The following is a 69,983-nucleotide window of genomic DNA, read 5'->3' as shown; positions in this document are numbered from 1 at the left end:
GGAGGGACAGAGGGAGAGAAAGTCCCAAACAGACTCCATGCTGAGCACAGAGCCCAGCATGGGGCTTGATCCCATAACTCAGAGATCATGATCTGAGCAGAAACCAAGAGTCCAACCAAGAATACGTTTAACTGACTGTGTCACCCAGGTACCCCTTTTAAAAATTTTAAATTTGTTAAGGATTTTGTGCATTTGGTGGCACCTGGGTGGCTCAGTGGGTTAGAGCCTCTGCCTTTGGCTCAGGTCATGATCTCAGGGTCCTGGGATTGAGACCCGCATCAGGCTCTCTGCTTGGCTGGGAGCCTGCTTTCTCCCTCTTTCTCTGCTTCTCTGCCTACTTGTGATCTCTGTCAAATAAATAAATAAAAATCTTTTTTTAAAAATAGGATTTTGTGCATATAAATATATATATTATTTAATGATTTTATTTATTTGACAGAGACAGCGAGAGAGGAAACACAAGCAGGGGGAGTGGGAGATGGAGAAGCAGACTCTCTGCTGAGCAGGGACCCCTATGTGCGGCTCAAACCCAGGACCCTGGAACCATGATCTGAGCCAAAGTCAGAGGCAGATACTTAATGACTGAGCCACGCAGGTGGCTCCCCTGCTTTTTTTTTTGAAAGAGAGAAAACACACACGAGTGGGGGTTGGTGAGGAGGAAGGGCAGAGGAAGAGAGAGAGACTCTCAAATAGGCTCCATGCCCAGAATGAAACCTGACACAGGGCTCAGTCTCACAACCCTGAAATAATGACCTGAGCCAAATCAAGAGTTGTTGCTTAACCAAGGAGTGCCTGGGTGGGTCATTTAGTTAAACGGTTGATTCTTGTTTTCGGCTCAGGTCATGATCTCAGAGTCCTAGGATCAAACCTCATGTTAGGTTCCCCACTCAGCAGGGAGTCTGCTTGAGGATTCTCTCTCTCCCTCTCTCTCTGCCCCTCCCCCAGTTGATTGTGTGCTCTCTCCCTAAAATAAATTAATAAATCTTAAAAAAAAAAAAAAGTCAAATACTTAAGCGATTGAGCCACCCAGTCACCCCAGGATTTTATATTTTAAGGTAATTTCTACACCCACCGTAGGGCTTGAATTTATAACCCCAAGACCAAAAGTTGCATGTTCTACGACTGAGCCAGGCAGGTGCCCCTCCTGTTTCTTTAGATGTTCCCATTTTGAGGTATTGTTTGCTGTACTTCTGCAGGCATTCACTGCATTGTGGTGTCTCTCTCAATCAGACGGGGGCCCCCAAAATACGGGGTGAACTGATTGGGTCGAAGCTGGTTTCACAGGTGGTGAAAGGATTCACCTGAGGTAGAACAAAGGCAATAGAAGTTTATTTTTTTTTTTATTTTTTTATTTTTTTAAAGATTTTATTTATTCACTTGACACAGAGAGAGAGATCACAAGTAGGCAGAGAGGCAGGCAGAGAGAGAGCGGGAAGCAGGCTCCCTGCTGAGCAGAGAGCCCGATGCGGGGCTCGATCCCAAGACCCTGAGATCATGACCTGAGCCGAAGGCAGAGGCTTAACCGACTGTGCCACCCAGGTGCCCGGCAATAGAAGTTTATTGAATACACACCAAGAAAGTGGCGGGCAAGAGAGCAAAGGAGAGATGGTCTGCAAGAAGGCAGTGGGTGGAGGCTACTTGTTAAAGGGGAAGGTGAGGAGGTATGGGGATGGATTGGCAACTGCGCCTGGTTGTAAGTAGCCCGTTGTTTACTCCGGGCCTATGGATATATTGAGGTGAGTCTCATGATGTCTGTTTTTAGCCAGGGAGTTGTTGTGGGCCCTTTCACCTTGATCAGGTCTCTATTGCTCAAGCCTGTTGTCTAAAAGCAACCTCTACATTCACCACCTACTCTGAGATCAGTCAGTCTATCTTTGGGTCTCTGGTGCTAACAAAAGTACAGCTCCATTCTCAGTAATCATGCTGGTATTTCATGCAACTTAATCACATTGTACTGGGCCTGCTTGCCAGTATCACTTGGGTAAATACCGAGGCTCTGAGAAAGGGTGTACTGCTCTATGTTCAACTGGCTCCACCCCGTCTCACCTTTGTGTCTCAACTGTGCTGCCAGTTTTGGTTTTTATGAGCTTAGAGTGGGTGTAGGGGAGCTCCAGAGTCATCTGTCTGTTTCTGCTAGCTGGAAGGTGTCCATCCTTTGGAATGCAGAAACTACAGAACCATGGTGGAGATCCCTCCAGAAATGGGGATGATTTCTGGAATGAGGAGCATTTTTAAAACTTTGAAACTCTCTACTGTTCCTACTCAAACCTAGAGGCGCAGGATTGCTAAAAATAGTTGTAACAGTTTTTCCCTTGGGTGCCTGGGTGGCTCAGTTGGTTAAGTGACTGCCAGCGGCTCAGATCATGATCCCAGGATCCTGGGATCAAGCCCTGAATCGGGCTCCCTGCTCAGCGGGGAGCCTGCTTCTCCCTCTCCCTTTGCTGCTCTGCCTGCTTGTGCTCTCTCATTCTTCTGTCAAATAAATACATAAAATCTTAAAAAACAAAACCAAAAACCAGTTTTCCCCTTAGTCTCCTAAATGGGTAAATCTATTGTTAGAGGATTCAACACTGTGGGTAATTGAGATAGGAGAGAGTAGAAAGGGGTGGGAAACTTTTTCTGTTTTTTTATTTTGTTAAGTGATGTGAAAATTTATTAAGTGAAGGTGAGAACAGAAAGCAAAGAAAGAAAGCTCTCTAGAGTGAGAGGGGTCCTGAATGGGTTGTCCAGGAGTGGGGAACTTTTAAATGTTTTCCTTGTTATGATCCTTATCCTCCAGAACATATAAATTTTATGTAGTTATAATTTTGGCCTAATTAGTTTTATATTCTGCTTTTTTATTTAAATTTTTTTTTTTTTTAATATTTATTTATTTGAGAGAGAGAAAGTGAGACAGAGCATGAGCAAGGAGAAGGTCAAAGAGAGAAGCAGGCTCCCCGTGGAGCTGAGAGCCCGATGTGGGACTCGATCCCGGGACTCCAAGATCATGACCTGAGCCGAAGGCAGTCGTCCAACCAACTGAGCCACCCAGGCGTCCCAATTTATTTAAATTTTTTTTAAAAACAGTTTTATTTGTTTTGGGGCACCTCGGTGGCTCAGTTGGTTAAGAGTCTGCCTTCGGCTCAGGTCATGATCCCAGGGTCCTGCTGCTTCCTCTCCCTCTGCCTGCCTGCTGCTCTCCCTGCTTGTGCACTCTTTCTCTCTCTCTCCCAAATAGATGAAATCTTTAAAAAAAAAAAAAAAAAAGAATTTATTTATTTATTCGAGAGAGAGAGAGCAAGCACAAGTCAGGGGCAGAGGCAGAGACAGAGGGAGAAGCAAACTCCCCGCTGAACAGTGAGCCTGACATAGGGCTAGATCCCAGGATCCCATGACCTGAGCTTAACCGACTGAGCCACCCAGGTGCCCCTATATTCTGCCTTTTTTTTTTTTTTTTTGAGATTTTATTTATTTATTAGAATGAGCAGTGGGGAGGGACAGTCGGAGAGAGAGAGAAGCAGACTCCCTGCTGAGCAGGAAGCCTGTTGCAGGGCTCTGTCCTAGGACCTAGAGATCATGATTGAGGTGAAGGCAGATGCTAAACCATCTGAGCCACCCAGGCACCCCTATACTCTGCGTTTTAAAGATTTTGTTTATTTGAGAGAGAGTGTGTGAGGGCAGCGAGGGTGCAGGCAGGGAGCAGAGGGGGAGGGAGAGTGAGGGGAAAGAATGTCCAGCAGATTGCACACTGAGCATTTGGAGCCCAGGGAGGGACTTGATCCCAGAACCCTGAGCTCATGACCTGTGCCGAAACCAAGAATTAGACATTTATCTGACTGATCCATCCAGGCACCCCACATTCTGCTTTCTTTCTTTTTTTTTTTTTTTTAAGATTTTATTTATTTATTTGGCAGAGACACAGCAAGAGAGTGAACACAAGCAGGGGAGCAGCAGAGGGAGAGGGAGAAGCAGACTTTCTGCCAAGCAAGGAGCCCGAGGCGGGACTCGATTCCAGGACCCTGGGATCATGACCTGAGCCAAAGGCAGACGCTAGTGATTGAGCCACCCAGGCGCCCCCCCATATTCTGCTTTTAAAGTAGTACTCTATTATAAGCTTGGGGGAATTGGGTTGCATGGTTTTTGTTTGTTATTTTTTTAAATAGTCTTCATGCTGGATGTGGAAGCCAGTATGGGGCTTAAACTCATGACCCCAAGATTGAGATACACCACATTTTATTTTTCTTATTACTTTAAAAAAATTTTTTTTAAAGATTTTATTTATTTATTTGAGATGGGGAGAGAGAACAAGGCGGGAGAAGGAGCAGGGGTTGGGGAGAAGCCAACTCCCCGCTGAGCAGGGAGCGCCACATGGGGCTCGATCTCAGGACCCTGAGAATATGACTTGAGTTGAAGTCAGATGCTTAAGTGACTGAGCCACCCAGGCATCCCTCAAACTTCATAATTTTTAATATAACTACCTTCTTTTTCATGGAGTTGTGTTATCATATTTTACTTTTTATTTCTCTGTTGTTAGATGTGTTTAATTTTTCCTTTTTTAAAAAATTTAAATTCAGTTAGCAATAATATTTCCATTTTTTTTTAAAGATTATATTATTTAATCTCTGTAGCTTGACCTGTCTTTTGAAATATTTCCCTAAGGTAAATCCCTAAATGAAGAATCATAGCTAAAGAGTATGCATACAGCTTTTTTTTTTTTTTTTTTTAAGATTTTATTTATTTGAGGTGCACCTGGGTGACTCAGTGGGTTAAAGCCTCTGCCTTCGGCTCAGGTCATGGTCCCAGGGTCCTGGGATTGAGCCCCACATCGGGCTCTCTGCTCAACAGGGAGCCTGCTTCCTTCTCCTTCTCTGCCTGCTTCTCCGCCTACTGTGATCTCTGTCTGTCAAATAAATAAATCATTTTAAAAAAAGATTTTAAAAAAATCTTTTAAAATCTTTTAAAATGTTTTAAAATCTTTTTAAAAAAAAACCCCATATAACAAACCCCTCATATCTGAGTTTATGGTAATGAAGTGACTCACGGTGGACTCCTGGTTGCAAGGGACTGGCTGCCCTCTCCAGAAGAATAAAACATGTGTTCAGAGGGCTGGAACTTTCGACTCTACTTCCCTCAGAGTAGGAGAGGGGAACTGAAGATTGAGCTCAGGCCTGTGGCCAGTGATTTAATCAGTCATGTCTTGGTAATGAAACCCCCATAAAAACTCCAGACTGTAAGGCTCAGAGGATCTTCCAGGTTGGTGTTCACCATGGATGTGCTGGGCAGGTGGCATGCCTAGATTCACAAAGACAGGGCATGGAAACTTTGTGCCCATCCCCTCCTCAGCCTCACCCTATGCATCTCTTCCATTTGGCTGTTCCTAAATTGTATCCTTTATAATAAAACCGTAATAGTGTAGTGCTTTCAGCCACTTCAGAGAGTTATTCGGGTGAATTATTGGGGGGCTGTGGAAGTCCTGAATTTGTAGCCAGCTGGGTGAAAGTATTGCAAGCTGGATTGTGACACCTGGACCTTGTGACTAACATCTGAAGTGGAGTTAGTCTCATGGGACTGAGCCCCTTAAGCTGTGGGATTTGTACTAACTCATGGTAGTTAGTGTCAGAATTCAGTTGAATTGTAGGACATGCACTTGGTGTCACAGAATTGATGTTGGAGCATACAGCTCTTTCCCACATTTTCTTTCAAGTGGGATTGAAGTCCTTGCTGTTTATCTGAGTATACCTTCCTTCCTTCCACCACCACCAATTTCTAGGGGGTGGCCAGGTTCTATAGGTCACGGAAAAAGCACTTGATCACCACTCAGACAGAGCACAAATGTGTTTTGGATTCCTGCCGTTCACTGGAAGCTGAGGGCTTTCAGGTCACATACCTCCCGGTGAAGAAGAGTGGGATCATCGACCTGAAGGTAGGAGTGACTACTGGCAGGAGGGGCAAAATACGAGCAGCTTGGCTTCAGCCTGTAACTGTCTTCAGCTTCAGCTGGATCTTCAAGGACTAGATCTAATGGTGAGGGGAAGCTTAGAGAAATAGGCCCGGGAGAGAAACTGAGCATATGAACATATGTTCCCCTTGAGTGTGTACCATCTTCTTTTTCTCTGGAGGAGTTGTTTCTCAGCTTTGTCAATGCTTCCTGGTGTGTCTGAGGGCCACTGGGTGTGTGTGCGGGATGCCAGGGAATCAACACTCACCATGGAAAAGCTCTGGCCTCTTCCTCCCCTGTGCTGATGTTTCTTATCCCTCTAAAGTGGAGGTATAGTTTTTGTGAAGAATATTTCCCTATATGGCCCATATCTTTATATGTACATTTTGCGTAGTGAGTTCACACGTCTTGTTCACCACATTTTTTTTTTAAAGATTTATTTATTTGACAGACAAAGATCACAAATAGACAGAAGAGGCAGGCAGAGAGAGAGGAGGAAGCAGACCCCCTGCTGAGTAGAGAGCCTGATGGAGGGCTCAATCCCAAGACCCTGGGATTATGACCTGAGCTGGAGGCAGAGGCTTTAATCCACTGAACCACCCAGGCACCCGTTGTTCACCACATTTTGAGTATCAGCATCCCTAGTCAAATCCTGAGATGCAGTTTGTGGATAGAACCCTTTCTTTTGCAAGTAGAGATTGTTTTACTTTGCTTCCAACCTGGATGCCTTTTTTTTGTTTTTCCCCTTGCCCAGTTGCTTGGCAAGAACTTCTAGTACAAAGCAGAATAGAAGTGGTGAGAGCAGACACTCTTGTTTTGTTCCTGATCTTGGGCGAAAGCTTTCCTCATTAAGTATGATCTTAACTGTCGATTTTTCAGAGCCATTCTTGCATGAATGTCCTTTATTAGATCGAAGAGGTTCTCCAAGGCTGTTGATTTTTTTTTTTTTTTTTTTTTGGTTATCATGAATGCATTTTGGTTTCATCAGTTTTTTCGTGTTTATTGAGGGGGTTTTGCTTTCTATTAATATTACAATATTACATTGTTTGATAGGTTGCTGGATTTGGTTTGCTACTGTTTTTGTTTTGTTTGTCTTTTAAAGATTTTATTTACTTGAGAGAGAGTAAGAGCAGGTGGGAGAGGGAGAAGCAGGGTCCCCACTGAACAGGGAACCTGATGTAGGGCTCAATCCCAGGACTCTGGGATCATGACCCGAGTTGTGGGCAGACACTGAAATGACTGAGCCATCCAGGTGCCCCAGTTTGCTAGTGTTTCTTTTTTTTCTTTTAAGATTTTATTTATTTATTTGACAGAGAGAGACAGTGAGAGAGGGAACAGAAGGAGGGAGAGTGGAAAAGGGGGAAGCAGGCTTCCGGCTGAGCAGGGAGACTGATACGGGGATCGATTCCAGGACCTTAGGAATATGACCTCAGCAAAAGGCAGATGTGTAACTACTGAGCCATCTGGTTTGCTAGTGTTTTGTTAAGGATTTTTGTTTCTATAGTCATCAGGGATCCTGATCTGTAGTTTTCTTGTGGTATCTTTGTCTGGTTTGGATATGAGGGTAATAATGGTCTCAGAATAGGCATGGTGGTTGTCACCTAATGTTTCAGTATTGTTGACCACTGTGCCCCTTCTTAAAACTCTCCACTTCAGCCACACTGCCTTCATATCTCCCTGATCGGCCCTGGCCAGTCCTGCTGTGGGCCTGTTCTCACATAGCCCCTTACCTTTGAGCTCTTCTTCTTTTCTTTGCACTTTCCTTAATTCTCTCCTTCTTCTAACCACTTAGCTCAAGTTCTGCTCTTTTGCTGAAATCTTTTTGGCTGCTCTAACCCCTACTAATATTTTATATTTATATAAATAAATATATTTAATAATTTAAAGAACTAAATTTCTTAAATTCCTTAATGGCTTTGGTTTTCTTTCACCTTATAATATTTATTATGTCATAGTGCTTGGCACTAGGGATAGTGGGATGAACAAGACAAGCTTAGTTCCTGTCTTCAGGGAGCTTACATTCTAGTGAAGGGGACAGTTAACATATAAACAAACATATAAATGAAGTAGTTAGAAATTGGGATAAATGCTATGAAGGAAGCAAACAAGAAGCTGAAAGAAACATGACATTGAGCCCCTCTAATAGACCAGTGTCTGGGAAAGCAAGATGTTGGGAGGCTGATTAATAATTCCACTAAGAGGAACATTTTAGTCTGATGAGGTCCCTTCCTCAGTGTTGTCACCAATAACTTTGTTTTTTGTTACTTACTTTGTTGTTTGCAGCTTACTCTGACAACCTTACATAGGAAAGGTTCTCTCCCTCTCTCTTTTTAATTAAACTTTGAATTTTTAAATAATTGTAGATTCACATGTGGTTGTGAGAAATAGTACAGAGAGATCTCATGTACCCTTTACCCAGTTTCCCCCATGATAATATCTTACAGAAGTATAGTACAATACCACAACCAGGGTATTGACATTGACACAGTCTGCCAGTCTTCTTGTCCTTTCCCCAGTTTAACTTAGACTCACTCATCACGTGTAGGTGTGTGTAACTACTGCCACCACCAAATTAGTGTCATCATCACAGTGATGTGTCATGCTGTTCTTTTAAAACCACTAATGTGATCTCCATTTCTTTAATTTTTTCATTTCAATAATGTTATATAAATGAAATCCTAAAGTATGTAACCTTTTGGGACTAGCCTTTTTTACTTACCACATGTCTTTGGCAAGTCATTTAGGTTGTTATATGACTCAGTAGTTTGTTCTTTCTGTTGCTGAGTCGGGGGCGCCTGGGTGGCTCAGTGGGTTGAGCCTCTGCCTTCGGCTCAGGTCATGATCCCAGGGTCCAGAGCCCTGCATCTTGATCCTTGCTCGGCAGGGAGCCTGCTTCTCCCCCCACCCCCCACATTGCTGAGTCATAGTCCATGTGGTGGAAGTACCACAGTTTAACCATACACCTGTTGAGTGACTTCTGGATTGTTTCTAGGTTTGGGCTTTTTTGACAAATGCAGCTATGAACATTTATGTGTAGGTTTTTTGTGTGAATCTGTTTTCATTTCCCTGAGATAAATGCCCAGCAGTGCAATTACTGGGCCATATGGTAATTTCATGTTTAGTAGGAGACAAAAACTGCAAAACTGTTTTCCAGCATGGCCATGCCATCTTGCGTTCTTACTAATAGTAATAACCAAGTGTGTGAATGATGCGGTTTCTCTGAATCCTTGCCAGCATTTTGGGTTGTTACCATTTTTATTTTAACCATTCTGGTAAGTGGGTGGCAAAAGGCCCCTTTCCAAGACTAAGCTTGCCTACATTCTGAGTTAGGGAGGATTTTGTTGGATCTATATAGTCTCCTTGCTCCTGATAATCTTAGGAACTAGAGTCTGCCATCCAGCCAGATACCAGCCTGGTCTCAGTTATGACTGTGAACAATGAGATTGGAGTGAAGCAGCCCATTGCGGAAATAGGTGAGTACTGTGGGTGGACCTTGATGCTTGCCCACCACTGGGATCCATATGATCTGGGAGGGAGATTAAGGGAAAAGGAGGTTCAGAGATATCCTGTGTATGGCATAGCAGTGGAGAGAGATTAAGGGAAAGGAAGTTTCAGATCCTTGTTCAAAGACCTCCCGTATATGGCATAGCAGCATTTGAATCTGGGTCTAGTATTCTTCCTGTTCTTTTCATTTAACTGCAGTTGCTGCCCAAAACACAACACCACCCTTTCTTCTCTTCCTCTTTCACCTTTGTCACTTCAGTACATCTCTTTATTATGCTCACTTACAGCTGGAGACTCACTCTGTAACCCCTAAGGCACATTAGCCAATAGATCTGCTAATCTTTGCTTCCTTTAAATTAAGAAAGATCTAAAAGCTAATCTGGTATATCAAAAGGCTGTGTTAACAAGGTAAGAAGAGTCTTAGGCATCAGAATATCAGGGATGTTTTGATTTGGTGATGTGTATTATTTTTTCTAGTAAAGGAAGCTAGCTGAGAATGACAGAGAGAGTGGGAGGGAGAGAGGGAAAGAAAGGAAGAGACAGAACGAGAGAAGTTCTTTACTTTATGGCTAGAGGCTAGTGCCAGATGCAATTTTGCCTTAGAACTCAAGGTACATTGCCAGGTCACTGCCAGGTGACTTCCCATCATTGTGCTATGATTCTTCCCTTCTATTGTTTCCTTAGGGCGGATTTGCAGTTCCAGAAAGGTATATTTCCATACCGATGCAGCCCAGGCTGTTGGAAAAATCCCACTTGACGTCAATGACATGAAAATTGATCTCATGAGCATCAGTGGTCATAAAATCTATGGTCCCAAAGGTACCAGCCTCTCCTAGAGTTCCTTCTCTCAGACCTCCCAGTAAACTCCTTGACAGAAGTTCCTTGAACTCATTTGGGACTACGGTTGCTCTCAGAGGAAGTTTACATTCATAGTGTCTTGCAGAATGCAAGTGTCCTTTAGCAATAACCAGGAACACTTGTTTGTAGGCTCTTGAAGTTAACTGTATATATTTGATGAGGAAATGAAATATTTTCTTTTCTTTTAATTGTATTTATTTATTTTTTTTTAAGATTTTATTTATTTGACAGAGAGAGAGAGAGATCACAAATAGGCAGAGAGGCAGGCGGGTGGTGGTGGGGGAAGCAGGCTCCCTGCTAAGCCGAGAGCCTGATGCAGGGCTTGATCCCACTGAGCCACACAGGCGCCCCAAAAATATTTCTTAATTAAGTGTAGTTTGTTACATAAATTATTTCAAAACTGGGGTCCTTTGTCATAAATTTGGGAGTACTGCCTTAGTTTTGGTAGTAACTACCATCTTTGCCTAAGAAGTTGTTCTGTGTAGAAGAAGATGAAGTGGCCACTCTGTTTAAAACCTGTGACTATTTTGTGAATATCTTTGCACATTCATGCTCATATTTTGGCATGAAATTCCTGTAAGTTAGTTTGCAAGTCTTAAGTTATATGTATATGTGTGTATAAATATATACACACATATATATATATATTTTAAAGATTTTATTTATATTTATTTGAAAGACAGTGAGAGAGAGTGCACAACCAGGGGGAGGAACAGAGGAAGGGAGAGATAATCTCCAGCAGACTCCTTGCTGAGTGTAGAGCCTGGGTCTCAATCCCACAACCCCAAGTCCATAACCCAAGCTTAAACCAAGAGTCAAGACACTCATCCGACTGAGCCACCTAACTGCCCCTTACATTTTTAAGCTTTGATACACTTTGGGAGATTGTGGTAATTTTTAAATCCACTCTGATCTTTCTCTGTTTTTTTCCCCAAACCTGTTTTCTGGTTTCTGGTTTTTGTTTTTGTTTTTAAAGATTTTATTTATTTCTTTGACAGAGAGATCACAAGTAAGCAGAGAGTCAGGCAGGGGGTGGGGGGAAGCAGACTCCCTGCTGAGCAGAGAGCCCATTGTGGGGCTCAATCCCAGGATCCTGAGACCATAACCTAAGCTAAAGGCAGAGGCTTAACCCACTGAGCCACCCAGGTGGACCTGTTTTCTTTTCTTCTCTTTTTTCTTTTTTTTTTTTTTTTTTTTTTGGATTTTATTTTTATGTAGTCTCTACACCCAATACGTGGCTTGAACTTAAAAGCCCAAGATTGAGAGTCATATGTTCCACTGACTGAACCAGCCAGGGACCTGCCCCCCACTGTTTTTTTTTTTTTTTTTTTTTTTTTTTTTTAATGCTTGCTTGCTTGCTTGCTTTAAGATTTTATTTATTTGTTTGACAGATAGAAATCACAAGTAGGCAGAGAGGCAGGCAGGGGGGCGGGGAAGCAGGCTCGCCACTGAGCAGAGAGCCCGATGTGGGGCTCAATCCAAGGACCCTGGGATCATGACCTGAGCTGAAGGCAGAGGCTTTAACCCACTGAGCCACTCAGGTGCCTGTCTTTCTTTCTTTTTCAAGATTTGTTTTTTATTTATTTGACAGAGAGAGAGAGAGAGAGAGGGAACATAAGCAGAGGGAGAAGCAGGCTTCCTGCTGAGCAGGAAGCTCTGGGATAGAGCCCCAAATTGGGCTCTATCCCAGAATCCTGGAATCATGACCTAAGCCAAAGGCAGACGCTTAACATTTGAGCCTCCCAGGTGCCCCTACCTGCCCCTTTTTAAACAATTTTATTCTGGGGGCTCCTGGGTGGCTTAGTCAGTTAAGCACCTGCCTTCGGCTCAGGTCATGATCCGAGGGTCCTAGGGTCAAGCCCCATGTCAGGCTCCCTGCTCACCAGGGAGTCCACTTCTCCCTCTCATTATTCCCTCTGCTCTTTCTCTTTCTCAAATGAATAAATCAATCTTAAAATTTTTTTTATTCTCTTTAGACAAGGTAATATATTTGCATGGTTCCAAATTGAAAAGCTATAAAAAAGTACAATGCCAGAAAGTCTGTCACCTCTTTTTGCCATTAATGTAGTTCTCCTCTGGGGAGGCTGTTTTTTGAATATTTTTCTAGAATTATTCTATGCTTTTGCAAATATATATATATATATTAACCCCTCCTCCTTCTCTGTTTTTACTCAAAAAATAGCATAGTATACTCATTGTTCTGCATCTTCCTTTTTTCACCTAATAATGTATTTTTTTTTAATGTAAAGTACAGACTTTATTTAGATTTCACCTGTTTGTTTTCTAACAATGCACCTTGGCGATTTTAGAGTAGCAGTACACAAGGTGCTTCCTTTTTCTTGTATACACCAGCTTTGTATTTCTCTGTGTTGACTGTATCATAATTTATTTGCCCATTCCCTTGATGATGAATATCTGAGTTGTTTCTGGTTATTTCGCTCTTAAGAATAATGATGAGTTGTATGATCTCATTTCAGATGTGCATAGGGAGCTACTTTAAACCATGTGGTCATTACTCTTAGTATTTACCTTCGTGATGGTAAATAATTTTTATAAATAATATGCTTTTACTGTTGTTTCTCCCTTTCCTCCACTTTTTTTTTTACTTTGAAAAGTTTCAAGCTTACAGAAAAGTTGAAAGAATATTTTGACTCCTTTTAAAAGTGATAGTTTGTTTCACTCGCGTTTTTCTTTTATTCTCTTTTGTAACAAACTTTGTTTCCCAGGGGTTGGTGCCATCTACATTCGCCGCCGGCCCCGTGTGCGTGTGGAGGCCCTGCAGAGTGGAGGGGGGCAGGAGCGGGGTATGCGGTCTGGGACAGTGCCCACACCCTTGGTGGTGGGGCTGGGGGCCGCATGTGAGGTGGCACAGCAAGAGATGGAGGTATGGGGAGAGCAGTTCCCTTCCTGAACTTCTTGCCCTGTGCTGGGTCTCCCATTAGAGGCTTCTCAGCACAACTGAGTCAGATCTCTGCCGGAAGAGGAGATTTAGAAAATCTGTCCTTGTCCCAGGGCTGCTGGCATCTTGTTCTGAGGGAGGTGTTATGGGCTTCAAAATATGGGTCCTTTTAGTAGTTATCAGCTCATTTATTTCTAGCTTATTGGAACCATGAGTCCAGTTATGGGACAGCTTTGCATGCCAGGTACTGTGCTCTGTGCTGAGGATACAGTGGTCTCCATGGGTAATATGGGATGATAGGTGGGTCTGATGCCCAATCACTTCTGAGCACAGGGAAAGGACTCCTCATCTTGTGTGTTTCTGAGCTGTTATTGGTCACTATGCTTAGTCTTCCATTACCTGCTCCTCAGTACGACCATAAGCGGATCTCCAAGTTAGCAGAGCGGCTCACACAGAAGATAATGAAGAGCCTTCCAGATGTGGTGATGAATGGGGACCCTGAGCACCATTACCCAGGTATGAACATGCCCTTTCCATCCCCGTTCTGGAAGAGTCTGAGTCTTTGAACCTCCTTTCATAGTAATTCTCTCTCCAGGCTGTATCAACCTCTCCTTTGCATATGTGGAGGGGGAGAGTCTGCTGATGGCACTCAAGGATGTCGCCTTATCCTCAGGGAGGTGAGTTGGACTGGATAGACCAGAACTATGACAGGGCTCATTAGCCTGGCCTCTAAGTGGTATAACAGATTATTAAGCTTCCTAGTGTGGAGATGACACGCACAAGAGCTCTTGGTTAAGTAGAGGTATTTTATAAGTGCTGATTTTTTAGCTGGCTTGCCACTTGCTGAAGTTTGCCACCATAAGAGGGCTTCCTGGGGTAGAATTTTGTGCCTTTTGTGGCCCCAGGAGATGCATGCATCTGTTCTGTGTTACACTGGCAGTTCTGTTACAGACCTCCAGAACTGAATGATGCTCGAAAGACCACCGAGGGTTTAGCTGCCTTCTAGGCTGGTACTGATGGTGTGTTCAATCCTAGGGGAGTGAGCACTTGGTTCTCCGCTGTTTCTGCTGGTCAGACCCAGCTCACGTGGTGTCGTGTTCTGTTGTGCTTTGGTAATGTCCTTGCTCAAGGAGGATATCCTCCACAAGGGCCAGAGGAGGTAGGTCACATTCCAGAAAATGGAGGCAGCATCAGGCCCTTTGGCTCTACCAGATGAGAATGTCTCTATTATCTCCATGTACTGACTTCAGGAACCTGGGGGTGGGATCAAGAGGTTTGTGGCTAAAAGCAGACATTGATGATGAACTGAGCAAGCCTCCTTGTTTTTCTCCTCAGTGCCTGCACCTCTGCATCCCTGGAGCCCTCTTATGTCCTCCGAGCGATTGGCACTGATGAGGATTTAGCTCACTCTTCTATCAGGTCAGTCAGTTGAGAGGCAACATTTATGAAAAGCATCCTCTTTCATGTTATGCATCTCCTATTATAGTCTCCTCAGACTTGTTTTCCTTATCCCTTCCTGATTCTTCTTGAAAGTTGCTAGAGCAGCAGCTCTCAGACTTCATTGAGTATCACTTGGGAAATTTGTGAAGTTTTCTGAGTCCCACACTCAGAGATTCTGATTCACTAGGACTGGTGGGCGCCTGGGTGGCTCAGTTGGTTAAGCGACTGCCTTCAGCTCAGGTCATGACCATTGAGTCCAGGGATTGAGTCCTACTTCGGGCTCACTGCTCAGCGGGGAGTCTGCTTCTCTCTTTGACATCCCCCACCCTTCATGTTCTCTCTCTCATGCTATCTCTCTCAAATAATTAAAAAAAAGAAAGAAAGAAAACTGTGGTGATACTAATGTGGGTGATCCACAGACCCACGCTCTGAGATGCTCTGGCTTTGTTCTTTCATGTCTTTTGTGGAATAGATCCTCATTGAGTATCTGCTGAATGAATTTGCCCTGGTGCCAGAGTTCAGATGTGGAGCTCTTCTCTTATGCCTTTTTTCAGGTTTGGCATTGGCCGTTTCACCACAGAGGAGGAAGTGGACTACACAGTGGAGAAGTGCATTCACCATGTGAAGCGTCTTCGAGAAATGAGGTATGCACTATGTAGCAGAGAGCCTTTGAAAGAGATTGTAATGCTGGCTCCTCTCTTGTCCTCAGGCTGTGTGTTCACCCTGCCACAAACCAGCCTTTGAGAATACTTGGATTTTAGGACTTAGAAGTTCCACAGAGTTGGGGACCCTGGCTGGCTTAGTTGGTAGACCATGTGATTCGTGATATTGAGGCAGTGAGTTCAAGCCCCACATTCGGTATGGAGCTTACTAAATAAATAAATAAATAAATAAAAGTTCCACAAAACCTGGTAGTGGATGATCTTGGCTACTTGTTTTCAGAATAGGACAAAGAGTTTTTAAAAACTAAAGAACTACATAAATTCAGGGACGCCTGGGTGGCTCAGTTGGTTAAGCAGCTGCCTTCGGCTCAGGTCATGATCCCAGCGTCCTGGGATCGAGTCCCACATTGGGCTCCTTGCTCAGCAGGGAGCCTGCTTCTCCCTCTGCCTCTGCCTGCCATTCTGTCTGCCTGTGCTCGCTCTCTCCCCCTCTCTCTCTCTGATAAATAAATAAAATCTTTAAAAAAAAAAAAAAAAAGAACTACATAAATTCAGATGTTTTTCATTATTATAGTATTATTATCAATACAAAATTAGTGATTTGTAGACTAAGTAGAGATAAATTCCCTTCAAGATAGGAATTTTTGGGGCGCCTGGTGGCTCAGTGGGTTAAGCCTCTGCCTTCGGCTCAGGTCATGAACTCGGGGTCCTGGGATCGAGTCCCGCATTGGGCTCTGTGCTCAGCAGGGATCCTGTTTCCCCCTCTCTCTCTGCCTGACTCTCTGCCTACTTGTGATCTCTCTCGCTGTCAAATAAATAAATAAAATCTTAAAAAAAATTCAGAATCCCTATTTAAAAAGAAAATTAGGGATTCTGATTTTTTTTTAAGATTTTATTTATTTATTTGACAGCTCTTAAAAAAATAGGGATTCTTAATTTTTTTTTTTAAGATTTTATTTATTTAGGGTGCCTGGGTAGCTCAGTGGGTTAAGCCGCTGCCTTCGGTTCGGGTCATGGTCTCAGGGTCCTGGGATTGAGGCCCGCATCGGGCTCTCTGCTCAGCAGGGAGCCTGCTTCCTCCTCTCTCTCTGTCTGCCTCTCTGCCTGCTTGTGATCTCTCTCTCTCAAATAAATAAATAAATAATCTAAAAAAAAAAATTTTATTTATTTATTTGACAGAGAGAGACACAGCGAGAAAGGGAACAGAAGCAGGGGGAGTGGGAGAGGGAGAAGCTGGCCTCCTGCCGAGCCCTGGGATCATGACCTGAGCCAAAGGCAGACACTTAACTGAACCACCCAGGCACCCTGGGATCTTTTGTTTGTTTGTTTGTTTGTTTTTTAAAGATTTTATTTATTTATTTGACAGAGATCACAAGTAGGCAGAGAGACAGACAGAGAGAGAGGAGGAAGCAGGTTACCCATGGAGCAGAGAGCCCAATGCAGGGCTCAATCACAGGACCCTGGGATCATGACCTGAGCTAAAGGCAGAGGCTTTAACCACTGAGCCACCCAGGGGCCCCATCGCCCGAGGATTCTTAATTTGGATTCTGTGGCTCAACTTTAGGAGGCACATGATAGCCCTGAAATTTTATTCTAAATATTGTGTTGTTTTGCGCTTTTTTTTAAAAGCAAGTTCATAGTTTTCATCAAATTCTCAACAAAAGGTTGGGAACTACTAAGAGTGCTCTTTGTAAAGATGCTTTATAAACAAGGTCAAGAGATGCTTTGTCAGCTGTTGCCACCAGGGCTTCCCATAGTAGCTGTAGAGCTCCACTTCCTCCAACATTGAGGGGACATTGAGGCCTCTGGAGTTTTTCAGAGTCTGACTCTATTCTGCTTAAATTCAACTTTCAGGATTCTCTTGGTCTAGTTATTGAGTGAGGAAGTTCGGATATACTCCCTTCTTCCCTTTATGAACTTTACTAGGCCTTTCTGGGCTCTGGATTTTCCTTCCCAATGTCTAGTTGTATTGCTTAAATATCTACAGGTTGCTTAGTTTTCTTAGGCTTAAGATTCCTCCTTGGTTGGGGCACCTAGGTGGCTCAGTGGGTTAAAGCCTCTGGCTTCAGCTCAGGTTCTGATCCCAGGGTCCTGGGATGGAGCCTGGCATCAGGCTCTCTGCTTAGTGGGGAGCCTGCTTCCTCCTCTCTCTCTGCCTACTTGTGATTTCTGTCAAATAAATAAATAAAATCTTAAAAAAAAAAAAAAAAGATTCCTCCTTGGCTTGGCTTTTGGTACTCTCTGGCACACTGAAGGGGCATTTCCACAGACCATACTGCAAAGCCTTTTTCTTCGTATCTGTGGCTTCAGTGTCTCCACCCTATTTCTTCTGACCATTACAAACTAAATTCAGCCTGGTCTTATTAGCCCTCAGCTGAAGCTTTATAATGTACGTCTATGACAGTAAGTGATCTCTTAAGAGAAAGGACAGAAAGGAGATGGCTAACTTTAGAAGCCATGGAAAATGTCATAAATAGAAAGGCATGCTGGTGGGTGTCTGGGTGGCTCAGTCGCTTAAGTGGCTGCCTTCGGCTTAGGCCATGATCCCAGGGTCCTGGGTTCTAGTTCCACATTCGGGCTCCTCTCTCAGGGGAGAGCCTGCTTCTCCCTCTCCCTCTGCCTGCTGTTCTACCTACTTGTGCTCTCTGTCTGTCAAATAAATAAATAAATACATAAAATCTTAAAGAAAAAAAGGCATGCTGGGAATGCATGACATAAAGGAGAGAGATGAGGCAAGAACAGAATGAAATTGGGTAGAAGAAGATTAACTGGGAAAATCCAAACCAGAATCTCATAGTCATAACACATTAAGGTAATATCTGTTCTGGGAATATCATCTAAGACATTGAAGCTGAAGGGAATCGGAGCTTAGTAGATTTATCAGCAGTAGTTCTTGTGTGAGATGGGATGTTCAGGTCTAATATCCAAGAGGTACTTTTGAATTGGAACCAGGGATGTTGGAAGCACAGTCCAACTCTGGGGAGATGAGCCTGATAGGAATTGGTTACGATTGCTATATACCTAGGTAATTTAGGACTAAGGTCTAGAACTAACTGAGAAGTAGAGCAAAAACCAGAGAGAAGTGTTGAAAGTGGTTCTTGTGTGATGGGGATGAGTAGAGGCTGAAACTTGCTGCTTACACAGTTCCAGTGGTCTTGGTTCCACCAGGGAAAATGTGTCCATAGTCTCTCACGAATGGGATGAGAGCTTCTTGAATATAACCACAACCTTATGCCACTGGCTTGGCCCCACTGGAGCTGAGCCTGGGGTACTCAGTTATTGTTTGTTGGCAGCTATGGATCTGCTAGAGCTGACAAGGGTTCAAAGAGAGCTGGGAGGGCACCTGGGTGGCTCAGTTGGTTAAGCATTTGACTTTAGCTCAGGTCACTATCTTAGGGTCCTGGGATTGAGTCTCACATCAGGCTTCCTGCTCAGCAGGAAGTCTGCTTCTCCCTCTCCCTCTCACCCTCCCCCCTGCTCGTGCTCTCTTTCTCTCTCTCAAATAAATAAATAAAATCTTTAAAGAGAGAGAGTTGGGAAAGACTTGCTAACCACCATGTTGGGTCTTTCAGGGCAAGAAAATGGAGTGAGAAGAATAGATGGAGATAATTCAGGACTGAAGGGTCAGAGAGCAATGTTATTTTTTTCCTATCTAAGCCCTTACTCACCCAATGTCTCTTTTCCTTGGCAGCCCTCTCTGGGAGATGGTGCAGGATGGCATTGATCTCAAGAGCATCAAGTGGACCCAACACTAGAAGAATGGGCTGGGCCTCTGACTTTGTGCCAACCTTGCTTCCTCCTGCCTCACCAAGCCATGAACATCTGGGTACCTTGTTATACCCAGTGGGTGTTTCATGTTCAAACCAGAATTGTTGTAGCCCAGTTGACTTCAGCATCAGGCCACCATCAACCCAAAATAGAAACACAAAATATCTTTCCTGAGCCTCAGCTCCTTTGGTGGGGAACACTCACCATTTCTCTCCAGGAGTCCTCTTGTCTTACAGTGAATGGATGTTCTTGGTGTGGAGAGCCAGAGCAACTGGAAGAAGGTTCTTTGTTCAGAGACCTCAGTGCTTTGTGTGGACATTTTGAATTATTACTACTGCTCAGCAAGACTGATTCCTTCAGGAACAAGCATAATCTACTATTTAATTTCTTTTTTGTCTCCACAGTCCACCTCTTCATGTTGATTATAGACGGAAGCAAGTTTCTTAGAAGGCTTATCTCCTGTTCTTGTCCCTCTTCATTTTTTTTGACCGAATGGAGCTAGAAATATCTATGACTCCACCCACTATTCTAATAATTTATGTTTCTTTTTAAAAATTGTTAATTTGCAGATTAGAGAAATAAAATCACCTTCCTCTATTTAATTTGTGACTTTATGAAAATCTCAGAGAAAATTTCAACCTGTTCTTGGGAACCGGGAGCAAACTACCACACCACTTTATTCCTGTAGATGACTTTTTAAATTTTTATTTACTTTTATTTTTTAAAAAGATTTTATTTATTCATTTGAGAGTGAGAGAGAACATGAGAGCTGAGAAGGTCGGAGGGAGAAGCGGACTCCCCATGGAGCTGGGAGCCCGATGCGGGACTTGATCCCAGGACTCCGAGATCATGACCTGAGCTGAAGGTAGTCGCTTAACCAACTGAGCCACCCAGGCACCTTGTAGGTAACTTTTGAAGGAGATATTACATAAGCAAAAACGTGATTTTCAGGGGCACCTGGGTGGCTCATTCGTTTAAGCGTCTGCCTTCGGCTTGGGTCATGGTCCCGGGGTCCTGGGATCAAGCCCCTCATCAGGCTCCTTGCTCCACTGGGAGTCTGCTGCTTCTTCTGCCTGCCACTCCCCCTGCTTATACTAACACACATTCTCTCTTTCCCTCTCTCTCTCTGTGTCAAATAAATAAATAAAAATTTTAAAAAATGTGATTTCCAGCCATGGAAAGAGCTAGAGATGAATGAGAAATGAAAAGGAGCAGGAAGAATAAAGGGCCTGAGTTTTAAAAAAAAAAGCATGATACGTTTGAGAAACCAATAGGCTAATATAGCTAGAGTAGTTTTTCCATTTGTGGGTATGACACTGTAGGTGAATAGTTACCAGAACAACAAAAAAAAGCAAGAGAAAGAATACATTAGAGTATATCACACATATTTTAAGTATTTTATTTTGGTATTTTTAAAAAGATTTTATTTATTTATTTATTTATTTATTTATGAGTAGGCTGTACACCCATTGTGGAGCTCAATGTGGGGCCTGAATCCCTGACCTTGAGATCAAGACCTGCTGAGATCAAGAGTCAGATGCTTAACCCACTGAGCCACCCAGGCACCCCTTATTTAATTATTTTTAAGTTATCTCTACATCCATGTGGGGTTCCAACCTACAACTCTGAGATTAAGAGTCGTGTTTTCCATCCACTGAACCAGCCAGGCACCCCTTAACCATTTTATTTTGATTACATATTTAAATGTGTATACCTGGTTGCAAATGTATTATGTGAGTGATGGTAAAAAATTTTGAAATCTACTAGCTAGCAGTATGTAAATGCAGATGGATAGGAGGAGGAGGTTTTTATTTTAAGATTTTATTTATTTGAGAGAGTCAGCGAGAGAGGGAACACAAGTAGGGGGGAGTGTGAGAGGGAGAAGCAGGCTTCCTGCTGAGCAGGGAGCTGGCCACTGGCTGCATCCCAGGACCCCTGGACTATGACCTGAGCCTGAGCTGAAGGCAGATGCTTGATGACTGAGACACCCAGGTGCCCAGGAAGAAGGTTTTTTAAAAAGAATTTTTATTTTGAATAATTTTAGATTTAGAGAAGTTTGCAAAAATAGTTCAGAGTTAGATGTCCATCACCCAATTTCCTCTAATTTTAACATCTAATATAAAACTTCTATGGTATATTTGTCAAAATTAAGAGAGTAACATCTGTACATTAGTATTAACTAAACTTCAGGTTTTATTCAGATTTCACCAGTTTTCTCACTAATGCCCCTTTTCTATTCCAGGAGGCAATCCCAATACAACATTGCATGTAGGTTTTGTTTTCAATGCACTCTACTATACCTGCAAAGAGTATATATAACAAAGTATAGGTTCTGTTTAAAAAGGTGGCCTAGGGGACGTCTGGGTGGCTCAGTTGGTTATGGCTGCCTTCAGCTCAGGTTGTGGTCCCAAGGCTCTGGGATTGAGTCTTGCATTAGGCTCCTTGCTTGGCGGGGAGCCTGTTTCTATCTCTCTCTCTGCCTGCCCCTCTGCCGGCTTAAGCACTCTCTCTGTCAAACAAATATGTAAAATCTTAATAAATAAGTAAATAAATCTTAAAAAAATAATAAAATAAAAAAATTAAAAGGTGGCCTAGTTTTCTAGTTTGCTGTTTTTGGTATACTGGGCTAGTACCAGGCAAGTCTGCCACACAAATCTTCCCCAAAAGTTGTTAGAATCGTGGGACCTTAGTCCCAGATTTTTCTTGCTCAGTAGACTCCTCACTTTCTGATTTGGAAGATTAGTTCAGTATTGGTGATAGTCATGCTGTTGAAAACTGGGCTCAGTGCTCCAGAGCTGAAATGTAACACAAAGATAGTGCTTTGGGGTAAAGAGGAAAGACAGTTTTATTACTTCCAGGCAAAAGAGGCTGCAGCAGGCTAATGCCTTCAAAACCGCAGACCCGCTCTGGGTAAAAGGCTGAGTGGTTTTAAGGAAAACACAGGGTCTGGGCGGTTTGGATAGGAATCTGTTAGTACTGCCAGTCCTATTGGTTATGTCTTCAAAGTGGTTTGATGATTAGCCCTGGCAATGGCCATCTGCGTCTCATTCCTAAGTATACTTTGAGGTAAGCAAGATGTCAACATCGACGCAGAGTTCCCGGAACAAAGGATTGGACAGAAAAACAAGTGAAGGGAAAAGAAAAGCTTTAAGAATCAGTAAGAGAGGGGGAAAATTGTTCAGTTTAAAGTCAGTCTTGGGAGTGCCTGGGTGGCTTGGTGGTTTGAGCCTCTGCCTTTGGCTGGGATTGTGATCTCAGGGGCCTGGGATCCAGCCCCGCATCAGGCTCTCTGCTCAGCGGGGGGCCGGCGTCCCCCCCCCCCCACCCCTGCCTCTCTGCCTACTTGTGATCTCTTTCTCTCTGTCAAACAGATAAATAAAATCTTAAAAAAAAAAAAAAAAGTCTTGCTGAAGCATTAGTGTGTCTATCTTAATTTCTTTTTTTTTTTTAAGATTTTATTTATTTATTTATTTGACAGAGATCACAAGTAGGCAGAGAGGCAGGCAGAGAGAGAGGAAGGGAAGCAGGCTCCCCGCCGAGCAGAGAGCCCGATGCGGGACTCGATTCCAGGACCCTGAGATCATGACCCGAGCCGAAGGCAGCAGCTTAACCCACTGAACCACCCAGGCGCCCCTCCATCTTAATTTCTACCCATCTTTATGTTTCTATAGCGGCTTCAATCACGGTAACAGTTTAGGCAGGGGCAGTGGAATTTGGGAGGCTAGGACCAACGCAGGATGAGAATGATTTTTTCTATAATAAAATAATACTAAAGGGCAACCGTGGATGGAGTTAACGAGGACTGGCCGGTAAGGCTCCCTGGACTGATATTTTTAAATGGGAAAAAAACAATGGGTTCTTCTGCCAGGGCATCATCAATAGTACCAGGTAATACTTTGTGGTCCATTTCATCCTTAAAGCAATCACGTGAGGAAAGCACTATTCTCCTTCTCAGAGGATCAGAGAAGACAAGTAATTTGCACAAAGTCCCGCAGGGAGGGGCAGAGCCAAGCACTCTTAACCCAACCCACCACAGCGTCACTCCCCTTAGGCGGGGTTAGTGCGCAAATCTTCGCACTCACAGACTCAAAGTTCCTCTCGCCACAAACACCCGCAACTTCCGGGAGATTGCCCAGAACCGTAGCGCGCTTGCGCCGCCCCGCCCCCTGACGTCTCCATTCCGTCCCTCCCCTTTTGGAACGCGGAGCTGCTGAGCGGGCTGGCGGCCATTTTGTGAAGCGGCGAAAGAGGTGGTGGCTGCAGTGGGCTCCGGGAAGCCGTTCGGGCTGGGGCTGTCGGCCGCGGGGCGGAGGCACTCGCGCGGGGGGTAACTCGGGTCTGGGTTCGGGTGCCGCGCAGCTCTCCCTGGTAAGACTCCTGCAGCCCGGAACGGGCGGGGCTGTGCGGGGCTCGAGCCGCCCCTTGGTGGCCCGGGGCGGGGCCTTCGGAGGCCTCCGAGCCCGCAGCAGCGAGCGCCCCACACAAAAGGGTCGCGGCTTGGCTGCCGGGGTGGGGAAGGGCCTGGGGACCCGCTTGCGCCTTTGAAGCCTGAGAGGATGCAGGAAGGACGCAGGAGAGGATGAGCCTGCATACCAAAGTGGGGACGAGGCCATAGGGAGGACGCCCCCGTGGTCTGAGAGGGAGGAGGCCACAGTTGGGTGTCCCAGCGGCCTGCGAATTAACGGGGATTGCAGTAAAAGCACACCTACATCCCGAATGAGCGAGATTTTCTTTGCTTCCCAGAAGGGACAGGGATTCAAACTGCATCTCTGTGCCCAGTAGTGAGGAGATTAAACGTAGTGAGGACACTCCCTCGATCTGAGGTGGAAGGAAGGCTCCCGTGGCCTAACAGGAAAAGGGAACTCGAGTCTAGACACACCTGTGGGGAAGAAGCTGCAGTCGGTACACTCCTCTGAGTCTAGCAAGGAAATCTTAGAGCTGGTCGCCGTCGTGGCCTGGACGGGGTTGCAGGGAAATGCTCCCAGGGCTCAGCGTTGGGCGGGGCTTGCCCTTGAGGGTGTCGGCGATTTAAGAAGCCGGCCTCTGTAGCGAGAAAGTGGGGGTGAGTACGCCTCCCAGACCTCTAAGAATTGTAGTAAGATGCCAGGCCCTTGAACCCCAAGCAGGGAAGGGCCTGCAAAGAGCACCACCTTTAACATATCCCTTGGGAGAGAGCCTCCAGCACTGGAAGAGGAGCAGGCCCAATAGGAGGTGGAGGAGGGTGCTTTCGATGAGTGAATTGAGTTTCTTTAGTGGAGGCTGGAGGTTTTAGCTGGCAGCCACGTGAAATAGGTGGGTGGGGCTTTGAGAATCTACAGGTTAGTGTCGGGGATGGACACCAGTGCAGGACGCTTAGCTGCCAGGTTGTAAATGCATGGATTTCATGTTTGCCAGTAATGTGTACTCTATAGTGAAACATCTCAACGGCTTCGGTGAAGGTAACTTTGCGTTATTCAGAACAAAACATGCTGGGAGTTTTGTACCCTGACTTGCAGGCTTCGTAGGAGAGGTTTCTGGACTCTGAAACTGTCCTTGACTCCTCAATTTCCAGAGATGATTTAATGTAAATTGTGACAGTTGTCAGGAACTGTTCTGTACTATCCAGCCAGTATAATCTGAGAAGAAAATGTAATTGCAACTGAGAGATTGTTGAAAGAGGAATTTACAGCTGGAGTATTCTTCGAGCTTCTTGCTTGAATGGTTTAAAATCGAGTAGTTTTTGTTAAATGCAGTATTAGTAAAATGAATTGCATTGGACTTTGTTACATAGTTTATATTGTTAATGTATTTCAGAGCATTTGCAGTTCAGAAATGTCCTACAAGCGAGGACATACGGGCTGATTTTGTTTGTTTTGTTTTATAGAAATGTAAAGTAAGACTGGTTGTAATCATTTTTGAGCTTTGGTGGTTTTGGCCAGATAGTGGGAAGTAATTGTGTTCAGGCATTTTCCAAGAATATTAAAAAGTTGGGAAGAACTGTTACAGGTGGTTAAAATAATTTTATGGTAATTTTTTAAGGAAATGAAATGTTTGGCGTGTTTATATAAGGGTTGAGGATGTGCTCAGTATTATTCCTGGAAGATTTTTTGACGAAACAGGGAATGCATTTTATATCATCTTTATATGCTCAATTAAATATTTTGTTTATGGGTTGTAATGCATAATTTGTGTTTTTCTTAAGTTCATATCTGTTAGGTGAAAATGTGAAGCTTTAGAAACCATTTTGGTTGTTCCTTGGAACCTATTATGTGCTAATATCAGCTTATTTCTGGCTTCTTTCACTTTCTTGTGACATGCCAAATGTTTTTATGATTGCATGTTGAGAGTTTGGGGGTTGTTGGTACAATTTTTAGATGTGAAACTTGATTTTGTGGACCAGTGTGTTACAGGTGCTGGAATCCAGTGACCATGTTCATAACGTGTTTATTCCATTTTGTAGAGAGCTACTCCATCTTTTGGTTTAGATGAATATTTTCTTATGCAGATATTGTAGAAAGAATTTCTAAGTGTCAGTAATTGCACAAAAGATGCTCTTAGATACCTCTCCCTAAAATCTAGGGACTGTTTTCCATTCTTACATCTCCTGTCCCTGCCACAAATGCTTAATAAATGTTCGTGGTATAAATGAATGTTGTTAAATGTTTAGAATTAAGCGGAAAAATAACCTCATCTGATTTATAGTTTATCAGATTTTACTACCACCACTCATAAACCTTCTGGTTTGCAACGAGTTTATTTCATTAAGTTTCTGGCCACCTTTTAAGTTTTAAGACCCAACAGTGAGGGTAAATGTGCTTGGCTAGGTTAGAAGTGATACTGTTGCTTTTAAGTCAAGACAGTGAACATATTTGTTGGCATTTGTGGGGAGGGTTTGAAAAATAACTTAATATTATAGTCTTTTTGGCAGGAGGAATATATGTATCTTATTTAGCAATGTCTTTCGGCTTGCCACTTTTGAGAACTTTCTGGAGCTTAATGGGGAAGTGGAATAACAAGCTGTCTAAAGGATTCATGTCCCTCTGTGTCAGAAGCATTGTTTCATTAAGAATGATCCCAGAATCTGAAATGTGATTCATTTGGGGATGGGGACAAAACCATGTGGATGAAGTTGTGGTTTTTTTCCATAATGTGATTATGCGGCTTATAGCTTTGTGCTCATTATAATTGGTTCTCTGTTGCTCATCTCTGAGGGTGAACATTTGAGGGGTGCTGGTTTTCTATTTTGAATCTAAAGAACTTAGCTCTGCTGTACCCTGGTTACTTTTGATTAAAGACTGACGACTGAACAGAGTTAAAATTCACTTTTTGATGTTTATCACCAGATGAAGAGTGAAACAGTTAAGTTGAACTGGTTTGTGCTTTGGCTTTCTGATAAAAGAGGATTGTTGTCGGACATTTTACTCTGAAATTCCAAGTGATTGAAATGACTAGTAAATAAGAATATATGTCATGTCATGATAATATGCAAAATGTTCATAGCAGATATTTATAATTTGTTCATGTATGTGGTATTTCTAAAGCTGAAGCAAAGCCATTATGTTAGGACTAATTCCTAACGAAGTGGAAAAGTATACTAGAGCAATCTTCTTTTAGATCTTCTGATACGGGGTGGGGAGGGAGACAAGATGGCGGAGAACTAGGAGGAGGCGCCTTTTCAACCTGTACCCTAAAGTGAGCTAGATCTTCTGATATATATCAGCGAATTCAGTGGCAAATCAGGCCCATTTTCTCCTTTGTACCTTTATACTTTATAAATAGGTAAAACGTGTGTTAGATGTTTTGTTGCATACAATTGGTTGTCTTATCCTTCTAACTAAAATTCACCAAGTCTTAGGTGGTTGGAGTGGAATTTTCATTTTGGGATCCTGCATTCTGTTGCTAGCTGACACTTAGAACACAGGAATGAGTAGTTCCTGGAGAACAGTGGTGCCTCTATTAAATATTGTGCTCTTTACAAAGGGGGGGGGGTGAGAACAAAAGTACTTCTTCAGTCTCGGTTTCTATTTACGTTGTCCATATCAAGGAAGAAGCGTAACACCAAGAGTTGTGAAGTTTTAGCTTCAAGCCTGAAGTTTCTGGGTACTTTTCTTTGGTATGGGTTGATGTGGGCCTTCCCCTTTGCTTAAATAGATAAGATTCATGAATTTACTTCTAGATTGATTTTTTTAAAAGATTTTATTTATTTATTTGACAGAGATCACAAGTAGGCAGAGAGGCAGGCAGAGAGAGAGAGAGGAGGAAGCAGGCTCCCTGCTGAGTAGAGAGCCCGATGCGGGACTCGATCCCAGAACCCTGAGATCATGACCCGAGCCAAAGGCAGCAGCTTAACCCACTGAGCCACCCAGGCGCCCTAGATTGATTTTTTTTTTAAAGATATTATTTATTTGACAGAGAAAGATAGATCACAAGCAGGCGTGGAAGCGGGGGTAGCAGGCTCACCGTCAAGCAGAGAACCAGATGAGGGGCTCGATCCCAGGATCCTGGGATGACAACCTGAGCCAAAGGCAGAGGCTTAACCCACCCAGGCGCGCATGGATTGATTGTTTTACTTTAAATTGAACAACGTAAAATTTGAATGAGCCATTTGCCGAATTAAGCTGGAACTTAAAACTTTTTCTTGTGACATGAGACTTCCTTCTTGTTACAGTAACTTCTGGGAACCCTTTAGAAATTTTTGATAGTAGGTCTAATATTGTTCCCTTTGGGCATAACTAGCTGACTCTAAACTTGTTGCTATCCAGATGGACATTTGGAGTCTTCTTGGGTGTGGAAGGGAAGAGGCTGAGGAACCTGTTTGTTTCCCTTCAGGGCACTTATCCTGGCCCCATACCAGGCCCTTTGAATTGGAATCTCCAGTGGCTGATCATATGTTAATCTTAAATGCTTAACTCGGAAACTACTGTGGTTCTGTTGGCTATAGAGTCAAACTTGAATGTTTAGAGAATAATATTGCAGAATTCATGCTCTTCCTCACTGAGCATAGCCTTTACCTAAAAGCATGCTTTTTTTGGTATTTCAAGTTTCCCTTTGTGACCTGTTAGATGAACTTCTAGGTGTGTCTTTTAAGGAGTTTTAAAACTCTTTAGACCTAATTAGAACTGATTTGTACAACATAAAAAAAATTAATACAGTGCTTTGGGCTTTTGAAAGGCTTGTTTATGACATACGTACGTAGCTTTTGTGGCAAAACAATCTTCAGTAATTTGAGTAGCTGTCTAGAAGATGTTTAGCTTGTCCTTTAGAAAAAATTTGGAGTAACACTAGAATTTTTTAATACGTTTTACTTTTTGATGATGAATATGAAGCTCACAGGTGATATCTCGAACTTGAAAGATAGTTAAAAAATGAGCATCATTCTAAGTAGTGTTCTGTTGGTATCTTTATACTTAACAGTGACGATTTCTTCTTTCTTTGAATTCAAAAATGATCTTTTGCATATAGTTGTCTAATTATTTGGTCTTATATATTGCTTGTGAATTGTTCACAATTTCACTGATTTGGGAGAAATTCCAGTAAGAGATAAGTGACTCATTTTTACTTTGGGAAGTCTTCTTAAAATGCCATTTTTAGAGATTTTTTTTTTTTACAAGTTTCTTGGAACAGTTTTGGTGTTAGAAGAAAAAGCACTTTTCCTTAAGATTTTGAACCCCAGTGGTTTTAAGTAGGAATTAATCATTATAGCCTGAACTGTCACTTCATTTATGTTTCTTGATGCTTGATGCTATTTTGGTACAAAGGAAAATATTTTGAAAGAGCAACTGCAAGAATTTCCATAAGTACCCTTGAATTGATGATTTTGTCATTTGTCTTGGAACTGTTTATGTGTGAACTTGTGCTTTTTCATCAAGTGTTTGGTGGGACCTGAGGAAATAGGTTGTAGTTGGACTTGTATTAAGGAATTTTCTGGACTGGTTTAATCATCAAATGATAAAAGTAATTACCAGCTGTGAAGCTGAGGTTTATGACTGTTTTAGTTTTTAATTGATTCATTCTTGGACTTATTTATGGCACATTCTTGATATATGTAAATATATATGTTTTGAGAGATACCAAATTTGAAAGCAATACCAAGTAACGCATGTGTGGGATTTTGGTACACGTGTTTCTTTCTTTTCTCTGTCGTTTTTTAAAATATGCATTCTAACGAAGTACTCTGGTGGTTTCAGACTCGCCTTCATAATGTACAGTTCAGTGTGGCCTGTGCGTGTTGTTTTGTGTTTCCTGCATTGATTTTTGCCTCCATTTATTCTCTATTGCAGTCTAAAAGTTGGTTTTAATTGGTTGCCCACAGGATTGACTTGGCCTCTACTTCTTGTTAAGAAAATACATCTCTTGTTTTATCAGGTAAGAGATTTTGAATAGAAGGTTTGTTTTTATTCAAAATAAAATGAGACAGCTTATTTAGTAACATGAAAATATGTGTAGTAACTGAATTGTGGGGGATTTTCTTTCTTTTTTTACAGTCTTTTCTAAGGGATGGGGATGGGGTGGACTGGGTGCCTTGAACAGTTGTTGCTTTCTTCGGGGTTCAGTTTTTTATGGATGCATTTCTTTTGCTGAATTGCTGATTATTAGGCAGTAGGCTGTTTTTTTTTTTTCCCCTCAGTGTAGCATTCCAGGCTAATTGCAAATGTAGGTGCTTGTTATTGGTATGGCTTTTTAATATTCCTTAGAGGTAATGGGTTCTATGTTCTAGAGTACCTATTTTGACTTTAGATGGAATTAAGTGATTGGACTCTAACCCTCTTGTTAAGTAACAAAGGTAGGCTCCAGATAGTTGAAATGACTTACCAGTCAAATAGGCACTTAGAAGAATAGCAGATCTTACTTCATATTTTTTCAGAACCTAAAAACTGATTTTCTCTTTAGATGACTTTATGAATAATTCATGTGTTCTTTGGTTTAATTCTCAGCCCTTTTCTAACTGGTAATCTGGGCAGATTTTTCAATATCATATTTTCAAATGTACCTTGTGCAGACTTCAACTAAAGCCCTTCTCTTAGTAGCAGATGGTTTTTGAAGAATTCTTGTGTATGTCACTTTAGCCCTGTGTTTAATTTTTGTGTTCTTGGGACTGTATCAAATTCCCATTTTAGTGTCCCAGTGCAAACTAACATCTATCTCTCAAGTTGTTTGGGGTGCCTAGATTACTTCCCCAAGATGTGATAAAGTTATTAAACATTTTTTGAAGTTGAACAGGAATGCTGTCTTAATTTTGCATAGTCAATATGCTACAGACAGTAGGGAATGAGAATTTGATTTAATATCTTGAAATTATTTTGATGAGCTTCTCTATAGACTGCTAAATAGTAGTAAATACAAAGAAGAGTTTGTTGGTGTGATTTATGTTTTTAGTATTTATTTTTTTTGTTGACTCTTGCAAACCAAAAATGAAAAGCTTCCCTTCTCCCCCAAATTTCTAGTGTTTTATAATGGTCCCTCAAAGAGCATTTTCTGTTTGCCAGTCCATCTTTCTGGATTAAATTTGAAAGTGGCTTTTATTTTTGTGTATGCGTGTGAGAAAACTGTCGAAGCCAAACAACATATTTCTGTTTTGTGTACAGCAGTCATAATAGTTGAGATAGAATTACAGGTATTGTTGTATCAAATTAATAGCCCACAGTATTTGACATGGAAAAACTGCTTTCATGGAGTTAGAGGATTCTTAGAGCTTTCAGCAGGAAACTTTGCTCTTTTCTTATTCCTGTTTGAGAAGCGATAAAACCAAAGCTCAAATCATATAAATTTTCTGAAGTCACAGAACTAGTTTAATAGATTTATATTTAAATATTGATTTATAAGATGGCTTGGAAAACACCCTATGTTGTTGATCACATAAATTTCAAATTAATATTTTCCAGTCCCAAGAATTCATTTTATACCGCTTTACAAAGGGCTTCCCTTGAATTTGCTCTTGGAAGCCATAAGAACTGAAATACTGAAATTTTACTTAAATCTGGGAGAAACGTCTCTAAAAGGAAAAGTTCAGAATGGGACATTATTTAAGGACAGCAGTGAGCTCCCAGAAATTCCACAGGAGTTGAGTAGAGACTGTAACAGCCACTGAATAAAAGTTCGTACCCTAGTTCTTTTTAAAACAAAAGCAAAACGTGATAATACCCTTTTTTCGTTATCGTCCTTCTTTGGGGAAAACAAGACTTTTGGGGGGGTAGTGTGTGTGTGTGTGTGTGTGTGTGTGTGTATTATTATTTTTATGGTGAGTTTGGAAATGAGTCATTGGATCTGAGTTTAAATTAAAACAGCTGTGGTGAATGGCACTGCAACCAGGTTCTACTTTTTGGAGTGATGCATATAGATAACTAAGATTTTGGCTATTTTATTCAGTATTTACTTTGGATTCTTCGTGTGTGTTAACTTTGTAATAAAGAATTCCATATATAATTTTCCTTAATAAATGGAGCTGTAATGCAGTTTGAAGAGTTTTAGGTTGAAATATGGGGTTTTTTTTTTTTGAGACTTGAGCCTAGTTTATTGTTAAGTATTATTTGTAATTCATTAGTATTGCAGTTTTCTGTTTCTGTTTGCCTTCTGAGACTGAGTGTTATAAAATGACCCTGATAATTCTACAGTTGTCATTTTTATAAGGAAAATGCTAAGCCACTTTTAAATATTAACTTTGATACATCCTTTGCATGTTTTTCCCCTGCAGATTGTTCAACTTTGTGTCCTGATTTGACTTACACATTTCTTTTAAATCTTACTGAATAATTAGTGGTCTGAATGTTATTGGTGATTCTACTTCTTATGGTGGTTTTTTTCCCTGAAACTTTGAGTCATGGCACTGAACTTGTAATTGTTCACAGAATTAATGCCTTTGGAAGTTGAAATTGTCTAGGTTTTACATTGTAAATGGCCTATAATGTTCAGTTTTTAGAATACTCAAATAAAAAAAAATCTACATTGCTTGTGATAGTTTGAGGGTATATTTGAGGGCCTAGTATGGTAGCTGGTCATTCTTTTAGTTAAAAACTTGGTGTGATAAACAGGAGTCTGACCTGGCCGTTGCCTTTTCTCATCTGCAGGTGTGTGTGGTTTCAGCGCAGCATGGCTGTGGTCATCCGTTTGCAAGGTCTCCCAATTGTGGCGGGGACCATGGACATTCGCCACTTCTTCTCTGGATTGACCATCCCTGATGGGGGCGTGCATATTGTAGGGGGTGAACTGGGTGAGGCTTTCATCGTTTTTGCCACTGATGAAGATGCAAGGCTTGGTATGATGCGCACAGGTGGTACAATTAAAGGGTCAAAAGTAACACTTTTGTTGAGTAGTAAAACGGAAATGCAGAATATGATTGAACTGAGTCGTAGGCGTTTTGAAACTGCCAACTTAGATATACCACCAGCAAATGCTAGTAGATCAGGACCGCCGCCTAGCTCAGGAATGAGTGGCAGGGTAAACTTGCCTACAACAGTACCTAACTTTAATAATCCTTCACCCAGTGTAGTTACTGCCGCCACGTCTGTTCATGAAAGCAACAAAAATATACAGACATTTTCCACAGCCAGCATAGGATCGGCTCCTCCAAATATGGGGGCTTCTTTTGGGAGCCCAACGTTTAGCTCAACCATTCCGAGCACAGCGTCTCCAATGAACACAGTCCCACCGCCACCAATTCCTCCAATCCCAGCGATGCCATCTTTGCCACCAATGCCGTCCATTCCCCCAATACCAGTTCCTCCTCCAGTACCTACATTGCCTCCAGTGCCTCCTGTGCCCCCAATTCCCCCAGTCCCTTCTGTGCCACCCATGACCCCACTGCCACCCATGTCTGGCATGCCACCCTTGAACCCGCCACCTGTGGCACCTCTGCCTGCTGGAATGAATGGCTCTGGAGCACCTATGAATCTGAACAATAACCTGAACCCTGTGTTTCTGGGTCCACTGAATCCTGTTAACCCTATCCAGATGAACTCTCAAAGCAGTGTGAAACCACTTCCCATCAACCCCGATGATCTATATGTCAGTGTGCATGGAATGCCCTTTTCTGCAATGGAAAATGATGTCAGAGATTTTTTCCATGGGCTCCGTGTTGATGCAGTGCATTTGTTGAAAGATCATGTAGGTCGAAATAATGGGAATGGATTGGTTAAGTTTCTCTCCCCTCAAGATACATTTGAAGCTTTGAAACGAAACAGAATGCTGATGATTCAACGCTATGTGGAAGTTAGTCCTGCCACAGAGAGACAGTGGGTAGCTGCTGGAGGCCATATCACTTTTAAGCAAAGTATAGGACCTTCTGGACAAACCCATCCCCCTCCTCAGACACTTCCCAGGTCAAAATCGCCCAGTGGGCAGAAAAGGTCAAGGTCAAGATCACCACATGAGGCTGGTTTTTGTGTTTACTTGAAAGGGCTGCCATTTGAAGCGGAAAACAAACATGTCATTGATTTTTTTAAAAAGTTGGATATTGTGGAAGATAGTATTTATATTGCTTATGGACCCAATGGGAAAGCAACTGGTGAAGGCTTCGTAGAATTCAGGAATGAGGCTGACTATAAGGCTGCTCTGTGTCGTCATAAACAATACATGGGCAATCGCTTTATTCAAGTTCATCCAATTACTAAGAAAGGTATGCTAGAAAAGATAGATATGATTCGTAAAAGACTGCAGAACTTCAGCTATGACCAGAGGGAAATGATGTTAAATCCGGAGGGGGATGTCAGCTCTGCCAAAGTCTGTGCTCACATAACAAATATTCCATTCAGCATTACCAAGATGGATGTTCTTCAGTTCCTAGAAGGAATCCCAGTGGATGAAAATGCTGTACATGTTCTTGTTGATAACAATGGGCAAGGTCTAGGACAGGCATTGGTTCAGTTTAAAAATGAAGATGATGCACGTAAGTCTGAACGCTTACACCGTAAAAAACTTAATGGGAGAGAAGCTTTTGTTCATGTAGTTACTCTAGAAGATATGAGAGAGATTGAAAAAAATCCCCCTGCCCAAGGAAAAAAAGGGTTAAAGATGCCTGTGCCAGGTAATCCTACAGTTCCAGGAATGCCCAGTGTGGGAATGCCCAGTACGGGAGTGCCCAGTGCGGGAATGCCCAGTGCAGGAATGCCCGGTGCGGGCATCCCCGGTGCGGGAATGCCTGGTGCGGGAATGCCCGGTGCGGGAATGCCCGGCGCAGGCGTGCCCAGCGCAGGCGTGCCCGGCGCCGGTGTGCCCAGTGCAGGAGTGCCCGGTGCAGGAGTGCCCGGTGCAGGAGTGCCCGGTGCAGGAGTGCCTGGTGCAGGAATGCCTGGTGCAGGAGGTGAAGAGCATGCCTTCCTGACTGTAGGATCTAAGGAGGCCAACAATGGGCCTCCATTTAACTTTCCTGGTAATTTTGGTGGGTCCAATGCCTTTGGGCCACCACTCCCTCCTCCAGGATTAGGAGGAGCCTTTGGTGATGCTAGGCCTGCTATGCCTTCAGTTGGAAATAGTGGTTTGCCTGGTCTAGGACTGGATGTTCCAGGGTTTGGAGGTGGACCAAATAATTTAAGTGGGCCAGGATTTGGAGGAGGCCCTCAGAATTTTGGAAATGGCCCTGGTAGTTTAGGTGGCCCCCCGGGCTTTGGAAGTGGCCCTCCTGGTCTTGGAAGTGCCCCTGGGCATTTGAGTGGGCCACCAGCCTTTGGGCCTGGGCCTGGCCCTGGCCCTGGCCCAATTCACATTGGTGGTCCCCCTGGCTTTGGATCTAGTTCTGGAAAACCAGGACCAACAGTAATTAAAGTTCAGAATATGCCCTTCACTGTGTCTATTGATGAGATTTTAGATTTCTTTTATGGCTATCAAGTGATCCCAGGCTCAGTGTGTTTAAAATACAATGAAAAAGGTATGCCCACAGGCGAAGCCATGGTGGCCTTCGAATCTCGGGATGAAGCCACAGCTGCTGTCATTGACTTAAATGACAGACCTATAGGTTCAAGGAAAGTAAAACTTGTCTTAGGGTAGCTGTTCACATAAATTCTTTATAGGGTAGATCTTCATAGTGCTGTGATTAATGCATCCAGATTGTTTTCCTAGTATTTCCAGGTTAGAACCTGTGGATTGTTTCAATTGCATATAGATTGGTTTCTGTAACATAGAGCATTGGTTGACTGTTTACAGAAGACTCACTACCAGGATAAATATTGCTGTATGTTACAGTAAAGCTGTCTGGAGAGAACACAAAATGATTTTGGCGTACCATTAGAGAAACCATTTGTAAAATACAAATGACCACATAAAGCTTATCAAGGAGTTTAGATTGGTTTTGTTTTATACCATATGGGATGAAGAAAATAGAAATGTCAATAGAGCTCATTAAGGGTGCTCTTGCCAGCTGCTGAAAAATAGAAGTTGGCTACTCTTGGAATTTGGTTTAAAGCTGGACAGATTTGCTTTGTTATAGGGTCAAAGCTTTGTCTAAAGTCCTCATTTTCTTTTAAAATTGAATAAAATCTCTGTATACAGATTCACTGTATGTACCTTTATTGCTTCTTGAGGGTTCTTGCTGTATAGACAGTCCTGCTTCTGAAGTTGCTGCTTTTTTGTTTGCCTAATTGACTCATTTGTAAATGAGCAGAATTGTTTTGTTGTTGTTGTTTTAATATAAAACTCCACACTTGGTTTGTGCTATAACTTTGAACTTTGATTTCTAATGTCACACTTAAAACTGTGTGAAATAAGAACTTCTGCCACAAAAATAAAATACAGAGTCCTCTACCTACCAGAGCCTTTTTGGTTTGACCGCCATGTTTTAGTTTAGTAAGTTTAAAAATTGTTCATGTTTGGATGGCTTTGAAAACCAGAAACCACTTCTAATGATCATTGTTTAAAATGCCAGATTTGAAGTCCTGTCCATGGTGGACTAAATGTTCTGGCAGTTTCCTTCTGTCCCAAATTTATGTGAAATTTTGGCCTGTAACTAAACGAAGAGAGTCCATTTATAAGAAAGAGCATTATATCTATGTTTTTTTAAAAACTGAAGTTGAAATTGTTAGCTTTGTTAGCAGTAGTGTTATAGAATAAAAGATTCATAAGCTGTTCCATAGATGTGCATTTTAATCCTGTTATTTTGAGGCTTTTTGGTCTAGTTGTTTGATCAGGAGCCTGTTCATAAAAATTCTTCATACCGACTACAAGTGCAGCTGCCAGAGGGGAGAGAATTGAGACTCTTTGCCCTTTAATACTCTTCTTTGGCATTCAGGACACTAAGGCAGGAGGACCAAGTGGGTTCTGGTTGGTAAGTGTCCTTGTCATAAAAACATTTGCCTTACAAGATCCTGCCCACTGCTACAAAAGGCTCTATTTATGGTTACTTTCCTTCTTGTAGAGAGTTAAAATGCTCTAAAGAAAGATGTGTCACATTATATTATAAACATACATGAAATAGGAGATTGGTGAGATATCATGAAAAACAAATTTTGTCTTTAACATGGGCCTCTGTCTTGGTTTGAAACATCCCCAACATTTCCTGCAAATCAATGTACTTACAAAGGGGTCAGCCTTTTAAAAGAGTTATTTCCTATTAAAAAAAAAAATAGTGCCTTTTTGGTGTTGCAAGTCAGTGGAACACTGAAATACAGCGTCTCGTGTAACTTAGAGTTAAGAGTGGCAGCAGTTTCATTTGCGTGATAAGATTTGGAAAGCCTTTTTTCATCACTACAATCTTAGAGGTTTGACAGTACAGGATTTTTTTGTCTAGGGAAAGGATTGTTTAGACTTTCAAAGAAGACATGGCTGTGTTGTGGGTCTTTTGACAATTTATGAATACAAATTTGCTTTGACAGATCGCTAGATATTGCCTCCTCAACTAAAAAAAGCAATATGATGTTTATATATGCTGTTCAATTTAGGTTTTCTGTTAAGTAATCATTTCTCATTCCAAAGACCGAGTGCAGAAAACTTCAGCGCTGCTTGGGAGTCTTATTTCAACTGCAGATTATTTTCCCCATTGGAGAGCTGACTGTTTTCATTTTAGAAAAATGGGTTGTTTGAAGATGAAAGCCTTTTATCTTTTTTCACAGTTTATTTTGGTTATATGTTCGTACAATCTTATTAAATATTTCATATACTTTATTGCAACTACTTTGTTATTTCTACATCTTAGATAAATGCTGAAAAGGAAAACTTGATTTCATTGTTCATCAAATTAAATAAATTAAGAAAATAGTGGTTTGTGTAGAATTTGGAGAGAACTATGTTCTATATTTGGTTGAGTCACAACAGTGCTTCTCTTGTTGTGAAATGTAATTAAATGCTTTGCCCTCTGGAACTTGATATTTGTGTATCTGAGACTTATTAATATAGTGCTAACTGCTAAGCGTACTGTTCATCTTGTTCTGGGCACTGGAGTTTGAGTTTTAAAAAAATTCTTGAAAATATGTTCTGTGCAATCACTCATACCTCTCTTCCTGCAAATTTTCTCAGAAGAACTAGGTTTGGGGTGAAAATGAATTTATTTTCTCATTTGCTTTGTATGGTATGAAGGATTTGTAAAGCTTTGCTCAAAGTTGTGTGCATTTGTAAACACTATCATGATATTTTCAATTTTATGTGTAAATCTTGTCTTTGGTGACTGACATGAATGGAAGAGAATCTTTTCCATTAGGTTTAATTCCTCCCACCCCCTTGCCTGGGCGTTTTTGTTTTGGGTTTTTTTTTTTAGTTTAAAGGATTAGAGATACTACAAAATGTATTTTATAAATAAGCAAATTTGTAAACTTTTTCTGAACTTTAGTGAAACATTTAGTCCACAAGCAAAATTTGGAGGTGTATTTTGTGTTTAATACTGTAGTTTGGATGTACAATTAATTATTAGTGGCTTTAAAAAAAATGCAACACTGTTGAGTGAAAGAAACATAGTTCCTAGCTTTGTGCTCCAACTTGTCAAAGCATCAACCATGAAAATTTCATTAGGGAAATTTTTATTCAGAATTTCAGAGAATAATGTCCAGTGTACTTAGTTAGTCTTAACCCACTGGATGAAAATCTAGGGGTGTGTATGGACATAAACAAGCATACCTTGGATGAAATAAGGATCCATGAAAGCCTTAATCAAACTCAAAGTCCTTTTTATTGGATTCTGTCATTGTGTACAGGTGTGGGTCAAATGTTTAAAAATAAATCCACTCTTCAATTTCAAGAATACTTTAAAAATGAGTAAAGAAGCCGTAAAGTTACTGCTAGTTAAATTTGTAAAGAATTTCTAGCAGTGATCACTTTTAAAACTTCCCACTCTTGCAAAATTAACCACATTTAGTTTTACTGGCAGTTCTGTAGTAGTCTAAGCAGTCCAAACACAATAAAATGATTCATTGCCAATATGGCCACAACATTGCCAGCAAATACTGCCTTGGCATCATTCAGCAGAGGTTTTTGTTTATAAAGATGAAGTCTTGAATACTGTTCAATAAACTTGTCACAAAATAAAAGAGGCTGATGCTTTTAATGCTTTACACAAAAGTACTCCACTGAGCTATACCATCAGGTTTTTGTTGTTGTCTTTGTTATTTTTTTTTAAATCCTACAAATATTTTGTGCCTTTGGAAAGGTGGATTTGGTGATCTCAGAGGTAACCATTGTTGTTTATCCTTGTCTGCTAATGCTGAAGTGTGGAAAGAAGATAACCTGGAACGGCAGGGAGGAAACTTGATTCTAGGTCAAATCTGTGGTATCCACCTTTTCAGACTTTTATCTTGTATGGTTTGATAGCAAGCCACTTCGTTTTGTGGACTCAGAAAGAAACAGAAACCAGGTGCTCCTTTTTACAGAGGTGTCTTAAAGGGGGCTGTGATGGTCTTCTTAAAAAAACTGATTAAGAAATGGGAAAAGAAATCTTCAGAATACATTGTCAATTGCACATATTTCTAATTAGAGGTTTCTCTTTTTTTGTTTACTTACTCTTGAATTAGTATGTGAGGTATTTTGAGGTGGGGAAGGGGGAGAGGAATCAAAAATATTGGTGCTTTCTGACATTGATGCTCTGGTTTTGTCCCTTCCACATTTGTTCAGCTGCTAAAAGACAAACATTAGCAAATGAGAAGTTTCCATAAACTCTGGAGTCCTTTAAAAAAAATTCTGGATTGGAGTTGCAGAGAAATTAGTGTGCTATTCCTTTTAACCAATGCTCTTGAAAAATATATATAACTTTTTCCTTTACCACAAAAGAGTTTTTAGCCTGTTTTTGAGTTTCAATACCCAGGTTGTTTTAGAGGGGTTTAGACTTAAACATACTTAATTCTAGGTGGTTGCTGAATTGTTCTAAAATTATGAAGGTTTGACTAAGTATTTGAAAAATCACAGAGTGAAATCAGCTGCCTACAGATACCCAGAATGGTCTTTACCATCTTAAAAAGGATGGACTGATGCTAATAATATGTTTTGTTTTCTTGCTCAGGAGAAAACTCACTTTAATTCATTGTTGTCTGCTTTCCAGTGTTTTACAGCAGGAAATGGTTTATCAGTTACGTGCATGGCCACCATTCTCCTTACCCCCTCCCCACATTAGAGCTTTTATGGGATATGGTAGAGTCCAAACTTACGACTATCTTTTTAATTAAAAAAATTGCTTGATTTCAGTTTTGTCTTTTTAGTATAAAATCTGATAGATCACTTAGATTTACTCTGAAATTTCTGGAAAGAGTGTATTCTGGTGGTGGCATAGTTCTCTGATGCTGTAGTGACTTTTCTGGAAAAACACTTCTTAACAGAGCAAGTTCATCTCTTAATGGTGCCTGTTCCTGTAAATGTTAATTCTTTATTGTGCTGTTCCTGGATTTATTCTTGTTGCCTTTAACTACTTTGTGCCAGAGGATCTCTCAAGCATCTTAGAATTTGGCTCCTTTTCTGGATCATAATAATTAACAATGAACAACTAAGGTGGCAGTGCTTTTCTACATATTGCTCTACTACTGAAGAGTCCAGAAGGGGCAAAAAAGCCACTTGATGAAAGAAAACATTCTAGCCCCAGGGGCAGAAGGGCAGCACTCTAAAAATCTGGGGGCAGCAAATAGTGCTGGGGAAAACCTCATTAACCATCATCTTTTAATTCTCAGAGGCCCAGGGACCTTCCCCTGGTGAAAAGGTTGATAGTTAAGTCCTAGAACCTAAGGAAACCCAAGTTGTGGGTTAAATGACACAGCAGACATTGGAATTGGCATCCCAGCTGTACCAGACATCTGGATTCTGATTTTAGTAGCTTAATATTTCAAATCATTTTTCCTAGTCAGCAGGTGGCTTGCTATTTCATGTTGAGAGGAGGAGGAAGTGACTACTGGAGAAAAACAGCCATGACCAGCAAGAGAACACAATTCAATATGGACAGTCAGATGTTGAAGAAGCATAAGACACTCCCAGGAATGTGCTATATTCAAACAGTCTGCCCCTTAGTGTTTCATCCCCTCTCCATTCTGATGCTGCCAGTTTTTCCCTTTTACCTGCTCTCATTAGTAAGTTGGCTGGTAACCAGGGCTATGAGTTTCTCACTGCTGTCTATCTCTGTAGCCTAGCTGCCTAACTTTGGGGGGTAGGGGGGAATGTGAGCTCATTCATAGTTCTCGATTAGTGAATAAGATTTGTCACTTAAGCATTTGTGTTACATGCCAGATGTAACCAACCACGTTGTGATACTACTGTAAGTCACCTGTTAGTCCTTGCAGAGTGAAGAATGTTTAAGGGTAGAGATACTCAGCTGCTTAAGGGATCTTAAATCATACTAATTGGTGCTGTTGCTGATGTCATTTTTTTTTTCCACTTCTGAGTGAATGCCATCCTCCACTGTACTCTCCCACATACTGTGTTGCTATACAGAGATGGTTATATCCTTTATACATAATTCTCTTTTGTGGTGTGGTCCTGTGGGACCAGTAGGGTCCCTCTGCTATAAATCTGGCTATAGTGGAAAGACTAATGCAGCTTTTAACTTTCTGAAGTAGATCCTGCCAATTATCTTTGCTTCTATGACCATTGAATTGACGGGTTAGAATTGGAAATGTCTGTTGCCTCCAAGCTTTTAAGACAGTTTCACATGGATAATACCTTAGCCATAGCAGTAACCCATGTTAACTATATTTTTTGAGCAGTGCTGTGCACCCAACACTTCCACACTGATAGAAAAGGAAGCAAAATAAGATGCTTGTTCTTAAAAACCTAAGGTTTTAAATAATACAAGTAAGTGCTCAGTTGTACTTGTGCATGTATGAGGACCATTCATGTCCTACAGGAACTGGATGGAGAGGGGTTTCCTGGCGAGTTGCTGAACAAGTGTAATGGAAGTATAATGGAAGCCTTGGGTGTAAGCTGAGTATGTTAATTTAGTAAAATGAAATGTTTAGTAGTGTGAGAGAATACTGGCACTCCCTAAAATGGTGTTTGTCCTGGAAGCTCTTAAAGTTGTGTTTAACAGTGTATCCTGAGTGACGTGACTGAGCTGAATGGTGACTAAGGCAGGCAGGTGAGGGCTGTACTAGGGGTGTCCTGACCTACCAGAGGGATAGAACATTTTATCTTTTTAATAACCCTTTGACCAGCTGCCATGTACCAGTTCTTATAAACAAACGGCCTAATAAGACATTCATAAATGCTGGAGTTAAGTAAATTTTCCCATCAGTTTCACTACTTACACAGTTGACTATATGAAATTGATTCTTTTCCAGTTTTGCATTTGATTTGATAGTTTTAGTTTTTTTGTATAAAATGTTTACCTCTTTGTTCTTTTTCTTCTAGAGCAGTGCTGTTCTAAGAATTTTGTCCAACAGAAATGTTCTCATTAGCATTCATGTTACTTAGCCACTGTAGCTACTTTTTATTTTTTTTAAGGATTTTATTTGTTCTGTGAGAGAGAGTGCATGTGAGCAGGCAGAGGGGGGATGCAGAGGGCCAGAGAAAGAATCTCAAGTAGACTCCATGCTGAGTATGGAGCCCAAAGCAGGGCTTAGTCTCACAACCTTGAGATCGTGACCTGAGCCAAAACCAGGAGTTGGATGCTTAATTGATTGAGCCATCCAGGGGCCCTGCTACTGTAGCTACTATTAAATTTAAAAAGCAAGCTAGTGGCAACTATTGAACAGCACAATCCTAGATTCACAGAACAGAAAATTTCCTCTTCATATCTGATCTTTGGAGATCACCATGTTAGGTAACACTGACCAATAGAAATAAGAGTCATTTATGTTATCTAAATTTTTCTAGTAGCCATGAAAAAGGTAAAAAGAAACTAGTGAAATTAATAATAAATTTTAGACCAGTATATCTGAAATGTTACTATTTCAGTGTATACTCTATAAAATTATTAAGATTTTGGGGGGATACTGTTTTCAATTTATACTTTACAGCACATTGTCTTTTGAACTATGCATATTTCAAGTGCTCAGTATCTGGTTGTGGGTAGGAGGCCATCCTGGACAGTACAGATTTAGTTTATGAGAAAGGTTATCCTCTGTCATTTCTCTCTAAGCTGTGTTGCCTTTTTCAGCTGTTTCTTTACTTTTCAGTATTTGAGTTTTGTTGCGTTCCTCTTAACCTTTCCCATTCCGGTTATGTTGGCAGTTTTTTTGAAGGGGTTAACATGCCTCAGTTACCCGTTTTCATGGGCTACAATGAACTTTTTCACTGGCTAACTGGGTCTTCTATTGTGAAATTAATCCACCAGAGTTCAGCAACAGAACTAGAATCTTCCCTATCCCCTGCTGACCCCCACCCCCTGCACCCTACCTACAGTGGGAAGTGAGCAAGTCATTGTGTGTGTGTAATGCAGTTTCCTTATTGTTCAGACCCTCTCTTTTCTCAACTTGCCTAACACAAAATTTGAAGAACAACCCATTTTAAGATCTCCTATGTATCCCAAGTGGATTTATTTTTTTCCAGTAAGAGGAACTTGCACTATGAACATTAGGTTGGTTTCTTTTTCCAGGGCTCTGGTCTGCTGCTTTTTACTTGGCTTCTTTATGCCATAGATCACATTGCACACTGGAAATGCACAAGCTCTTGTTGATGTCCTTGCCCTGGAGATGCTTAGGAAGGTGGTCCAGTACTATTGTCTTCTACACTCTGCAGACGATAGGCAGTGGTCTTGTTAAAAGAAGGTAGATCAACTGAGTGTAGGTTCCAGCAGAGCTGACTAGGGGCAGAATTGGGTGCCTAATAGGTAGTCTCTGAAAATTCTGATAAAAATCACATTTTCCTGAACTGAGTTCTACTTTATTTGCAGAATGGGCGCTTGTTATTTAAGGTTTATTCCTTTGAATAAACTTAAATTCTAGTCCTATACATGCAGAATCTAGCAGTTCCTCTTTTCCTGCTTGACGGACAAATAGAGGAAACGTGGTGGATGCACAGTTCTTTTCCATCTTAGTATAAGTCTAGTTGGTATAGGTCATGGGAAGAGGCCGCGTGAGCCTCAGTCCTCATGTGGAGTGTCCAGATGGATTTCAGATTGGACTGGATTACAAGGTGTGACCTGTTGCTAAAATGGATGGAATAGAAATCATATTCTCAGAGTTGTGGTTCATTTGTTACTATATGTCCCAGGATCAGTCATTTCCTTTCTCTGGCCTAAGTGTTTTAAGCAATATGATTAAATGAGAGAATCTCATTATGCCCAGTTTCAAGCTTCTGTGATTTTACGAACCCAGCCATTCTGTTTCTTTATGGAAGTTTGTAGGTAATTTGAACCTTAAACTACAGAAAAGCCCGTGGAACTCAGTATTTTGGTCTGGTACTGCTTTGATGCATTTCTGAGTTTGACAGCAGTCACACTGCAGCTTCACAATTTCATTAGAAGAGAAAAGTAGGGAGGTTCTTCATTCCCACCAGCTAGGTCATCTGGGGCAGGTGGACTCAGAGGCATTTTTCTTGGTTGTCCATGAACCAGCTAGTTAGATAATAGTACAAAGGATCCATTTATGAGCACTGAGAAGAGGAGCAGTTAACGATTATTCGGCACTTACTCTGTGTCAGGCAGGAGATACTTTGCATGGTTGTCCTCATTTTATCCTCACAAAAACCCTGTAAGGTTGGTATTCTTATTTTCCCTACCTTACAAGTGGGGAAATCAGGGGAAGAGAAGCAAAATAACTTGCTCGAAGTCTAATTAATAGTAAGGGTAAGCAGAGATGATTCAGTCATAGGCTGTCTGCATGACTCCAGAAGCAGAGCCCTCCTTCAACCATTGCCTGTCCCTAACTTTTGGGAGAAGACATGGGAGGCCGCTGGCAGCACTATTCTGTCAGGGGTCTTGAGCCTGCTGGGAAAGGATTCTGGACCAATGTTTATTTTGAAGTAGGCAGGTAGAGGCTTCATGTAAACACATTCAGAGTTCTAGGGCAGAGAAAAACTCTGGTTCCAGTACTGTTTTATCTTGCTTGAAGGCCATATGTTCTTCCTCAGTTTACCTCTTTACTCATACCCAATTTGCTGCTCAAGCTAGGTTCTCTTTGAAGAGTTGAACACAGGTTGTAGTTCAACTTGGGATAAGTCTTCTTGGGATGTTGTAGTTCGACTTCCAAACTTTTTTGACCTTCACAGAATATAGCAGGATGGGACACCCTGTTACCATTTACTGTACCATATTTTCTGCGCTTCACTTTTTGTGTGACGTTCACATTTTTAAGCTTTATAGTATTGCCAAATACAGTGGCAGCCAGACTACTTAGTATTATAAGGATCTAAACCAAATTATTTTTTAAACTTTTAGTTTTAAATACAATTTTTGTAGCCTGTAGTCATATGTGTGAATAAAGAACATACAGTTTTATGGTAGGGATTTACATAATTGGTTCCGTTTGTGACTGTCTTCAGGGGCTGTTAAATTTGGGGCAGGGGTAAAGAAAAACTTGTCAACCTTATTCATGTCCCTTGAGGAGGCAGAGAAAGAAAGGAACAATGGTGATGGGCGTAGTTCATCCTTTTAATCTGAAGGGAAAAGAATATATTCCATGGGTGGTGCTCTGCCGTTTGGGAGCCTGTGGAGAATTTCCTGATTGGCTTTCAAGACTTGATTGAGCATCTGAGCTGCTCCAGCATGCCAAGGTAGGCAACAGGAGTGTGAGCATGGCTTTGGTTTGTTGGAGTGATCCTGCCACCCAGACATTTTGGTGCTCTTTTCTTCCTTTTCAAAGCCTGGAAATGGAAATGGAATTGGAAGCTGGTTCCTTTCTTTGTTAGGCTTTTGGGAAGGGAAGATGGTAGCGTAATACCTGAGCATGAAAGGCCAATGAATTTCAGCTTGACTGGCATGAACTGGATCTAAGAGGAGTGATGTGTTCATGGATTTATGAAGAGCAGAGTTAGAATCTCCAAGACCGCGGAGGGGATGCCCTAGAAAATGGACACATCACTCCCTTTTTGCCAGAGCGGGTTTCCCTATCAACGATGGTAAACCAGCTAGCTGTGGGAAGGGAAGCTCTGGTTTTTAGCATTTCTCCAATTTCTGTGGCTTAAAATATGGATAGACATGCTGTGAAACCATACAAGCCTGCTCCAGCGCATTGCTGTAACCTTTCCTTGAGGTGCTTTGAATTGCTATCATATGGTTAGGTCTGTGCTGTGTGAAATAGGAGATGCATAGCAATGTTCTAAAGATGTTATTTTACAGACAGTTGAGCTAGAAACATTGACACTACAGTTGTGGTGTGGATGAGTATAGTAGCCAGAGTAATAAATTTTTGAGTGATGGGAGATACTGTGAAAAAGAGCATCTGAGAGCTGAGCTTGAAGGAGGATGATAATAGCTAACACTTACTGGTAATAATAGTTCAGACTGTGCTAAGCACTTTGCATACATTATATGAATCTTCCAAAAAAGATCATATCCCCCGCTTTACTCTTCAGGAACCTTAAGGCTTAGTATTTTGCCTAAGTTTCATAGGTAGAACAATTGTTCTGGTGGGTGTGTAGTGATATCTCATTGTGGCTAGGGAGAGAAGTAAGGCCAGTATTTGGGGCCTGATCACTTCATCAACAGAACCCACGCTCTTGCCCACTATATCAACACTGCTGTTGGATATAAGAAGGAAAGTTCTTCAGGAGAGGATGGTATGACTGTACTCCAAAGTTCTAGACACGAGGTAGGAGAATATTTGAGTTTTGGTCCTCATTTTGTTTAGCCGTGTATGTGGCTTTAGCTAAATCACATTTTACCTCTCTGTCTTGAATTGAAGGACTTGATTTAAATGATCACTCAATTCCTTCTTATTTCTGACAATGGAGAAAAGCAGAGGAAAACAGCCTACAAGGCAGAAAAGATCAGTCCTATATACTTGGTTGTTTCTGTTTGCAGTTCCTGACTAGCACCAAATAGAAAGGTTGGGAGTGTTGGGAGCACATAGAAATAATAAGCTAGTCTCTTGTGTTAAGTGTTCCTAAAAAGCTCATTTCTCCCTTGATGGTTTTGGCAGCAGGCTAGGTCTATATTTGGGTCATTTCAAGGATCCTTGGATTATCACTCCTTTCCTAGCAGTAATTCAACAAATATTTACAAAGTGCCTGCTATGTGTGAGTCACTAGAATGGGAGCAAGACAGATCTGGTCCCTTCTTTTGTTGCATTTATAGTCTATTAGATGTAACAGATAAACAAGTTGCACATTTTGATAGGTCTATGAGAAGCTGGGCTTTGTTGGGTTGGAGTCAGGGAGGGTCTTCGACTTGGTTGAACTGAGAATGGAAATGAAGAGACTAGTTAGAAGACTGTTAGAGACATCCAGGCAAGATATGTCGGTTCAGAAGAGACTGGACACAAAGACCTGGCAAATATTAGCTAGACCTGTCTTAAAAAATAAATAAAATTTCTGAGATTTTTATTGACTCACTTAAATGTCATATTTAATATGGTTTTATAAAATTTGAGTCCTATAAAGGAGGCTGAAAGTCCCATGAGATTCATTGTAATGGCACTAGATGAAAAGTAAGTCTGGCTTAAGGATGTAGCTGTTCAAAGGATATAGGACGGAAAAGTGACATGAACTAGGAATTTTAATTCTTTAAGATTTCTAAACAGAGGTAGGCTTGGAAATAGATCTTAAAGGAGATTAGGATTTGGGAGAGATTAATAATCCCAAGCATTAGATAATTTAAGGGGAATATGACAAAGGATAGAAGAGTGTACATTGTAAAGATTTGCTTATAAAGGATTGCTAATTCCAATGAGAAGCAAAGCGGGGAGATTGAGGAGAAAACAACTGGTAGCACAGCAAGCTCTGGTCTCTTAGAAATTGATTCCAGTCCCATATGCACATGTGGGCCCACATCATTCTGTTTGGGATTTTAGTTTGATCCCAGAAGAAACTGAAAAAGTATAGAACAGAACCAATTGTAGGGAAAGGGTAAACATGCGAATAGACTACTAAAGAATGCTCTTGTCTACCACAAATTGAGGCCTCACCAGAAGCAGCACCTGACCCACTGCTAATGGGTGTTCCCCAGATGAAAAGCCTCTTTCTGGGATCTTTGAGAAGTCAAGAGTGGTGGAAAAGGCAGCAGTTCCCGTTGTTGCCTGTAACCTCACCACTACAGATAATTCCTGGCAATACTTCTGTACTTAACAACAAAGTGTCAGGAATAAACACCGAGTTCTCCACTTGGAGTCCTCCACTTAAATTTTTCCCCAGCATTTTATTGTGAAAACTTAAAACGTACAGAAAAGTTGTAAAAAAATTATATAGGAAATAACCATATATCTGCCATTTAGATCCTACAATTTAAATGCTCCTATATGTGTTTTACCACGTATCCATTCAACATACCATTTTACTTTTTTGGTGCGTTTCAAAGAAATTGTGAACATCACACCTCACCCATAAATATTTCATCATGTCTTGCGTTCATTATTTCATGTAGGTTTGTTGGGTAGGGGGAGGTGGTAACCTTTACATATATAATAACATATATACACCTTAAGTGTACCATTAGATGAAAATGAAAAATGCGTTCATGACTCACATTCCTGTCAAGATAAGGAACTTTTCTGTCTGCCGCTCCCCCTTATCTCCTGCTGCTTCTCAGTTGATACCTGCCCTCAGGGTACATGGGAGGAACAACCAGTATTCTGAATTTTTTTCACTGTAGGTTAGTTTTGTCTGTCTTAAAAACTCCATAAGTGGAATATATGTATTTTACACTTCAGATTCCTCCTTGTTGCAGATATTAATAGTTTGTTTTTTTGTTACCAGAGCAGTTTTCTATTACATGTATAAACATTATGGTTTATTCATTCTCATATTCATGGACACTTGAGCTGTTTCATATTTTTGGCTATTATGAATAAAGCTGCTATGAACATTCCTATACAGATCTTTTTGTGGACATAATGTTTTCTTTTGGATAAAAATCTAGGAGTGAAATTGGTCTTGGACTAGATGTGTGTTTGGTTTTCTAATAAGCTGCCAGACAGTTTCCAAAGTGGTATATTTAATGCTTTCACTAACAATGTATGAGATTTCCATGTCCTTGCCAACATTTGGCATTGTCAGTTTTTCTACTTTTAGCCCTTGTGGTGGGTATGTGATAATATCTTGTGGTTTTAATTTGCATTTTCCTGATGACTAGTGCTTTTGATTACTCTTCCTTTGCATATTTCCAATTCTGTTTTCTTTCATGAAGTAACTGATCAGATTTTTTGCCCATTTTAAATTGTCATTGAGTTGGAGGAGTCCTGCATTTAAATTTTAAAGCTCAGTTGTACAAGATAAGGATAGAGAAGACTTACTGCTGGGACAGTAATTCAAATGAAAAAGACCTCAAAATTTGAGTTGAGCAAAAACACATGTTACCATTTATTCAGCAAATGGTTATGAGTACTAACTATGTTCTAAGCACTGGTATTAGGGATACAGAAGTCATACCCAACCCTAGTTCCAAGGAGGCCATAGATAATGAAAATAGACAAAAGTCAAATTTTTGATATGGCAGTTTCAGTGTTATATCACTAATATTTACTGAGTACCTGCTATAGGATAGGTACTGTTAAAAACTCTGGAGATAGATTAGGCAAACTACACGTGGTTCCTACTCTAATCCAGCTTATTTTCTTGGGTGTTTGTGGATAAAGACACCACAGAAGCCCTGATAAGGAGAATGAGATTGAAGTTGTGTGTATGAGGGTCAGAAATGAAACATGGCTGAAACATACCTATGTGGCTAGGTGATTAGTTAAGTGTCAGGTCTTTGAGGGAAGGCCTTGTAGACCAGGGAAAGAACTTTGGGCTTTGAGTATTTGGGGATGCCATTCCAGAGTTTTAAATGAAGAAATGGTATGGTCTAGTTTCTGTTTGGCTAATCACAGAAATGTGTCTGTGTGTGTTTGCAGGAATGTGATGAGGAGACCATGTAATCATCCAGAGGAGAGATGATAAATTTTACTTGGGGAATTTGGGTGAGGCTTCATAAAGGAATAATGTCCTAGCAAAACTTTGGATGACAAGGCATATATTAGACAGGAAAGTCAGAGGTATCAGCATGTGTATGTTCCAGGAGCCAGAAATAGCTTTGGATGACTAGTTGGTTGGGTGGTAGAGTAACAGGAGGTAAAGCAGACTGAGAAGGGCTTTGAAGGTTCACTTAGGGATGCAGGGTCACCATATTACACACCTACTGAATTCTGTATAGATGTACTGTCTGGAGTTATGCCACAAGGTGGCCTTGCTAGGGAGCTTGGCTCTGAACCTAAGGGCCATGGGCATCTATGCAGGACTTCTAGTTAAGGTAGAGAGACTCTGGAAGCTGACACAAGGAAGACTAGCTGAGGCATTGTTAAGGAGCCTTGAGAAGCCAGTGAAGAGGCGAGAGACACTGAGCCCTGAAGTTAGGGATTGTTAAACCAGACGTAGAGGCTTTGGACTTTGAATAGTTAAGAGGACTTGAGTTGTGGATTGGGGGGAAAAAAGCTAATGGTGTCCTTTAAAAATACAAAATAAATTAAAATATTGAAATAATACATAAGTGTTTATAGATTATAAAATCCTCACCTTCATTCCACTTCCCTGAGGTGTACCTAAAAGTTGCAATTTTTGGTGTGCCTTCCATTTTTCTGTATTTATTTTGTGTACCTATTCAAATCTATTGTACATACACATACACTTAAAGTTTAAAATGGAGTCCTAATTACCATTTTTTGTGACTTTATTTTTTCATAGAATACCAATATAATATAGTTCTGCCTTGTATTTTACCTGCTGCTCAACATCTCATTGTTTTAATGTACTGTAATTTACTTGGTGCCCAATAGATAGACCTTTGGCAGTCTTGGGTGTTTTACTCTTCTCAGCAATAGTGAAATGAATGTTCTTCGTTTGTTTCTGTTGTGTGCAAACACTGCTTCAGAAGAGCATGTGATGTGAGAAGCCTGGAGTCAGATTGTGACTTTGGGAAGTTGTGGTCCCACTCCTTTGGGAGTATGTGTTCTTCTTTGGATCTGTTCTTAGGGACCTTCCAAAGGGGGAATGATAAGGCTGGTCAAAGTCTAAAAGCCACATATGAGGGGCAACATTCAAAAAGAACAGGGGCTCTTTTTCTAGATTTTTAGCTGGGGATTTCACTGCTTCCAAGTATCAGATGGTTTCTCAGAGGCTTTCCTTGTGAAAGTTTAGACTGGGGAGAAATAGGACAAATACATAGAAATGAGAATTTAACAGACTTGAGTTGGTTTGGTGGGACTTTTTGAAGCAGGACTATCTAATGGATTAGAAGAGTGGTGGATTTTCCATCATTGGATGCTTTCAAGCACAGACTGAGGTGCTATGAACAGGCAATATGTGAAGCAAACCAAAGTGTAAGAGTCATTCTAACGTTGGTAGATAATAGCACTCCAGATGGAGACCGTGAGACACCAAGATGGGAACAGCACAAACTGTGGACTGGGTTGGGGGAAGGATTGATTGAGGATCAGTTTAGGGGAGGCTAAGGCTAGAGGCATCCTGGGGTATAGTGCTGGGAAGTCTGGAGTGCTGAGTGAAGCTGGATGAGAGCTCTGACGTCAAGTGCAGTTTTGGTACAGTCAGCGGGTGTATGAGTCAGCGGGGACACAGGGATAGTAAGGAGTCTGAGGGTAATTATTGATGGGGACTGTAGGAGGAGGGGTTACATGGGAGTCAAGGAGATCCATGCAAGAAGATAGTGTTTCAGCCAAGGAGATGGGTAAATTGGAAAAATTCGTGTTCCTTGATTGCCAGTCAGTTTGGCAGTGACTGAGCTGGGAGCTGAGACTGAAGATGGCCTTTTGGATTTCATTCAGCAAATATTATCTAGGTGCTTGGGATAGAGCAATAAACAAGACAAAATATCCCTTCCCCCACATTTACATTCCCTCAGTTTACATTATAGTGGGCAAGAGAGGTTATATATATTAGACAATAAGTGATAAATGCGAAAGAGAAAAAGCAGGAAAGGGGTATGTGATGCATCAGTAGTAGTAGGGTTGAAATGTTAAGTACCTAGAAAAGGAGAACCTTTTTTTTTTTCACAAGAAGATGATTCTGAATAAAGATCTAGAAGGAGTGAAGAAACACTAAGCAATGTGGATAATATGAAGGAAGAATCAAGTTTATTTGAGGAATGGCAGGCAAGCAGACCTGTGTCTTCAGAATGGAGTGAGCAAGAGAGGTGTTAGGAAATCAGGTTAGAGAGATCTAGATCTTTCAAGACCTTGGAGACCATGGTAGAATTTGTATTTTTTCCTAAGTAATGGGCAATAATGATTAGAGGGTTTGGGCAGACGTGTAACATAACCTGACTTACGTTTTAACAGGATCCCCTTGGTTGCTGTATTGAGAGTAGAGTGTTGGTGTGAGGAGGGAGGTGGAGGTGGGGATGGCAGATAAGGGAGACCAGGTAAAGAGGCTAATGCGATAAGCCCAGTGGCTTGGACTGGGTGGTGGCAGTGATACTAGTGAGGAGCTGGCCATGAGCAGCTGATTGCCTGCTCAGAGAATCAATTGGGGGAATCCCAACACCACCTCAAGATGCAGGGCCTGAGAGTTAGTGAGAAATCATTGGAGGAAGAAACTTTTTGGGGAGTTGTATCTGGATCATGGTCATGTTGGGATTAGGGTCTAATCTGGGCTCAGTAAAGGGTCAGAGTGAGATTCATTGGTCTCAGAAGATCAGGGTTGGATTCTGGGTCTTGAGAACATTATAGGGATTTTAGGCTGAGGACCAGTTTGGGCTCAAAGTTGTCAATCAAGGCCAGTGTACTTTTTCCACGTCTTCCATCATACCAGGGTTGGTTGTACTCACTGTGTCTTGTCCCATTGAGCTCACCTGAGGGAAATAGAGGAGTATGGAAGCTCTTAAGATCTTCTCTTGGGTGTCATGGAGCTGGATACAGGCTCAGCCCTGCCTGCAGGGAAGCCTACTGGGCTTCCCAAGCTGGGACATATAGTCAGGGAAGGGTAGAGAAGGGTCCTCAGTGCTTGACTTGGGTCCTTTTTTCCCAGATGGCCCACTGCGTGACTTTGGTTCAGCTCTCCATTTCCTGTGACCACCTCATTGACAAGGACATCGGCTCCAAGTCTGACCCACTCTGCGTCCTTTTACAGGATGTGGGAGGGGGCAGCTGGGCTGAGGTGAGAAGGGTCTTGGGGGTTAATGTTGTGGAGGAAGATTAGAACTCTTTTGGGGGTGGAGGGTGTGTGACTGTAATACTGCTGGCCTCTGCCCACAGCTTGGCCGAACTGAGCGAGTACGGAATTGCTCGAGCCCTGAGTTCTCCAAGACTCTGCAGCTTGAGTACCACTTTGAAACAGTCCAGAAGCTCCGATTTGGCATTTACGACATAGACAACAAGACACCTGCGCTGGGGGATGATGATTTCCTAGGAGGGGCTGAGTGTTCCCTAGGACAGGTATGTGGGGCTAGGGATTAAAATACTTTAGACACATGTTCAGTAAGAGCCCTAACAGCCTAGAATGTCTGGAACGTGAAGGTGGGGGTAAGCAAGACCTAACCCTGCCTGAGATTTTACTCCCCCATCCACTCTACTCTGCCCCAGATTGTGTCCAGCCAGACAGTAACTCTGCCGTTGATGCTGAAGCCTGGAAGACCTGCTGGGCGGGGGACCATCACGGTAAGAAAGAACTCTGAGGAGAGGAGGATTATATCAGTGAGGAATTCATGAAGGATACAGTCTCCTGCCTCCCCTTCCTAGGTATCTGCTCTGGAGATGAAGGATAGTCGTACAGTGACCATGGAGGTGGAGGCCAGAAACCTAGATAAGAAGGTGTGTCTGGAAAGAAGCCCTGGAGGGTTAAGAATTAAGGGGCAGGAATGGTGTTTGGTGGGGGGTTTAAGAATTACGGGGGTGGGACTGGGGTCTGGCAAAATGGTTGTCTCTCCCTGAGTCTTACACTGGGGTCTCTGTGTCATTGACAGGACTTCCTGGGGAAATCGGATCCGTTCTTGGAGTTCTTCCGTCAGGGTGATGGGAAATGGCACCTGGCATACAGATCTGAGGTGTGATACCCCTGGGATTGGGTGAAGAGGGATAGGAGAGACTCTCCTGGGGCTTGTGATTACCAAGGTTTGGAACAGGGAGAAATAGACCGTGTATGGATAGAGAAGAGTGACAGATCCCCATATTGCCAGCCCAGAGCTCACTAGAGGCCTTACCCTCCATCTTCAGGTAATCAAGAACAACTTGAACCCTACATGGAAGCGCTTTTCTGTTCCCCTTCAGCATTTCTGTGGGGGAGATCCCAACACACCCATCCAGGTGAGTTTGCCTCCTGAATGTACCTGGGGAGGGATTTATTCTCACCTGCCCCCATCCCTGGTCTCTGTATACACATACACCTTCCTCACGCACAGGTGCGATGCTCAGACTATGACAGTGATGGTTCGCATGATCTTATTGGTACCTTCTACACCAGCTTGGCCCAGCTGCAAGCAGTCCCGGTGAGTGCCAGCCCTGCTCAGGAGTGCGGAGGTGGGCTCTAAAGGACTGCAGCCCCAAGGAGAGAGGGAAAGAGGGGGGGAGGGCAGACCAGTTCCAGCTGATGCTCTGGGAGTTTCCTGCCCTAATTTTTTCTTTCCTCACCAGGCTGAGTTTGAATGTATCCACCCTGAGAAACAGCAGAAAAAGAAAAGCTACAAGAACTCTGGGACTGTTTGTGTCAAGATTTGCCAGGTGAGGCAATAGCCCATGGGACCCAGGCTCTGACCCCTGTGCTCCATGGCCCCAACCCCTTCACCCCAGCCATGATCCTGGTTTCATCTGCAGGTAGAAACACAGTATTCATTCCTGGATTATGTGATGGGAGGCTGTCAAATCAACTTCACTGTAAGTTGCTTTATCAGGAATAAGAGAACAGATCTGGGTCTCGGAGTGGCCTTCAGCTCCCCTCCTCTCCTCCTCCTAGGTGGGCATTGATTTCACGGGCTCCAATGGAGATCCTTCCTCCCCGGACTCCCTGCACTACCTGAGTCCAACAGGGGTCAACGAGTACCTGACAGCACTGTGGAGTGTGGGCAGCGTGATTCAGGACTATGACTCGTGAGTAACTTTCTTTTGCCCATCCCTCAGCCTCTGGACTCACAGTCCCCTCTCTGTCTCTTCTCAACTCACTGTCTTCCCACAGGGACAAGCTATTCCCAGCGTTTGGATTTGGGGCCCAGGTACCCCCTGATTGGCAGGTGAGTACTCTTTCCTTCCCCAACTCCTATTTTCAGTGTTAGGGTCCTGATTTGGGGGGATGTGGTTGACTTGCTGTGTGGCACCCAGCTTTATGTGGAGATGCAGGGATGTATCCCTACAGACACATGTACAACGAATGTTCAGGACTACATAGCTCCCCCACAATGCTTGCTGTATACCACAGTGTCATTTTTCTTTGCACATTGATGGTCATCGGAAAAGAACCTCCTTTTGATTCTTGCCCTCAGGTCTCCCATGAATTTGCCTTGAACTTCAACCCCAGTAACCCCTACTGCACAGGTAAGTTCCTTCAAACTCCATTGTGAGGCAGATCTGTCTACACCAAGAAGGCCCAGCCCATGCAGACAAGGGATTGTGGGGGTAATGGGGTAGATACCTGATTCTGTTGTCCAGAGAGTAGATTTTATTTTATTTTTTCAAAGATAGATTCATTCATTCATTCATTCATTCATTTGACAGCATAAGTAGGCAAAAGTGGCAGGCAGACGCAGTAGAAGGAAGTAGGCTCCCTGCTCAGCAGGGCTTGATCACGGGGCCCCAAGATCATGACCTGAGCTGAAGGCAGCCACTTAACCTACTGAGCCACTCAGGCATCCCCAGAGGAGGGGATTTTGGAGCTAGGTCTTTAGACTCAAATCTACGTCTCAGGTTTTTTATCTTGCCTCTTTATAAAACCATGTGAGTTGGGGCCAATTTACTTTGGCTTCATAAAAGTGATACATATTAAAGGATGTTGAATATTTAAGGAGAGGATATGTATAAGCTCTCTCTAAGCAGTGGTAGCTGTTACCACTTTACCTTTGCCTGGAAGCTCACTGGTACCTGTTCGGCGTTCAGGGCGCCCTTTGCCCACACTCTTGTCTAGAGAGGGCCAAACCTTGTAGCACCCCAGTACCCCCAAGTGGGCAACAAACTAAATGGGAAAATTTGACCTGATCTGATCTGGGTTTTTGACATGAGTTCAGACTTAGATAAAAGTTGTGAGAGTAGTTATAGGGGCTTTAGGTCTTTGGAGCTCAGCACAGGCCCTAGGTCACAGATTCCCCAACCATAAATACATTTGCTTCATGATTCTCTGTGTCAGATTCTCCATCTCCCTTCCTCTCCCTCCCTATCCCCTGTGCTATGTATATAAATAGCTATATATTTACATCTTTAGGTGCATGTACATATGTGTGTGTGTGTGTACACATTTTTTTCCTGAAATGTTTGAGAGTTACAGTGAATAAGCCCTCCGCAAAGTGTGCCTCTATGGCCGTACCAACTTTGCACCCTTCATTGTTTATCAGTGGATGGTTCCTAAAATCAAAGACATTCTCTTATGTAACTACAGTACAATTCTCAAAATCAGGAGATTAACATCAATACCATTATCCAGTCTAGAATTTATTCAAGTTTTGCCAGTTGTCTTTTACAGTTAAAGAAAATCTCAGATTACATAATCCATTTGTCTGTCTTCCAGAGTTCTTATCTTTCATGATGCTGACATATTTTAATATTACAGCCTAGATAAGTAGAATGTCCTACAGTTTGGGTTTATCTGATATTTATTTATGATTAGATTGAGATTATGTACTTCTGGTGGGCATATTATAGAAGCGATGCTATGTGTTCTCTCAGTATACCATGTCAGGAGGCCCTGATGTTGATTTATCCTATTACTAGTCATGTTAACTTTGATCATTTGGTTAAGGCAGAGTCTGCCAGGTTTGTCCGCTGTTTGTAATTAATAAGTGTCTTTGGGGAAGATGCCTTGAGACTATATCAATATCCAGTTACTCATTAACTAGTACCCTGTAGTTTTAGTATCTTATAGTATTAGCACCCATTGATGATCTTTGCAGTGTTTGTCAGATGATTTTGTAATTTCTCCTCCTGCATTTATTAAGAGTTTCCTCTTGGGGCACGTGGGTGGCTCAGTGGGTTAAAGCCTCTGCCTTCCGCTCAGGTCATGATCCTAGGGTCCTAGGATTGAGCCCCCATCTGGCTCTCTGCTCGGCAGGGAGCCTGCCCCCCCCACCCCGCCTGCCTCTCTGCCTACTTGTGATCTCTGTCTGTGAAATAAATAAATATCTTTAAATTCTTTTTTTTTTTTTTAAAGATTTTATTTATTAATTTGACAGAGAGAAATCCCAAGTAGACGGAGAGGCAGCCAGAGAGAGAGAGAGAGAGGGAAGCAGGCTCTCTGCCGAGCAGAGAGCCCGATGCGGGACTCGATCCCAGGACTCTGAGATCATGACCTGAGCCGAAGGCAGTGGCTTAACCCACTGCACCATCCAGGCACCCCATGAAATAAATAAATATCTTTAAAAAAAAAAGTTTTCTCTTCTTTCCCATTAATTACTTATCTAGGGGTTCTTGTTAAATGGATTATAATTAATTTTATTATGCAGGTTATAATCTGATGCTTAACCATCTTGGATTTTTCAGGGGACCCCCCCAATCAGATTTAAGTCAAGTTGTGGTTTAGGGGAAGTGCCCTTCTCTTTGGTCTTAATTCTTTTATCATTAGGATAAAGTATAGTACCTTGGGTTTATAGTGGTGATTGAATGAAATGCACCCTAGTTCCCAGATTTGCTTTGCCAGGATGGTGATGTCAGGATTGGTATTTTACAGTGTTTTTTGCCCTCCTTTTCTAGGCATCCAGGGCATTGTGGATGCTTACCGCCAAGCCCTGCCCCAAGTTCGCCTCTATGGCCCCACCAACTTTGCACCCATCATCAACCATGTGGCTAGGTTGGCAACCCAGGCTGCACATCAAAGGACTGCCTCGGTGAGGATCATTGGAGGTAGTGGTGGTGGGCAGTCTTGGTCAAGGGTTCCCTTCAGGGATATGTAACAATAGTCTTCTTACCAGTCTGGGAATGTGTGGCTGGGGTGTTTAGAAGGTCTGCCTCAGTTTGTGAATGGACTTATCCCCAGCAATACTTCGTGCTGTTGCTGCTGACTGACGGTGCTGTGACAGATGTGGAGGCTACACGTGAGGCTGTGGTGCATGCCTCCCACCTGCCCATGTCAGTGATCATCGTGGGTGTGGGTGGTGCTGACTTCGATGCCATGGAGCAGCTGGATGCTGATGGTGGACCCCTGCGTGCACGCTCTGGGGAGGCAGCTGCCCGTGACATAGTGCAGTTTGTGCCCTACCGCCGCTTCCAGAATGTAAGTGGGGCAAGCCTGGAGGCAGACCGGATCTGGGAGTTTATCTTTCCACCTCTCTGAGTGGGGATTCTCACCTTTCCATTGGGGCAGGGTTGGGTGTTGGGGTTTATATTCTTTGTATCCTTTTTTGGGGTATGAAATGTAGACTTCGGGAAGCTGTCAGGGGTCATCACTGACCTTGCCCTTTTTCTCCTGGCAGGCCCCTCGGGAGACACTGGCACAGACTGTGCTTGCAGAAGTACCCACGCAACTCGTCTCCTACTTCAAGGCCCAAGGTTGGGCCCCATTCAAGCCACTTCCACCCCCAGCCAAGAGCCCTGCACATGCTCCTCAGGCTTAGATTCCCTCAGAGGGTGGGCTATGGCTGGTCCTCAGCCTTGTGTCCCCAAGGTCTCTGTGGGCATGGTTCAGCCCTACACACATTCCCCAGTGCTGCACTTTACATTTTATACTTTTATATTTGCTCCTGCTGTTGCTCTTGATCCCTCCTGCTTGCACCTGGAGTCCTTCATTTAATAAAGATCAATGAAGACCAACTGATTTGCCACCACTCTCTTCTTGAGTGGGACTGAAAAAGTCCCACTTTTGACTTTTAGCCATATTTATTTTTCCTGAGCCTTGGTTTATCCCGTTAGAGTCGTTGAGTGAAGGATACCTCTGATAGGCCTAGGCAAAGAAATTCGGTATTCCAGGCCAAAAGTCTAGAAATGCTTCTGTTTTTAAAATACAAGGATCAAATGTGAGCGAAACAGCCAGCCTGCCCTGCCTTAGGACAGGGCTGAGATGGGAACACAGATAAGGTGGAACATGCTAGGCGAGGGATGAGTTTAAGGACTATGCTAGTCTTCTGGAGGAGGGAGCAGTGGTGGTTTTTGTTTTTTGTTTTTTTTTTTTAAGATTTTAATTATTTATTTGACAGAGAGAGATCACAAGTAGGCAGAGAGAGGGGGGAAGCAGGCTCCCTGCTGAGCAGAGAGCCAGATGCGGGGCTCGATCCCAGGACCCTGAGCCCATGACCTGAGCTGAAGGCAGAGGCTTAACCCACTGAGCCATCCAAGCGCCCCTAGAATCCTAAATTTTTTTTTTTTTTAAAGATTTTATTTATTTATTTGTCAGAGAGAGAGGGAGAGAGCGAGCACAGGTGGACAGAATGATAGGCAGAGGCAGAGGGAGAAGCAGGCTCCCCGCCGACAAGGAGCCCGATGCGGGACTCGATCCCAGGACGCTGGGATCATGACCCGAGCCGAAGGCAGCTGCTTAACCAACTGAGCCACCCAGGCATCCCGAATCCTGAATCTTTTTAACAGCTAATTTTTTTACTAGAAAATTGATAACGTATTTTTATTATAAAAGAAAGAATACAGAAAAAAATAATATGCAGACTCCCATATGCCAAAAAAATATTTGGGGATATTTTTTAATCTGTCTTGCAAAACTCTAATCTATACATGTTTTTTATTTTACAAAAATGGGGTCATATTATACATACTATTTTAACGTGCTTTAAAATGCATGTTAGTACAAAATTATTTCAAATATAAATATTTTATAAAATAGATAATTGAGCAGGCGAGGGTTCCTATCTTTCCTAGGTCTGACAATTTTTAATTAGGATATTATATTATTTTAATTTGATTATTAATTTAATTAATTTAATTAGGATATTATATTACTCATACTCTTTGTACCTTGTTTTTATTATATTTTGGGTGCCTTACCTATTAGAACTTATTGGTGACCTTATTCTTTTTAATGCATAAATTACTCTGTGTATGAGTATCTTACAGCTTATTTAGCCAGTCATTTATTTATTTATTTTAAAGATTTTATTTATTTATTTGGCAGAGATCACAAGTAGTCAGCCAGGCAGAGAGAGCGGGGAAAGCAGGTTCCCTGCTGAGTAGAGAACCCGATGCGGGGCTCGATCCCAGGACCCTAGGATCATGACTAGAACTGAAGGCAGAGGCTTTAACCCACTGAGCCACCCAAGCGCCCCCGGTCTTTCACTTATTGAGATTTGGATCTCCTCCAATTTTACAATATTACAAAGTGTTGTAATGAATATTTCTGTACATTTATCTGTGCATTTGCCACAATATTTCTGAAGGCAGTTCCTAGAAGTAGAATGCTAGATCAAAGGATGTGAATATTTAAAATTTTAATAGATAACTGTAAATTGCCCTCTATAACAACATTTTTTTGTATCCCTTTTTCTGTTAATCTGACAAGCAGAAAATATTTTCATATTTAGCTTGAATTTAATTTTGAAGGTGTGGTACCATTTCATGTATTTGTGAGTTACATTTCTTCTGAATAGTCTATTTATAGGTTCTTTTGTTGTTTCAGCCTTTATTTATTTTTTTTTTAAGATTTTATTTATTTATTTGACAGACAGAGATCACAAGTAGGCAGAGAGGCAGGCAGAGAGAGAGAGACAGAGGGAAGCAGGCTCCCTGCTGAGCAGAGAGCCCGACGCGGGGCTCAATCTCAGGACCCTGAGATCATGACCTGAGCCGAAGGCAGCAGCTTAACCCACTGAGCCACCCAGGCGCCCCTCAGCCTTTATTCTTACACGTGGAAAATATTTCCTTCCAAGTTATTGCCTTTTCATTTATAGTATCTTCTAATCCATAGAATTCTTTGGAAGTTTATGTATACTAGTCTAGCTTGCTTTTTAAGAAATTATCCATATATCATGAATTGCTTTCCATGACATTAAACATTCCCTTAAATATTACCATTTCTTTTGGTCACATTATTTTGGTAGCATAATTTACCATCTTATATGGGATTCCTGGGTGGCTCAGTCAGTTAAGCGTCTGTCTTCAGCTCAGGTCATGATCCCAGGGTCCTGGAATCAAGTCCCACGATGGGCTCCCTGCTTGGCAGGGAGTCTGCTTCTCCCTCTCCCTTCAACTCTCCCCCTGCTCTTGTTCTGTCTCTGTCTCTCTCTCCCTCTCAAATAAATTAATTAAAAGTTGGTTTATTATCTACTATTTCCGTATTCTCTTTATAGTGTAAGGAATATCCTTTAAAGTATTATCTTTGATTACATTGATATATCCTTTGTTTCCATTCTTAGAAATGAAATTACTATGATTAGAGAATAATAAAAAGTTTGTTTGTTTTTTTTTTAATTAAGATTTTATTTATTTGACAGAGAGAGATCACAAGTAGGCAGAGAGAGAGGAGGAAGCAGTCTCCCTGCCAAGCAGAGAGCCCGATGCAGGGCTTGATCCCAAAACCCCGAGATCATGACCTGGGCTGAAGGCAGAGCCTTAACCCACTGAGCCACCCAGGCGCCCCGTTTGTTTTTTTTTTTTTTAAGATTTTATTTATTTATTTGACAGACAGAAATCACAAGTAGGCAGAGAGAGGGAGAGAAGCAGGCTCCCTGCTGAGCAGAGTGCAGATGCAGGGCTCAATCCCAGGACCTGAGCCAAAGGCAGTGGCTTTAACCCACTGAGCCACCCAGGCGCCCCAGAGAATAATAAAAAGTTTTAAGGCTTTTGGTTCCCATTGTGAAACTGCCCTCCAGAGAACCTATATTAGTTTGTATTTCTAACTTTAGGCTTTGAGAGCATTCGGTACTTATTTATTTTACTCATTTTTAAAAGATTTTATTTATTTATTACACAGAGAATTTTACAGAGAATTTATTTCACAGAGAAGCAGGGGGAACAAGAGGCAGAGGGAGAGGGAGAAGCAGGAGGGAGATCCCAGGACCCTGAGCTGAAGGCAGCCGCTCAACCAACTGAACCACCCAGGTGCCCCTCAGTAGAGTAATTTAATTTATGAAAGTAATATCCTGAAAATTTAAACAAATGGATATGTGCTTCACTCTCACATATATGTATGCATTTCCACTTCCTAGAGATCTAAGCACTGTTTATAATCTGTATATATATTCTTCCAGTGCATGAACATACTGGGAGGATCTCAACAGGCAAGATGGTGCATGTTCCTTTGCCCAGGCTGGTCCCCCTTTTCTTTTTGCCTAGGTAGAACTCCTTAATCTTTGATGCCTGATTCTTCCATCTTTTATTCTTTCAATTCTACTTTGACCCTTAGAGTAAAGAATTCTTGGATCAATAAAGGAATTGTTTCCTGGAGCATCCTCCCTCCCCTGTCAGGCTCCCTGAGGGCAGGGACTGATGAACACTAGACCACTTGTACTGGGCCTTGTAGTAAAGACAGCCTGAAATGGGACTACAAGGCCTGTGTCAGTTTTGACTCCGATGCTTCCTAGAGGTTCTCAAGTCTCCTTAGTTTTTGAATGTTTAGTTCAAGAAAAGGGGTAGTTAACTTCTCCAACTGTACCTGTAGGAGTTGGGGAGACTGTCCCAGAGTATAGAGGTAGGAACTGAGGTGCACAAATACAGCTTAAGGCTGACTGGCAGCTCTGAGTTAAAGAGGGTGGCCTCTGGAAGAAGGTGGGTTTGGGTTCCACTGTGGCATTGTTCACTAGCTGTGTGACCTTGAGCAGTTCCTGACCTGAACGGTTCCCCCTCTGAAGTTACAAGGATTAGCTAATGTGTAGAATGTCCAGAGTACCATCTCTTGTGCCTGGTAAGCACTCCATAAACATGAGCTGCTATCTTACTGATCTGAACTTCTCCAAATTAAGAAGGTGGATTGAAGGCTGCCAGTCAGCCCTGTCCCTCCCGCCATATTTATATGCCAAAGGCAACCAGAACCCTCCCTACCCCCATCAGCATGGATCCAGCTGCTTTTAGCACAGACCTGCACTCTACTCCAACAATCAGCATGTTTAATGGGGTTCCCCTGTGGCACTGTCCCCTGCCCCCTCTGAAGTTCGCATGCCATGGGCCCGGACCCGATACAAGCATGTGAAACGGGGATGGCCCCAGTTGCTTAGAATCTGGATCTTCACCTTGGGAAAGGCAGCTGGGGGGTCATTCTGGGGAGACAAATGGTTCATGCCAAAGCCTGCTGTCCCAAGGGCTGCCTTCCTCCCCAGTCTTCCTTTGCTGTCCCGGTCCTTCAGCACCCTTACCCCCAGAGACACACACCTGTAGGTGGAAAGTCTGAATCTCTGATTTCTCCACATCGAAGGTGAATTTCCCCAAGAAAACTTCAGTCTCATCATCAACCTGGAGGCCCTGGTGGGTGAAGAGTGAATAGAAGAACAGTGAAGCACAGGTGGAAGAGGGAGAAAGTAACTTTATTGAGGACCTACTATGGCATAGTTGTATGCACGCTCTCATTTTTTGGTGTTAGGATAGTATAGTGTGGGACGTGGACTCTAAGAAGTTCACAATTTAGTTTGGCCAATTGTTAGCTGTGTGACCTCGGCAAATAACATCCTCTTTCTGAGCATTACTTTCCTCATCAGTGAGGGGGGAGATGAAAATACTTCCTAGGTGGTTGACTGGATGCAAGGAGATGATCCATTTAAAGTGCTTAGCACAGAATAAGAGCTCAATAAAGCCATACCTAATGTTTGGATATGGTTGTAATTATAACCTGTAGGCCTGAGAGATGAGTGGTAATATCTCCATTTTATAGATGAGCAGTGACATCAATTTTCATAACTGGTACTTTCTAGGCAAAATCCCCCACCTCCTTAGCCTTAGCCCCACTCACGTAGACTGCGAAGTCTCGGGGGGCGCTGTTGGCTCCCCCAGTGTGTGCCACACTGGGTGGTGGATGCTGCAGGGTGACGTCACTCAGTTGCACACGACCCGGTAGCCGGATCACCACCTGGCCCTGGTCGCCCTCAAAAGCCCAGCAATTCCCAGGGAACACATCTGGCTGCAGGCGAGCAGGAAGACCTTCAGAACCCACCAACAGCAACTACGGCCCTTCCCCAGCCTGGGCATTGGTTCAGGTAGGGCCTACCCTTAGCCCAACCTCTTCATTGGCCCCACCCAGCCCTCCACCTGGAGCCTGGGTGTTTGTGCTGCCAGATCCTGTTCAGTGCTACAGTCCCTAGGACCACTAGACCTGGCCTCCAACCAGGCAATCCTCTGCCTAGCACCATGACCTCAGTTCCACTGGATCCCACCAATAGGGAGCTGTTGGGTCCTTTCCCCAGCATCCCTCCCATGGTCTGGTTCTGGGATCCAGGTTCCAGGCCCACCTCCAGGATAACTGTTGGCGGCCGCGCGTAATTCCAGAAGCTGAAGCGATTCCAGAAGTAGGCAGTGTTTGCGTCTTCATAGTCATGTGACGTCTTCTCTAGGTCAATGGAGGCCCCTGGAGCAGGAAGAAGCAATCATTCATACGGGCTCCCAGGCCTGACTGACAGCTGGGGCAGGGTCTCTGAGGTCCGTCTTTTTGGTCGGGTCATATGTGTAGGTCTATCTGTGTCAATGTCTCCCTCTTTTCCTGTGTCTCCGAGTCTCAGTCTTGCAGTGTCTCTGGGTCTTACCCACAGAGCTGAGCGCATAGTCAGGTTTCCTCACAAAGTCTTCATTCAGCCTCTGGAATACAATCTTGGCCACTCTCTGAAAAGAGGGAGGGCAGGTCCTGGAGGGATGGAGCTTGCAGGTGGATTTACAGGGAGGTAGAGTTCTGGGACTAGGTTCTCTGGATTGGATTTTATGGACCCCGAGAGAGAAATCCCAAGTTGGGGCTCTGGGGCGGGGTTTACTGCTCCAGACTCAAGGAACGGGGTCCATAAGGGGCTTCCAAGGTGGACCTTGGACTGAGCAGTGTGTGGAGACATGGGCAGCACTTTGGGCAGACAGGAGGCTGCAGGCCTCACCTCGCTGTTGGCTGCACGAACGCTGGACACCTCCTTGTGTAGTTTATCCAGCTCGGCCTGAAGCTGCTGCAGTTGCTGCCCCTGGGAGCGCACACGCTCATGGTACTCGCTGTAGGTGGGAGGTTGGCACAGCGAGGTTGGCTCCCTGTCCTGGGCACTTCCCCTAAGGTCCTGCACAGAAGTGCCTTTGAGCCCCCTGATTCCCCACCCCAGGTGCCCTTTCACCTTAGAGTCAGCATCTCCTTAGGTTCCTATTGGAGGGAGGGAGGGACAAAATACAATGCTGCTCAGTTCCCACCCACTCTCTTCTCCCACTTCAGCCTGGGAGCAGCCTGACTCAAAGGGCCTACTTTTTGAGGACTGCCTCCCCTTCCCTGACCTGCCAGGACCTCTCAGAGACCCCCAACGGCCTCTGGGCACAATCCTTCAGAGAGATCTGTTTATATCCCTTTGTTAGGATTGGAGCCTCCAGCACTGCCCCCTCCCACCAGCTGAGGGGACTCCACAATTTCCAGGTTCATACCCTGCCACCCACCCACCCTGGGATACAGATGCCCTGACTCACATTCTCCAAAGGAGGAACCAGGTACAGCAGCCCCCACCAGAGTGCTGGAGAAAGAAGGGTGGTCTCAGGGCAAGCCAAAGGAGAGGGTTTCCTTGGCATAAAGGGGTGGTGAAGAGAGAAAAGGCTTGAGGGGTGCTGCTGGATCCAAGGGGGGCTAGTGGGCTCTGAAAGGGACTGTGAACAGCTGAAGGCCTTGAGTGGGCTGAGGGATACAGGAGAAAATGTGCCGGCTTTGGCTGCAAAGCATCCAGGGCTGGGGCCCCAGGGGATTCGCCATCCCCTTACCTGCCAGAAAGAGGCTCAGCAGTGACACAGCTGTGAGCAGGAACCGGATGGAACAGACCTCCCTGAAGAACCGGAGGGAGACTGAGGCCCAGACCCTAATGTGCCCGCAGCCCCACGCCAGGTCCTAAACCCAGCTTCTGCTGACAGGACCCAACCAGGTCTGATTGAGACAGGCTCAAGCCTCCGCGGGTCCGGCCCTGCTCCCCGCCCCATTCCCTCCCTCTGACCTGTATACAATGACCAGCGCGTCTCCTACCAGGGACAGCAACACGCTCAGCACCTGCAACAGCAGGCCTGGAAAGAAGAGTTGGGGCAGAGATGAAGAAGGGCTCAGACAGGTTCAGGAGGGTCTTGGGAAGAGAAGGGTGGGCTAGGAGAATTAGATGGGGGCAAGGAGAATGAGTTCAGGCTCAGAGAAGGTGGCTCGGACTCAGGGAAGGGGCTGGAGCCTGACATGGGCGCGGGGCTCAAGGAGCAGGTCTCTCAGAAATGAGAACTGGAGTTCGGAGAGGGGAGCCAGAGGGTCAAAGGGGCTCCGGACTGGCGTGGCCCGTACTCAAGAAGTTCTTGGACACGCGCGGTGGAGGCATCTCCTGTCTCAGATCCAGGGTCGAGAGAAGGTCGAGCTGCTCCTCAGAGGCTACGGGAGATCCAGCCGGTTCTGCGGGAGCCCAGGGGCGCCATTGAAGCCTTGCGCAAGGCAGGTCCATTCTTTCCCCGGGACCGGGCCGCAGATTTCCCAGCCCAGAAGCGGGGCAGCCTCCACGGGCACTGGTTCCACCGCATCCCCACCCTAGGTCTCTCTGCACTCGCCCCTCAAGGATGCTCGGTCAAGACGTTGCTACCCGCGTCGAACGGAAGCCCCGCCCCCAGGAGAGTCTTGGTGCCGCCTTATTTATAGGTAGCTACTTATGCGAACACCGAGACCGCGCCTCCTCAGTGGTGTCAAATTACGGGGTATCCCCGCCCCTTCCCAGGACCGTCCATCACACAAAGGTCCCGCCCCCTAGGGTATCGTATTTGACACCTCCCTCTTCGCCCTACAGGCCCCGCCCCTTAGGAGGTAGCCCCCTAGATTTTATCCCGATTCCGTGCAAGCCCCGCCCCCTGGGCCCCGCCCCCTCCCTCAGCTCTCCCGGGTTCGACCCCGCCCGCACCCGAGGCCCCGCCCCTCACGGTTGCCGCGCCACAGGCGGTCTGCCCGTTGTGGCTCCGAGGCGCAGGCTTCTGCAGAGAGCTTCCAGCCCATGTGGTTCCTCCGGGCACTCCTGCGCTCAAGGCGGGCTCACCGCAGCTCGAGCCCCGGGCTCTTCTGCCCTCAGGCTCCCCGGGGCCCGGCCCAGCTGACCGTTGCCCGCTGCTGTCCCTCGAGGTGACGCTCACTGAGCTGTTGCTGTTGTCGCTGTAGAAGTTGGACGTGTGCTTGTGAGGGGACTTGGCCGAGCCCGGGCGGGGGCTCCGCCGCATCCTGACCCCGAGGCGCCCTCTCACGGACGCCAAAGTCGCCGCCGCAGCCGCCAAGGCCCTCGGCTCTCCCTCAACCGATGTGCGCCGCCAGGACCCCACAGACCCTGTGTGCGGCCGACGGGCCCCCCAGCCAGATTCAACCCCTCCCTCGTAGCTGAGCCCGGCTGCTGACGTCACAAAGGAGCCTATGGTCTCTACGGAACTCCCTGAGGGTGCGTCACAGAACTAGTCGTGACAGCCCGGAGACAGAGCAGTCTCTTATTCTTTCCCATGTTAAAGCAAACGATGACATCACATCACTTCCCAGAACGCCCTGTCTTATGCACTTGTCTTAAAAGATTATCTAGCCCGCTTCCTGCTTAGTTTTTCTCCTCAGCTCATATCACCTATATGCTGTATATTTTACTTACATATGTCTTCATTGCCTGTCACACCCACTAGAACGTAAACTTTATGAAGGCAGGGATTTTTGTCCTGTTCACTAGTGTATCCTTCAAGACCTAGATAGGTCTAATGAATGAATATTAAGAAGGGGTAGAGTGGGGAGGCACCTGGGTGGCTCAGTCTGTTAGGCTTTTGCCTTCCCCACAGGTCATGATTCTGGGGTTCTGGGATGGAGCCTAGCATCCGGCTTCTTGCTCAGCAGGGAGCATCCTTCTCTCTCTGCCTCCCTCTGCTGCTCCCCCTGCTTGTGCCCTCCTTCTCTCTCTCTCTGTCTCTCTGTCAAATGAATAAATAAAATCTTGAAGAAGAAGAAGAAGAGGAGGAGGAGGAGGAAGAGGAGGAGGAGGAGGAGGAGGAGGAGGAAGGGAGTCACCCAGAGCAGTTCTAAATAAACACTTAGTTTCTTTTGATCAGCAAACCCTTCAGACCCCTCCTCTCTTCCTAGTCCTCAGGCCAGAGACCTCTGACCTTGGGATCTGTGCTTCCCTCTCCCAGACCCATGTACACCAGGAGTCCATGGGGTGAGAATTCAGCACCATCATACCCACACTCCGACCATCTTGCGATACCAAAAATGGAATGAGAATCGCAGATGGTCACAGCCAAGAGACCAGAGGTTCCCAGACTCCTGCTGTGCACTAGAATAGAAATTCAGGTTCCCAGGTACATTGTGAGATTCTACTTGAGCATTTCTTGAGTGGGTGCAGGAATGTGCATTTTTAACAACCATATGTGTGATCCTGATTAAGTACCACACTTTGAAAAGCAATGCAGCGCATTCTATGCACATTACACAGCTAGGCAAATAGGTCCAGAAAGGGGAAAGGAGTTTCTAGAGTCCACACATTTTATGATAGAGATTAGATTTCCAAAATCCTGCCCTGGAGTCCAGTACTTTCTGCCACATCCCATTTTCTTTGGAATGTTAGGAAGAGAAAGTTCTTAGAGGGGATGAGGGGGAGTGAAAACTTGCCAGGCTGTGTTCCTGCCCAGAAGGGGATGTGCCTGGGATGCCTGGGTGGCTCATTTCGTTGAGCACATCCACCTTTGGCTCTGGTGGCAATCCCAGTGTCCTGGAATTGAGCCCCGAATGGGGCTCCCTGCTCAGCCAAGAGTCTCCTTCCTCCTCCCCCTGCTCTTGTGGTCTTGCTTGCTCTCTCTCTCTCTTCCCCTATCAAATAAATAAAACTAAAAGAAGAAGAAGGATGGGGCAACTGGGTGGCTCAGTGGGTTAAGCCGCTGCCTTCAGCTCAGGTCATGATCTCAGGGTCCTGGGATCGAGTCCCGCATCGGGCTCTCTGCTCAGCAGGGAGCCTGCTTCCCTCTCTCACTCTCTCTCTGCCTGCCTCTCTGCCTACTTGTGATCTCTGTCTGTCAAATAAATAAATAAAATCTTTAAAAAAATAAAAAAATTTTAAAAAAAAGAAGAAGAAGGAAGAGGAGAAGGAGGAGGAGGAGGAGGAGAGGGAAGAGGAGGAGGAAGGGGAAGGGAAAGAGGAGGGGGACAAGGAGGAGGGGGGGAGGGGGAGGAAAGGAAATGCCCACATTAGTTTCCAGAAGGGTGGCATGAATACCCTGTTTGATTAGATGCCACAGAGATCAGGGGTGAAGGGAGGGAAAGGTCAAGGCACTGCGAGCTAAGAATTCCGGTTCCCTCTCTGACTTCCTTTGGATCCCACTGCCCCTGTCAACTGGGGAGGTGAAGCCTTCCCCCAGTAACTGGGGCCTTAAGGTCTAACCTGGACCTTACTTGAAAACGGGACAACCCATGCCTGATTGTCTTGTGTTCTGTAGACCTCAAAGCTTGTTTGGACAGGTAACACCTGGGAAACAGATCAGGGCTTTCTAACCCCTCTATTAAGTTGGAGAAGCTGAAGCACAAGGAGGGACTGACTATGTCTAGCTCAAGGCCACACAGCAAGACCCAGCTCCTCTGAAGGTCTAATCTTATCTCTGCTGCTGCCTGATACATTCCTTGGCCAGAAGCCAAAATGACAAATCGCCAGTTCCAGAACCCACCCAGCATTCCTTTCCACTGCCTGGATGTCTTTCTCCGCTCAAACCCTGTCCTGAAAGCCCATTTTATTTTACTTATTTATTTTTTAAAGTAGACTCCATGCCCAATGTGGGCCTTAAACTCATGACCTTGAGGTCAAGAATCACATGCTCTACGGACTGAGGCAGGCAGGTGCCCCCTCTAAAGGCCATCTTAAACACTGTCTTCTCAGGGTGAGCGCCTCTGGCCACCTTTCTCTTGAGTTCCTCAGTCCTGACCCTTTCCTGCTCTGATGGGCAATGCAGTTACTTTGTTTGGTGTTGGAATCTGTGATGCTACTAAGCTACTAGAAGACAGAGAATGTGTCTGGGTCCCCTCTGTGGCTACACCCTTCCCCAACGTGGCTGCATAGCACAAGTCTTGCCTATAGCAGGTGTCTTTAAACAGAATGGTGAAATGCATAGCCAGAATAGGCACTCCACACCCAGGTACATTCACACCTGGGTGCAGGCTACCACATACTTTAATTCCTTCATTCAGTAAAAGTACTGCACATCTGTTTAACGGTTACTAACCTAAGTGAGGAGCTCTATGTCCAGAAAATGCACAATTGTTCAATATTTTATAGACAATTTCAAGAACTTTCAGATCCCCTGGA

General features: G+C 43.4%; 3 protein-coding genes across 17 annotated transcripts in view; 2 read left to right on the top strand and 1 right to left on the bottom strand.

The window, feature by feature from the left end:
* NFS1 (NFS1 cysteine desulfurase) overlaps nt 1–19,645 on the top strand; it is a 25,068-nt gene extending 5,423 nt beyond the window's left edge. The window contains exons 5-13 of the mRNA XM_059406907.1: nt 5,750–5,902; nt 9,297–9,390; nt 10,106–10,240; nt 13,006–13,163; nt 13,589–13,694; nt 13,774–13,855; nt 14,514–14,597; nt 15,173–15,262; nt 18,972–19,645. Of these exons, the coding sequence (XP_059262890.1) occupies nt 5,750–5,902; nt 9,297–9,390; nt 10,106–10,240; nt 13,006–13,163; nt 13,589–13,694; nt 13,774–13,855; nt 14,514–14,597; nt 15,173–15,262; nt 18,972–19,035 (966 nt within the window). The 3' untranslated portion in view covers nt 19,036–19,645. The remainder of the gene's footprint in view (nt 1–5,749; nt 5,903–9,296; nt 9,391–10,105; nt 10,241–13,005; nt 13,164–13,588; nt 13,695–13,773; nt 13,856–14,513; nt 14,598–15,172; nt 15,263–18,971) is intronic.
* Nucleotides 19,646–23,221: 3,576 nt separating this feature from the next.
* On the top strand, nt 23,222–58,374 carry LOC132021873 (RNA-binding protein 12). 13 transcript variants are annotated; one of them, XM_059406901.1, is made up of 17 exons: nt 23,254–23,416; nt 29,340–29,392; nt 52,463–52,591; nt 52,690–52,869; nt 53,017–53,091; nt 53,173–53,244; nt 53,397–53,477; nt 53,647–53,736; nt 53,832–53,918; nt 54,064–54,150; nt 54,244–54,303; nt 54,383–54,516; nt 54,602–54,656; nt 54,906–54,957; nt 57,319–57,452; nt 57,602–57,838; nt 58,038–58,374. In XM_059406901.1, exons 3-17 carry the CDS (start codon nt 52,463–52,465, stop codon nt 58,176–58,178), a joined length of 1,614 nt encoding a protein of 537 aa, XP_059262884.1. In that variant the 5' UTR covers nt 23,254–23,416; nt 29,340–29,392; the 3' UTR covers nt 58,179–58,374. The 13 variants fall into 13 exon arrangements, with proteins under 13 accessions (XP_059262886.1, XP_059262879.1, XP_059262878.1 ...); XM_059406900.1 differs by having other exon boundaries at nt 29,308–29,392; XM_059406905.1 differs by having other exon boundaries at nt 23,280–23,298; nt 29,308–29,392.
* A 3,119-nt stretch (nt 58,375–61,493) lies between these two features.
* Nucleotides 61,494–67,020, bottom strand: SPAG4 (sperm associated antigen 4). Of its 3 annotated transcripts, none has more exons than XM_059406890.1 (12): nt 66,576–67,020; nt 65,975–66,079; nt 65,646–65,712; nt 65,419–65,480; nt 65,134–65,177; nt 64,794–64,819; nt 64,569–64,677; nt 64,233–64,308; nt 63,942–64,057; nt 63,446–63,613; nt 62,872–62,961; nt 61,494–62,759 (listed from the first exon to the last, which is right to left on the bottom strand). In XM_059406890.1, exons 1-12 carry the CDS (start codon nt 66,883–66,885, stop codon nt 62,610–62,612), a joined length of 1,323 nt encoding a protein of 440 aa, XP_059262873.1. In that variant the 5' UTR covers nt 66,886–67,020; the 3' UTR covers nt 61,494–62,609. The 3 variants fall into 3 exon arrangements, with proteins under 3 accessions (XP_059262873.1, XP_059262875.1, XP_059262874.1); XM_059406892.1 differs by having other exon boundaries at nt 66,595–66,750; XM_059406891.1 differs by lacking the exon at nt 63,446–63,613.
* Between the last annotated feature and the right edge of the window lie 2,963 nt (nt 67,021–69,983).

This window comes from Mustela nigripes, chromosome 7 (assembly GCF_022355385.1).
Source record: "Mustela nigripes isolate SB6536 chromosome 7, MUSNIG.SB6536, whole genome shotgun sequence".
Lineage (NCBI taxonomy): Eukaryota > Metazoa > Chordata > Mammalia > Carnivora > Mustelidae > Mustela > Mustela nigripes.
The sequence above is the reverse complement of the archived record's forward strand: the minus strand, read 5'-3'. Positions and strand labels throughout refer to the sequence as shown.

What these genes read in the sequence shown, in the direction of transcription:
- LOC132021873 (XM_059406896.1), top strand. Translation starts at nt 32,114, where the DNA reads ATGGCTGTGGTCATCCGTTTGCAAGGTCTCCCAATTGTGGCGGGGACC.
- SPAG4 (XM_059406890.1), bottom strand. Translation starts at nt 66,885, where the DNA reads ATGCGGCGGAGCCCCCGCCCGGGCTCGGCCAAGTCCCCTCACAAGCAC. An exon ending in CGTGTCCAAGAACTTCTTGA is followed by an intron (nt 65,713 to 65,974) that starts GTACGGGCCACG and finishes TCTTCTTTCCAG; the next exon opens with GCCTGCTGTTGCAGGTGCTG. An exon ending in CGCCAACAGTTATCCTGGAG is followed by an intron (nt 63,614 to 63,941) that starts GTGGGCCTGGAA and finishes GCTCGCCTGCAG; the next exon opens with CCAGATGTGTTCCCTGGGAA.